The 72089-nt window shown below is 37.9% G+C and overlaps 1 protein-coding gene across 1 annotated transcript; it reads right to left on the reverse strand.

Annotated features, from left to right (window-relative positions):
• Positions 1 to 5454: 5454 nt before the first annotated feature.
• On the reverse strand, positions 5455 to 35965 carry LOC134674578 (vacuolar protein sorting-associated protein 16 homolog). Its single transcript, XM_063532698.1, has 17 exons — positions 35681 to 35965; positions 34193 to 34382; positions 33249 to 33395; positions 32816 to 32942; positions 32184 to 32317; positions 31183 to 31358; positions 29604 to 29850; positions 20885 to 21028; positions 16837 to 16949; positions 15372 to 15510; positions 14534 to 14668; positions 10550 to 10711; positions 9367 to 9480; positions 8576 to 8681; positions 8023 to 8200; positions 6169 to 6369; positions 5455 to 5848 (listed from the first exon to the last, which is right to left on the reverse strand). Exons 1-17 carry the CDS (start codon positions 35728 to 35730, stop codon positions 5704 to 5706), a joined length of 2508 nt encoding a protein of 835 aa, XP_063388768.1. The 5' UTR covers positions 35731 to 35965; the 3' UTR covers positions 5455 to 5703.
• Between the last annotated feature and the right edge of the window lie 36124 nt (positions 35966 to 72089).

Raw genomic sequence — 72089 nt, forward strand, 5'->3', positions numbered from 1 at the left:
GTGTACTTAAATACCGCAGCGCTTCGCATAGTTTTCTAAATTTCTCCTTTAAAAATGTATTCTTATGAAAATTATATTAAAACTAAAAAAAATATTATTTATACTTAAAGCGAAAAAAATACAAAAAGGGCATTTGTTTTAAGTAACATCTCTATATTTAAATTAAAGTAAAGACGATACTCGGAAATGTGATATGTAGAAAAAAAAGAAAAAAAAAAGCTTATAAGCATACTCGTATATAAATATGTAGTAAGTAAGGCTGACGTTACTTGGGTTTGTTTTGTGATAGTGTTGTTGTAGTTCGCTTTGGCGTTGTGAATCCTTTTAACGACATTGTAGACGGACTACAAGGGGCCTAGCCAACATGACAATAGTCCATCGCCAAACGCTAAACGAAAAGAATGTATTTGGATGAGTTGGATGACAGATGCTACGAAAAGGGACGTGACTATTTCCATACAACATGTAATGTATGGATCAACATATAATATCAATGATTGTCTTCTTGGCTAAGCCCCCTGGATGACTCGCGCGTCACCGACTAAGCCCGCCCGATAAGAATGCAAAATTATTATACCGAACATTCTCCTCACGTGTGAAAGTCAACATCCGACATTGGCAAATTCACCCTGTGCAAAAGGGTGAGAGAGAAAGGTTAAAAATTGCAGGGAGTAAGCCAGAAAAAAAAAGAATGTTACTAGTATAGTTCGTAGGTTTCTAATAGAGCCCGAGCTAATCCTATTGTCTATTGTTAAGTAAAACCGCTCGTGCCACGTGCCATAACCACCTGCATAAAAACCTGCGTACTTCGGTTACCGAGTGCCGGCGAGTCGAACACTACAGAACCAGTCTAAAATGTGTCATCGAGATGCGTAACAAAGGCGCGTTATCGGAGAGCGCACCTACACTGGTTTTTTGAGCGTTGGACTAGCCCGCGCTCAGGTGCCAAATAGAATAAGTATGACCCTTTTTTGCAGGTTTTTTTTTTATAACCATTAAATACTAAAGTAACGCAAAATATTGCAGTCGCAGGTTCGACATCTGTAGCAAATGGCGCTGTACGGTCTCGTTCATTGTGCTCTAATTGGTTGCTAAACGCTGAAGTTTGACAATCTTAGTATTGTATTGTCTATACTAACAATTTCTTTGGTTGGAAATATCGATAGGCATTTCGTTGTACTACGTTTGTATTTTACCGTGCTATCATGCGAATCCCAATTTACTATATTCGTGTATAAATTCATTATAACCGTGTACTTATTTTTGAATCAAGACGGCGATTGGTCGGTGTTGCGAGAGTAAACTTGTCGATGTCTTTAAAAAAAAAACTATACCTAATACCTCAATTTCAGTTAACCTCTGTAATAATGATTGCGTTTGTGTATATAACTGAGTATAGGTACCTTTACGAGCTTTACGTTATATACAGTCAGCGTTATATAGTAGGTAGCATCCAAAGTATTCAAATAGTTTGGTACATCATATAATTTGTATGGCGTACCGAACCATTTGAATACTTTGAATGCTACCTTCTATACGACGCTGACTGTACCTACAGATTTGACTGATATTTTAACTGAAATGGCTGTATTAAGTTTTATGAAAATAAATGTGTTTTATGGAAGTTTTATGAAGGTAATTTATTAAGATTAGATTGGATCTTCCCGTCTTTTCGTAATTTATTTTTAACAGTACTCCTTACACTTAACTTCCAAGGAAAACTTTTTGTACTTTTAAAACCCTCATTACCTACTAAATATAACATAAGTAGTTACATATACCTACTATATATCTTTAAAATATTCAAATGTTATTCAAAACAAGAAATTATTTTGTGTATGTTTGTCCCTAAGAGAGTTAGTGTGGTTGTCATTAACCTTATATTAGTCTGATTTTCATACGTATGAAGAGCCCAGTGGGGAAAATCAATAAAAATCTGGTTAGTAAAGCTTTCGTCGAGTACTTCTGTATTTCTATTCAAGAGAGAGGCTATGCCAAAATATTTCAATTTTGTTGCCAGCAAAAACTCACGAGTAAAAAAAAATATCTCTATGGTAACATTTACTGTCATCGTTTTTTCCCCTTGGACTTTTCATACTATGTTCTAGTTTTTCAGACATTTCTTTTGGTGACCTTCTCTGAACGCTTCCTTATTTCTTACTGAATAAGGTTCTTGTTGTTCAGTGCTAGTCACCACTAAACGAAATTGTGAACAATCGGGACTGCAATAATGATTTTTATGACAACTATACAGACGGTTGGATTTAGCTTGAACAGGTTATGATGCAAGGGATTCGGCGAATAGACTGCGAGGTAGTTTAGTCAGTAAAAGCTAAGAGAAAAATATTCTTATGGTGTAATTATGGAGGTGCTGCGTAAAGTGTGATAATATTAAATATGGTGTTATACCAAACTATGGGGCACCGCAAGTGACGCCGGTATCCTATTTGCTCTGGTGATGCATTTGGATGTTTATTATTTCATGTTATAGGCCTTTACAAAAGACCAGCACGTATCTCAAGTTGCAGAAAGGAGCTACGAAAACAAAGTACTAAAAATACACTATAGTATCATGGCCACACTGTTAACTGCCAGTTCGTAGACCTTATTATAAAAGGCATAAGGTCCACCAATGGACAGTTAAGTGTTGCTATTTGTACACAATAACAGTATCGCGGGCAATCAAAAAATTTTGTTCAACGGGGCAAATAGGAATCGGCCTTTTATCTGTGGGAGGTTTAGGTCATCTAAGATGAAGGTGTTCGAAACCTGTTGCATTGAATGCTTATCTCAGAAAGCCAAAGTAAATATGGTGTGCTTGCCATTTTAATAACGATCTTTCGGATCGGTTCTATATTGTTGCTTGATAATATGTGAAATTTTGTTGTGTGAAATTGACTGAACGACATTAGGTACTTACCGAATATCGATAGCCGTTGTTGTACTCCACACTTCCTGTAGCTCGTATCTATGTTCACATATTATTGATGTTTCTAAGTGTATAGTATATGTACTATTAATAAATACTTGCGTTACCTACTAAAAGTAAGATGAGTGGCACGAATTCACACATTTAATTTTATGTCGTAATCATAAAACAATTAAAACAAGTTAAATTGAGTCCTGAAAACATTAAATAATTTAAAATTATAAGTTGACATGTTTTATAATAACAAATTAGATTTATTATTTTTGCTTGATTGTTACAATATAAGTGTATGGTCATAAAATGGGGTGTTTATGAAGCTACATTAATCTACAATCTACAGTCATAATTTTAAAAAGACCTAGTGACCATCATTGTTGGCGGTAGACATTGAAGATTAGACAATTGTAAAATTGTAGGTAACTTTGTAGCTTCGTTTGAAATAAAGGTGACTTGTGTATTTATTTGCTCATGGTATTGTCAAGGAAGTTTAATGTTGGTAGCCATTATTTCATTTAAGACTGATCACTGGAAATTTGTAGAATGTAAACTTAATTTATTTCATGTTATTTTAGGATGTTATCTTCAAATGTAGCTCTTTCTGAGAGAAATTTTTATACTCTTGTAGTGAAATAGGTCTTCATCACAAGATTAGTTTATAGCTTCATTCAAGTTGCTCACATATACGAGTACCTATGTCAGTTGTTTGTTCAACAATTGAAAGAAGTAGATATCTAAAGTTATATTTTAAAGCGTGCTAAATATATTTAAAAGATTTAGTTTTTAATGTTGCATCTAGTCTTTAAAAGACTTAATGATAAAAAGTTGAAAGAGATCTGTCATTACTAAGGTTTTTTGTCAATTAAAATGAAAATGACCAATTTTTAAATTGTTGCATAGGAGCAGTAAGACATTTGATGGATATTTGAATAATGGCAGAAACGCTTAAGAAAAGAAGTTGATACTTAGGTAAACCTCTTGTTAATAATCGTAACTACCCGTAATATTTACTCTAATAGGTAAACGGTTATTTTTTATTACTCAAGAATAGACATACCTATATAAAACAATTACTGGACTTATTTGTGTAATATTTCACGATAATTATAAAGTTTTACCTAAAATATACCTTTCTAAAGTTAGAAAATCATCATTATCCATAAACGGTTGTGAGTGTAACAAGCGTAGCTTAGGGGATAACTAATAAGTGCAAATATCAATTAGGGCTCTATCTCACAAACATTTCCAATTTTCCAAATAAAAAAGCTTAAGTATAAATGTTGCTGTACACTTGTGCAAATAGTACCTATTATACAAATTTTTGTGCGATAGAGCAGTTTGAAAATGTTAAAGATAATCTTAATCTGACCTTATACGGTTAGCAGCCGAAATATGTAGATACGTATCTACGCAAAGGAAATTTATACTACTGTGCAGGTCACTTCAAAACTTACTTGCATCAAAATTACTGCTGCTGATGTACTATTATATGTCGATTTCATCCAAAGGCAGCGAAATGGCGTATAACTATGTATAGTTATTAAATAACACATCCTATAACCATGATAAACCTATAGATAATTTGGATTTTTCTAAACATGACAAATAATAATTGTACTAATTACTCAACTATTTTATATGAAAAATATCCTTAGTATTTATTTAAAATGTGTGTGTTGCCATAGTGTGTAAATTAAATATTATAATTGAGTTATGGTTTAATGTTGGGTTGCAAATGTTTCATAATTTATGTGTTAACAATGAAAATTTATGATTGTTATATACTTATTTTAGCATTCGGTTTTTGTGTTTATATTGCAGCTTATAGAAAATTAATATGCCAATTCCATTGATGTTACATGTTTACAAGTAATAATACAATAGATCCTGTATCCGAACCGGCGCTAAATATTCAAATAGTTCGGTTCAAAATACTTACACATTACTTACTTACTTGGTTGGCGCGATGACCCAAAATGAGTCTTGGCCTCCAACACAAGAGCACGCCACTTTGATCGGTCAGGAGCGGTATCCCGCCAGCTTTCGCCGACTCCGAGCTCACGGAGATCTGCCTCCACTCTATCTGCCCAACGGTATTTAGGACGAGCAACAGGACGGCGTCCATTTGGTCGACCCAAGTAGGCCTTTTTGGCTGCCCGATCTTCACCCATCCTTTCGAGATGGTCAAGCCACTTTGAAATCTAAGACTAGTTTTTATAGCTGCAAACGCACGTCCTGCAGTATTAGAACACGTATGAACCAGATCACATAGACCGCTCGGGACCAGCCAGGTTGGTTTTGGTTGTTCTATGTGACCTCTTTTATATGTACAAGTTCAAATTACATACAAAATTTTACCGTTACACCTCAGAAAACCTATGCGTTTGCAGTTTTAAAGTTCGATGATGAAGTCGAAAAACTATTTGAATATTTGCTGAACGGTTGTCAATCATTAATAGAACTTGTGAGTCAATGTCGTAAATTCATGAGTGTATCGGTGTTCCGGACATCATAATAAAAACCAATCAGCCATAATATTGTATTTTATTTACATATTTACCTTTTCGTATAAAATATTATAAATAAATGTAGTCTTAACTTAAAATTATACATTTTACTTATTACATTTTGGTTTAAACATCTCATAATTCGTATTTTGACTGTAGAGTGTCGACTGATTGTATTCGACTAAACACTGCACTCGGAACCCTTTAATCACGGCATATAAACCAATAGAGATCGTTTACAATTCCTATAACATTAATGAACTACTAAGGCTATTTCCTAATAGCTAGCTGGTCTAGTAGCGCAGCGATTTTCTCGTGTTTGGTTGATTCGCTCACCGGGCATTTATTCTGTACGTAGAACAAGGCGTTCTGATCCCTTTGCTCGAAGGCCACTAGTGCGGCTTCCTCGTAAAAACTGGAAAATAAAAACAAAAATATAACACTAGGATCGCGACACGAAATAAATTTCAAAAATAAGTAACCTTTTCTTTTGCACAAAGTGATTTCTCGAAGTTATAGTTTCGCATTCCTCTAGCCTAACACCTAAAGTATTTATATTACTTGTCAGTCATTTAGTTTGACGTAGTAGTTAAGTTTGATTTCGTGTCGCGTCGTTCCCAACAGCGCGGCAGGTACTGAGGACCTCGTTCTAGCTTGAGTCACGCGTGCACGAACGGTTCGTAGCCGACCAGCGGCTTCCTACAATATAGTAGATATACAACGCTCATTGCTCACCCAGCCTTGACGTAGTACTTGACTTTGATGTCATCCCGGCAGCGCGGAAGGTACTTGAGCGCCTCATCGTTCTTGCGGTGCTTGAGGCACGCGTCCACGAACGGCTCGTAGCCGACCGGCGACTTCTTCGATTTGGAGAAGCGATCGAGCTCGTCCCAGTCATTCTTCTCCGCTAGAGTTAGGATGCGAAGCCACCAGTACCTGTTAAATAAAAATAGTTTATTTTTTTCATAATCAACTGATCAGCGAGACGTATTCCCTGCAGTCTTACCGCGTAGTCTTACCAGTTGGACTACTGGGAATCTCCTTCCCAATAGACTTACTGGTCGTAAGACTTCGCAGATGTCATTTTCATCCCATTAGTTTTACTCTTTTAATAAAATGTATAAATCATAGACCTCATATTTGATAGACAGTAGCTTTATTAAATCTAAGAAGAAAAATAAATTAAATGCATTTTTTTCTAATGACAAACAATAACAAACTCAAAGACAAGTACAGTCGAGTTCATAAACTATTTAAATGTAAATCTATTTTTATTAACCCTTTAACCGCCAGAGTCTGATATATAAGACATTACATATCCAGCTCATTTGGCCATAGTCTGATAAATAAGACAAAGATCTGATTTGGTTTTTACAGCACATTTATAACTCCCGTAACTATGCCAACCTTACTCTGCGTGGTACAATTACTGTCGGTGGCGACACGAGCACGCTCGATCAAAAATTGCTGGCGGTTAAAAGGTTAAATAAATTTTCCCCGGCCTCAGGCCCCACTAATCTAGAAGGTTTTCCCTCAAAATCCAAGTAGGCTCCAAATAGTTTTGTTTTGATGATTTATTTAATGAAGAGTCACATTTTCCGAAAGTTCAATCTAATTTGAAACTTTAATCCATTTGTTAAGGTTGAAATTCTATTGACACGTATGTGGTCGATATATCGTACTATGCCTGGAAAAGGGTTAAATAATAAATGCATGCAATTTCCTGCAATAATATGAAAGGTGACAAAATATACACGTATTTATGACCTTGACTGTACAGTGACCTATTTCATCAACGTAACTTTTCTAAAAAATGACCAACGCTTATCTCTCCACTAATTAATTGCATTTGTGCATTCTGAATACACCGGTCGCGTTCAATGTAAACTTTTTGTCTTTTATTCAAATTTAAATTGTTTTTGACTTGGATACTACGCACCTTTTGATACGATGCGTCAGAAATTAAAATATTTAACAATTGGTGTAAGTTACTTTTTTTCTTACCCACATCACCATTCAATACAGAATGCCACGATTCCAAATAATTGGTTGTGCGATGCCGTTGGCCAAATACACACATTCTCTCAATTTTGTTTTTTTTTATCCAATATCTGATCATATATGTTTTAAATGCTTTCATATTATCTGGCAAATATGAGGTCTATGATTTATACATTTTAAAAGAGTAAAACTAATGGGATGAAAATGACATCTGCGAAGTCTTACGACCAGTAAGTCTATTGGGAAGGAGATTCCCAGTAGTCCAACTGGTAAGACTACGCGGTAAGACTGCAGGGAATACGTCATCAGCGATTGGCTCACCTCTTTAGTCACACCTGATGGAAAGTGAAGACAGAGCCTAAGATGGAGCTCAACGGTTCAGTAATAGCCTAGTATGGCTATAGTTTTTGAATGTTGTCGAGTTCAGATTGATTGTAGTGGTAAAAAAATCTTGATGATGATTCGATCTGTCTTAAATCTTTTGCGGAACGTGCCGAGATTGCCGTAGGGGACCATTGAATGTGCTATTTACATTTTACATCCGTGCCAATTTCTAGAAATCTTAGTTCTAACTAAATGTGCACTTACCTTCTGTCCGGCATCTTGTATTCCGAGCGCAGTTTGTCCGCGAGTTTGATCTCGCCCAGTTCGAGCAGTTTCTTGACGGTGTCGTGTAGAGATAGCCCTACGAAGCTCTCGCCGTAGGTCTCCTGCAGGCTGGACTGTTGCTTGCATAGCTTGCGGGCGTCCTCGCAAATAGCCACGCCTATGAAAACGTTAAAATACTGTAAGCAAATGTATGAAAAAATCGTGAATAATCGCATTTCAGTTCAGATGTAAATAATATAGATGAGAAGCACATTTTAAATTACTGACTTTGTTATTTCCTTATGTCAAACTTCGCTCGGGATTCTAGCATGGAATCTTGACCGTAATGAGTATTTACTAGAGACGAAATTAATATTTGCTAATGTGCTACACTCTGCAGTTCACACCTGACTTAAAAAATTGTATATTGGGGATAATAAAATCAATTTGCTCTCGACTTAGTCTCTTGAGTCTACGCGGGGTAAAAACAAATAAACTGCTTTAGGTTAGAAGCGTTTTTTCGAATATGAGGAAAAACAATGAGCGTTCGTGCCTAAGTCGTTCTTGGCCTTCCTGTAGCACTCCCTGGCCGATATCAGCGCGGCCTCAGCTTGCCCTGGCGGCGTGGGGCCGCACGCGTCGCGCACGTGTGCGGCGGCCTGGAAATCAAATAACAATATACTCGTATTGTATTGCAGACCATGTGGTATACATAATACAGTGACCTTAAATAAATAACAACACACGACATGTGCGACAAGGTACACGTCTTACTGTACAACGTGTAACGAGAGAGGAATCGAATTACAACTACGCCAATTACATAGTATTAACTATAAGTGTATTGTTTACATTTAAATAAGGTAAAATTCGTGATTAAAATATTCAGCCAAGGAGTACAACATTTTTCTAAAAGGATTGCGTTTAACATAATTTTTTAATTGGTTGTAATTTAGGTTATTGTCTATGCTAGCTATTTATACAGAAATAAAAAATTGGTTTATTAGAAAACACAATTCCCCTAATGAGGGCGCCACAGGACGGTCGACCCAGTCTTAAGATGGGAGCAGGCTCTTACACTGATGTAGGATGTAGTGCATAATTATGCAAAACAATTGTGTTCCATCGCATTTTCTCGGAAACGTTCGTATTTGTCATGCTACTTCAGTCAACCTCAGTACTTTTTGTACCGAGACTTAATGAAATAGCAAGACACGTTCGTACGTTTTCGTGAAAATATGCACTACATCTGTATCTTGAAGGTCGTATCGGTCTGGAAATACCGCAGACGACCGTTAAGTTGAACCTTAGTGTTTTATCTTATTCTGGCTTTGAAGGCCTCACCTGCGCGGGGAAGTCGTCCTCCTGCACCAGCACTTTGCGCAGCGCTTCCCGGTTGTGCGTGCCGCAGTACTTGATGTACAGCGCGTGCGCCAGCGGGAAGCTGCGGATCGTCAGCTGAAAAATAAACATTTTTCGGAATGCTTTTCTTACGTACACGTCTTTTGTCAAATTTATTTAAACATTATATCTCAATCGTTTAACTAAAACAAAAAGTTTTATCTTCAAAATATTCTCGTTTAGCTTTGATATACAAACGTAAACATTTGTTACTGTTAAGGGGCCCACACCCACAGATAACCAGTTCGCCGGACGATATCAGCCTGTTAGTTGTTCGGAACTGTCACCTTTTGCGTTTAACTGACAGGCTGATATCGTTCGCCGAACTGGTAATCTGTGGGCTCCTTTAACCTTTTGGACGCCAATGATCGATATATCCGCACCGCAGGTTCAACGCCAAAAACCGATTAATCGGTCACAGACCACAGAGCAACATAGACCTACGTGCATAATATGCATAAAGTTCAATTTCAGTTTTGACACTTCAGTGACGTGGCGTCCGAGTGACACCTTTTGTATTTGACACGGCGTTGAAAAGGTTAAGATAATCAACACTATGTACAGTCAAAATATTTTTGGACTATTCTGTTTAAGAAGTGAAAGAGGGGTTTTGAATTTTGACCATTTGAGTAGGAAATGAACATTCACCTCGAATTCGTGTTTGCCCATCTTCTTCTTCAAGTGCAGTAGTAGGTACTATGTAGACGAGGTCGGTGTCGCCGCTGGCCGTGGCCTTGAGCAGCGCCGTGGGGCCCTCGCCCAGCTGCAGCAGCAACGGGACTTGCAGCTTGCTGTGAAATGGACATTCACCTCGAACTCGTGCTTGCCCATCTTCTCCTTCAAGTGCAGTAGCACTATGTAGACGAGGTCGGTGTCGCCGCTGGCCGTGGCCTTGAGCAGCGCCGTGGGGCCCTCGCCCAGCTGCAGCAGCAACGGGACTTGCAGCTTGCTGTGAAATGGACATTCACCTCGAACTCGTGCTTGCCCATCTTCTCCTTCAAGTGCAGTAGTACTATGTAGACGAGGTCGGTGTTGCCGCTGGCCATGGCCTTGAGCAGCGCCGTGGGGCCCTCGCCCAGCTGCAGCAGCAACGGGACTTGCAGCTTGCTGTGAAATGGACATTCACCTCGAACTCGTGCTTGCCCATCTTCTCCTTCAAGTGCAGAAGCACTATATAGACGAGGTCGGTGTCGCCGCTGGCCGTGGCCTTGAGCAGCGCCGTGGGGCCCTCGCCCAGCTGCAGCAGCAACGGGACTTGGAGTTTGCTGTGGCTCTCGTACTCGAGAATCTGGTAACGAGATATTTTACATTAGACTATCACGATTATCAAGTCAATAAATTAAATTACCATTACACGTTATATGTAGTCTAAACCCATCCCATGGTTGGTAGGTACGATCAAGGAATTTAATTTCAGTTCCATTTCGTACCTTGTCATAGTGACAATAGTATGAGGTCCCTAGCGACTTTCAAATCATATCGGTTCGGTACAAAATTAAATTCTTTGACTGTACCTTTCATAAGCAGTTGCTACATACATAACATTATGTATTCTACACTTATCATGAGTCAAGACGAGCGCAGGGCGAACATTTGTTCGCGCACACTTTTATTGTCAAATGAAGCAGTCAGTAAGATGACAATTTTGTATAGTGCGTAGCTTTCAAATAGAGCCCGATGGCTAATCCTATTGTCTATTGTTAAGTAAAACCGCACGTGCTACTTACCTACCTGCAAAAAAGGGTCTTCATTATTCTATTTCGCATCTGAGCGCGGGCTAGTCCAACGCTCAAAAAACCAGTGTAGGTGCGTTCTCCGATAACGCGCCTTTGTTACGCATCTCGATGACACATTTTAGACTGGTTCTGGAGCGTTCGACTCGCCGGCACTCATAATCAGTAACCGAAGTACGTATTTTTTATGCAGGTGGTTGTGGCACGTGGCACGAGCAGTTTTACTTAACAATAGACAATAGGATTAGTCATCGGGCTCTATTTGAAATCTACACACTATACTCAATACTCAATACTCAATCATTTATTGCACATAATGGTTACACAGGTGGGATATAAACATAATTATTGATATCATTATGTACCCTGTTGGGCGCAGCAAATAAGGAGAAAGGCACTTACATAGTAAAATAAATCTAGGTTTCACTTAATTCTAGGTATTAGTTACATTTTCTTCTAAGTATTCATTTAGGGAATAGTAACATTTGGACAATAGAAATTGTTTCAACTTACGGATAAATGCTGTTTCACTTGTCTCTTCTTTTAATTCATCCGGCAATTTATTGTATATTTTTATCGACATTACAAAAGGCCCGGTTGAGAGCATCTTAAGCCGTGAGGCTGGTAGCAAGAGTTTGTTTTTATAACGCATTTCACGAGCTCCTGTTACATCTTTGCGTTTTGTATATAGTTCAGGGTAGTTTCTGACAAATTTGCAAATTTCTAGGATATAGATACATGGAAGGGTGAGTATATTATGTTCTTTAAAATAGGGTTTGCAGCTGTCAATTTGTTGATCATTAACTAAAATTCTGATAAGTTTTTTTTGAAGAATGAATAGACTGGGTGCGTCTGTACTATTGGCCCATAGAATTACACCGTAACTAAGCCAGTTATATGCATATGCGTAATAGGTCTGAAGTGCAGTTTTAAAGTCGGTAGATTTTTTTATTTCTTTTAGAGCGTAAACAAATTTAGCTAACTTACTTTTAATATTTTTTATGTGTGGTTTCCAGCAAATATGTTTGTCTATTACTATCCCGAGCAACGTGAATTCATCAACTACGTCTAGTTGGGTATTATTATAGCTATATGAGATGTTAAGAGGGTCTTTTTGGTGTGGGTGAAATGACATTAATTTTGTTTTTGGGAAGTTAATTTCTAAGTTGTGCTCGTCTAACCAATTTGTTACTTTTGTTAGGATGTTATTTATTTCAGTATTTAGGTCAGAAGTGTTGCTAAATGGTGTTAGAATAGAGATGTCGTCGGCAAAGAGTACGCAATGGTTTTCAATAACTTTTGGTAGGTCGTTGATATAGACTAGAAATAAGAGGCAGCCGATAACGCTTCCCTGTGGTATTGATGCGTTAGTAGTAGTTGTATCGGATTGTACATTTTTTATTTCGCCAGATTGGAAGTTGAAGTGTTCAAGTTCTACCAGTTGTTCTCTATTCTGTAAGTATGTCGCGAGCCATTTATGTGCCATTCCTCGAATTCCAATGCCATACAGTTTCGATAATAAGATGTTATGTTGAACTTTATCGTATGCTTTTGTCATGTCAAGTAATATTCCGATGGCATATTGTTTTAAATTAAGTATTTGTAAGATTTGCTGTATGTAGTGATATACGGCTAGAGTCGTTGATCGCCTTTTTCGGAATCCATTTTGTGCGTTATCAAAGATGTTATATTTTTCGCAAAAATTATAGATGCGGTTGCACATAGCTTTCTCGAAAACTTTTGATGCGGTCGGTAGAAGAGCGATAGGTCGGTAATTGTTTGGATCTAATTTACTGTCTTTTTTATGTATAGGCCTAATTACGGATTTTTTTAATAGGTTTGGGAACGTTCCTTCGTCAAATGACTGGTTAATTAGTATGCAAAAAGGTGTTGTTAACTGATCTGCGCACTGTCTAATAAGGGAAGGTGGAAGTTCGTCGATACCGTAGCTATTTTTATTTTTTAAGTTTTTTATTATGTTAAAAACTTCGCGGTAGTTTACAGGGGCTAGATACATGGTGTTCTCAGAAGGCTGCAACACGGGTCGGCCGGGCGCCACGGGTGTGCTTTGATTTTGTCCTATGGATGCAAAAAAACAGTTAAAGCTATTTGCTACTAGTTTGGGTTCGCTAATTAGGGTGTCATTAACTTTTAGTTCTACGTTGCGTTTGTCACTTTTTGTTTTTTTGTTTGTTTTTTCGTTAATAATGCTCCACATTGTTTTTATTTTATTGCTAGATTTTTGCATTCTGCTGATGTATTGCATTTTTTGTGCTGTCGATATTGTTTTTTCATATTGCTTGTAGTATTTTTGTATTGTTTGATTTTTGGTTTGTAGTGTGAGTGTTTTTAATAATCTCTTGTTTTTACATGAAATTTTTAGTCCTTTAGTTAGCCAGTGGTATTTGTTCTTGGTAATAAGTTTAATTTTTTGTTTAGGTATACATTGGTTTAGGGCATTTATTAGTGTATTACTAAAAGCGGCGTAGTTCTCATTGATATCATTTTTTGCGGTGATAATGTTTGACCATTTTATAGTGTTTAAATGTGTTTTAAATCGCGTTATACAATACGATTGTTTCCTCTACTTAAAATAATAAATTATTTCACGAAATAAAGCACCAGATAATAATTAGTGCTCTTGTACTAATTATTATCTAGAGAGAGTTAGCCCAAGAAAAGTCCGCAGCGATTTTGATAGCCCACGCAGTGCAAGTGTCATAATTTCATAGAAATTTGACGTTTTAAATGACACCTGCACTGCGTGGGCTATCAAAATCACTGCAGACTTTTCTTGGTCTGACTAGCAGTTATTTTTAAACACAATTTCTATTTAAAAAATCGGATTGAAGTATAAAAAGTAGGGGAGCTAACCGTGACGTCACTATACTCGTATTCATATAAATTCCATACTAGCAAATCGTTTTGGAAGTTCTAAAAAAAAGCTGATTTGACTAGTAGGAAAGTAGTCTATTGTACCAGGGGTGCGAAACTCCTGACTTCGGCCAAACTCGGCTCCGCTCGGCTCAGCATTGCTCCGAGCAATTATTAGGGTTGGCACCACTTGACTTCCTTTTGCGTACATGACCACAGAAAAGATAATCACTTGAATTTTGACAACCCTAAATATATTAACTCACATTATAGACGGGTCTAACGCGAATTTTATTCAATTACCTTGATTTACCGACGTTTCGACACAGGTTTCACTGGTCGTGGTCGCGGCTGACTGACCCTAAATAGCCGAAAGGGATAGTGCCATATATTAGAAAGGGATATCATGATTCGACCCTAAACAAACTTCGGTTTTGTTGGAAGTTTCCTTTCTGTACGGCAGTTCTATTATTTATTCTGTGATTGTACATGGAGATGTTTACCTTGATGGCGAGTGCCTTCCGCCCCTTGTCGGAGGCCTTCTTGGCGATGGTGGTGTACGAGATGCCGGGCACGTTGCGCAGCTTCTCTCCGATCTCGCGCGCAGCGCTCTCGTTATCCAGGTGAGGTTGCGTCACCTGATGCCATCATTTAAATTCATTTTCAAACCATATTATATCGAATTCAATTGTTTATAAAAACATTATGGTTAATTTACTACTTGGTTGGTGAAACGTTGGTGTGAGCAGTATCTAGCTCGCTATATGTAACGCCCGGCGGTTCTAGATCCTGCAGCGTGGAGTTAGGGGCAAGCTCAATGAGATGATAGTATACAGGTCTGTACCTTCAAGGAAACGCAGGAACGTGTTATGCTATTTCAGTCACCACAAAGTACAACAAGTACTGAGTTTGACTGAAGTAGCATGACAAATAAATTAATAAAGAAAAGATATTATAAGGACATTCTTACACAAATTGACTAAGTCTAACGGTAAGCTCAAGAAGGCTTGTGTCGTAGATACTCAGACAACGTTAAATATAATATACAATGACTTAAATACATAGAAAACATCCATGACTCAGGAACACATACCTGTGCTCATCACACAAATAAATGCCCTTATCGGGATTCGAACCCGGGACCATCGGCTTCATTCACACTCACAGGCAGGGTCACTACCCACTAGGCCAGACCGGTCGTCAATACGAACGTCTCCGAGAAAATACGATAGCAAAATATTTCAGTTCATATATCTGTACAACCAGTTGAATGTCACTACAGGCAGTGAAGACGTCTCCTTGACTTTTGACCCTATTGTGTTGAATTAGGGTTCAAGTTACCTTGTAGCAGGCCCAGTGTGACAGCACGCGGGTCTGTCCGTCCTTCATCTGTAGATAGTCCGCAATGTGTAACGCGAGGCAGTGCAGCCGTCGCCAGATCAGTCGGTCCAGCAATATCCGCTCTCCTAGGTTTTGGACTCTGTTGCGTTGAGTTAAGGTTACATTTCCAATGGATATTCGTTTTTTTTTAATGCTTTCAGGATAAAATTACGAACTGGGAGCATCTTTAATTTCATAATTATTAAAAGGGAGAGATTGATGGCGTTATTCACAAACGCGCTACAAGCAATAATTAGCTAATAATCATTTGTCTGAATCTATCATTATGACTTTTTTTCTATTACAGTCAACTGTAAAAATATGGGTGCACAAATCATCTCGAAAATATGTCCCATAGCTCTTATGTCAGCGAATTAAGAACTATGGGACATATTTTTGAATAAGTTGGCTACACCCATATTATTGCAGTTGACTGTACATTAGCTATAGTACCTACATTAGCTAACCCCGTACTTTCAGGCGACAAAGTTACTTACTGCATCATAAGTGAGGCTCGTAAGGTTTTATGAATATTCTATCCTTAATTTATAACGCAAAGACATATGCATGAAATTCCAAAACGTGATCGAAATTCCAGATAGTTGTATGATTTCACTTTAGCGTGCATATTTTCACTTTATCAAAACATCTAAATGGATTGCCCCGTGTGTGATTCAACGACTGTTTCGTTTCACCCTCAGTTAGATAAAAATAGATAACTCTATAAATAGTCATAACTGAGTTAGATGTAAATAGAGCATTAGGAAACACCAAGAACTGTGTTGATTTCACGTGATCGCACGTGGCGGATGAACTTGGAGTCGTGCCAAATATAATAGTTGGCTTACGATAAACGTAAATTTTAAATCACCATACAGTTCCTTTGAGCACGCGCAACCAACGGCATGTGCGTACAGACAGCAACACTCCTAACTGTACATCGGTGGACCTTATTACAAAAGGCATAAGGTCCACCGATGTACAGTTAACACACGGCGATGGTAAGTAGTGATCTGTCAGCTGCTGGTCCTATATGAAGCCGATCAATAACGTTCATACTTACAGTGACCTACATAGCATTTATTAGCACAATAACATAACCTTAAAACTAAGAATAGTTACACAAAATGAAAAGTTGCGCTAAATGGTCCTCACTCAGCTAGGTGTCACGGTATGAGCCACATGGCACATACGCGACGCTGATTTTCAGTAAGGCCCAGTGGATGGACTAGGTGGCACTCAGTGAAAGACACAATGTACAAAAATAAAGCTTAAATAAAATTAACATTCTAATTACTTAAACAAAATTAGCCTATAAGTCTTCTGGATGTTTGTGTGTATGTATGTAAATGTCTATGCGATTGGTGTGTGTGTAAATGTCTATGCGATTGGTTTGTGGCGTAGCAGGGCGTGTATAAAAGGATACTGGTAGAAGGTGAGCGGGATGGCCACCTTGGGGTCGCGGATGGCGTTGAGCACGCGCAGCCACCGGCACGTGCGCACGTAGTGATCCGTCAGCTGCTGGTCCACGATGAAGCCCTTTAACCAATACAGTTTATAATGTGTTTCTAACCCTTAAATGCATGATTTTTTCTTTTTGCCCGAAATTAATACATGTGTTACGTATTACATAATTGTTTGCTGATTCTAGGAAAAATAATTTATAAAAAATATAACTTCGATTTTCACTGCGAAATCAGTGTTAGAAGTTGAATTGGCTAAATCATATTTATGTAAATATGTGATTTTCAGATTTTTACTACCATTTTTTTTACTACCATTAGAAAGGTACACTATTTGTGATATACCTATGATAAAGTTTTTAAATATAAAATAATTACATACTCCGAAAAAACGTTCAAAATCACATACTAAAAATTATCAACTTGTGGATTTTTCCAAGCTACCCGACTTTTCGTCTTAAAACGAATGTAATTTTTATAAATTAAAAATTTTGCGTAAATTTAACCCTTAAATCATCACCCTATTACTTGATTTTCGGTATAGAGGTGCGTTCAAGAACGTAAGCCTTTTTAATTTAAAAAGTGTGAGCTGTCTAATGCTTTGTAGACATTTGGCAACATTATGCATTTAAGGGTTAATGGAACATGTTTTTTTATCCCAATGGAGACTGACGACAAGGCTAGCCCAGAGATAACTAAAAAATATTTTCTTGGATACAATTTTACTGACCATCACACTAGGCAATGCCTGTCCCGTGAAGGACATATTGATAATCTTAATTATCTAGTAAGTAATACAGTAATAAAAATTCATAAATATCTAGGAATTCAATAATATTAATATCGTAATCGTAAGTGACATGTTTGAATTAAATTATTACGGAACTTATTACAGAGATACTTACTGATTCAGTAACAGGCTATTCACTCTTACTTTAAGAGATCTAGATGCTATCTAAATATCAGGTATTGCAGATGAAGATAGCGAATCCTATTAGCTTATTAGCAGTTCGCACTAGAAACTATGATATTTTATATGTAGATGTGTTATACACGTTCCAAAATTGAAGCACTCACCTCGTGTCATGTGTACGAGTTTGTCTCAGTCTGCCTGACGCAAGCGCGAAGGTGTACACCGGTTAATACTTTTCCACAAATAACGTGTATTAAGCAACAAAATGCCGACCTGCGTTATGTTGAAATGCTCAAATTATCCGCGGAAGCGCAAAAAAATTGACGGCGTCACATATCATTGGTAAGTAAAAGCTGAAATAACCCGTTTTTCTTCGGTTTAATCTTGAATTAAATAAACCCAGCCGCCATTTTCGCCGGCTGACAGAACGAGATAAGTTTATGTTCTCATCAGCGAGAATGACAAGGACGCACCAACTGCGTACATAGATTATCATAGCAGACGCGTCATGGTAAGTTGCATTCATTGTTTGGTGCTTGTCGTACAAATAAAAGAAATATACTTAAATTTCAACTTTAATATTGAAGTTTTTTACTTGAACGCATTTTTTCTTGTATTTAAGTACAACAATTAGCAAATTAAAGATTATTATTGGCCATATTATTGTCCGGGTCGCGTCAATTAAGTAAATAGGTATATTGCTGTTTATACAAAGATTACTACAAAATTAGTATTTATTGTCAGGCATTTCATTTTCTCACACAGTAACAATTATTAATAACATAAAATTGTTAGTAAAATAAAGGATTTTGTTGTTATTGAGTTTGCTTTTTGTCAAAATGTTTCTATAGTATAAGAAAAATGATGAATAAAGAGTATAATATAATATCTTTTATTTACATAACTAAATATGAAAACTTTTTACTTCGGTAGCGAGTACATTACTACATAAAACTGCATTAAAATGATTTGCACCTTCTGTCAAACATCTTAGTCTTTGATATTTTATTTTCTTAATAAGTTTTACGGTTCGCGCCATATTCACTGTTTGCCGTCGTGTTATGGCGGTATCACTGATTTACCAAATTCACGCGCAAGTGACAAACACTAGCCGTCTCTTTTTTACTTAGGTATTCTTTTAATTGTGCCGTCTCTTTTACGCATTTGCGTATGAAGTTGTAAACAAATTGTAACTAATGCTGCCGTGTCGTTGGCAGCATTGGTTGGCATCATTTTTTTCGCTTGATATGTTAGTGTATGGCCAGTGGCAGATTTGCAGTCTTTGCCGCCCTAGGCCCCAAGCCTTGTAGACGCCCCTTTCTCAGCGTCAGCACCCATCATATTGACTACATTTAGATCAGGCAAAGATATATTATAAAGGGAAATGCTTGGGACACATTTTTTACTTAGTAGGTAACCTTTTTAGACTCCTTAGGAGGTGAACATATCAAAAGTCCCCTTGAGCGGGAGTACCCCGGGGGGGTTTGGTTTGAAGGTCACATTTTTCGGTTTTTCGCTTATTAATCTCAGAAACTATACGTCCTTGTGACATGATCATAGGAACATAGGTTTACGAAAAGAATAAGCAAATACTTATTCATTTTAAGTGACAGTTTTACCAATAACATTGACTTTTTATGTACCTACAAAAACATTCAAAAAATCTAAAAAAGAAACGTAAGAAAAACATTTATTTCCTATTTTCTTGAATAACTGCTAAACTATTTATCGTAAAATTATTTAAAAAAATCGAAATTCTTACAATGAGCTCTTTGATTTGATATGTAACACGATATAGTTTGAAAAACTTTATTTTTAAATTTTCTCAAAACTGGCCTCCATATTTAAAATTCATTTATTTATGTTACACGTCCATCTTTGGGTCACAAACTTACATATGTGTGCCAAATTTCAACTTAATTTGTCCAGCAGTTTCGGAGAAAATAGGCTGTGACAGACGGACAGCCAGACGTACGAGTATACGGGTTCCGTTTTTTCCTTTTGAGGTACGGAACCCTATAAACGGGGAACAAGGCGCGAAGGCGTCAACAATATGCGAAATCGACGGCACATTCGCGTTCGTGGCTTCGCGCCGCGATTCGCGCACAAGTGTGGAGGGCCCTCCAGATATCGTAAAAATTGTAGCTTGTAGTAAATTTAACCAACTTTTATTTTGTATAATGATCATGTCGTTAGAACGCATAGTTTCCGAGATATAAGCGAAAAACTGAAAAATGTGACCTTCAAACCTCTCTCTTCCCCCGGCTTAAGGGCTACGGCCGGGGACTTTTGATATGTTCACCTCCTAGATAGTCCAAATAAAGTTAGGTACAAAGCATTTCCCTCTATAAGTACCTTTTATTGAGAATTCGTTGCCTGGCCTAATTTTGAGTTATTTTTTGTTATCATCAACGAATTTTTTTGTCACAATTTGCCGCCCCTAATATCTCGCCGCCCTAGGCCCGGGCCTACTGTGCCTTATGGGAAATCCGCCACTGTGTATGGCTTATCTACATATAAAATATCATAGACTAGAAATGATGACTTGATAAGACAAATCAGATTATAGGTATGACATGTCGACAGCGTAAGGATGCATTCGCCAAGCATGCAGTTATGCATGCAAATCCATGCAAGTCTAATAATTATCACAAAAATGCTTGTTTGATGCAATTAATTCCCAGGTATGTAACCATAGCAACCAGTTGCCAAAAAGTTCTATTCACCTTGCCAAACTGCGCGGCCCGGATGAGCATCTTCTGCACGTCGGGCTCGAACTCGAAGGCGGTGGCGTCGATGCAGTCCTGCACCGCTTTGGCCAGGTCGGGCTTCACCAGGCGGATGTATTCGAATGACCCCAGGATACGTCACCATGGCAACCAGGTGTATTAATAAGTTCTCCTACTCACCTTGCCAAACTGCGCGGCCCGGATGAGCATCTTCTGCACGTCGGGCTCGAACTCGAAGGCGGCGGCGTCGATGCAGTCCTGCAGCTGCACCTCTTTGGCCAGGTCGGGCTTCACCAGGCGGATGTATTCGAATGACCCCAGGATACGTCACCATGGCAACCAGCTGTATTGATAAGTTCTCCTACTCACCTTGCCAAACTGCGCGGCCCGGATGAGCATCTTCTGCACGTCGGGCTCGAACTCGAAGGCGGCGGCGTCGATGCAGTCCTGCACCGCTTTGGCCAGGTCGGGCTTCACCAGGCGGATGTATTCGTCTGCCCTGTGGCTGCGTTTCTGCGACAAATTTTTCGTGATTTATTAAGCTTGTAGGATAATTCGGTGCTCTTCAATGAAGTAGACGGTTTGCAGTATATATAAGTATAATCAGCTTCCACAAGTGAGTATATATAACATAATTTTATAGGTTTAATATTTTAAGTGCAAGGCAGCTTGATCGTGCCGTAGATGGATTGGTAATAATTCAAAATGTCGTATGTCCTCCTCCCGCGCGTCTGCCCCTCTCTCGTCCAGCAGCTAGGTAAGGGTGAGTGTAGACATCTTCCCCCCCTCGGAAACTGTGGGTTTTCGAGTAGCTTCTTCGCGCTCATCGTTAGGTAGCGGGCAGAGATTTGTGACGGCGCGGCGGATGATACCCTTGGACGTGTTCACGTCTGCAACACGTGCTATCCCATCGGCTCCTGGGTACAGTTGATGAATGCGGCCCATGCGCCATTTGAGTGGTGGCAAGTTAGCCTCCTTGAGGACCACCATATCGCCTTCAGCGAGTTTTCCTTGGTCGATGCGCCACTTTGATCGTTGCTGTAGCTCGTTCAAATATTCAGTGCGCCATCTCTCCCAAAACTGTTGTCGGATCTGCTCAATGTGCTCATATTTTCTAAGACGATTTGGGTTAATTTCGGTAAGTGTGGGCGATGGCAATGAAGTGAGCGGTTTGCCGATCAGGAAGTGCCCGGGACACAAAGGGTAAAGATCTGTAGGATCGGCTGATAGGGGAGTTATAGGCCTGGAATTAAGAATTGCCTCGACCTGTGCAAATAGAGACGATAATTGCTCAAAGGTGAGGTTAGTGTTCCCTATCATACGCGTTAAATGATGCTTGGCAGCCTTTACGCCAGCTTCGCTAAGTCCGTTAAAATGCGGTGAATAAGCAGGTGAGAACTTGAAATTTATGAATTCACCGGCAGCATATGACGAGATGGATTCACCGCAAGATTCTAAGAATCTTTTAAATTCATTATTTGCGCCTACAAAATTTCGGCCATTGTCGCAATGGATTACGCTTGGCTTTCCTCTGCGAGAGATAAAACGATTTAAACACATGATAAATGCCTCTGCACTCAAGTCTGATGCAATTTCCAAATGAATTGCTTTGGTTGCAAAACAGACGAATATACATAAATAACTTTTAATTATTTTGCAACCACGTCCTTTTCGATCGCGAGTCGGGAATGGACCAGCGAAGTCGATACCGGTAACCTCGAAAGCGAAGCTAGGATTGACTCGAGCGGAGGGTAAGTTTCCCATTATTGGGATGACAGATTTAGCTTTAAGGATTTTACAAATTTTACAATTGTTTACAGTAGATTTGGCTAATCTTCTTCCAGCAACAGGCCAGTACAATTGCCTGACGTTAGTCAGTAAAAGCTGAGCACCTCCATGGCATAATTTTTTGTGTTCTTGGATGAAAAGTAATTTGGTGAAACGATTTTTAGAATCCAAGATAATCGGATGCTTTTTACTAAATATTTCAGATGAATTTTGAATACGTCCGCCTACACGGAGGATACTCTTCTCATCCACGAAGGGTCTGAGAGAAAGGATTCGCGATTTTGAAGGTAAGCATTTTTTATTATTTAGTAGATGTAGTTCATGCTCGAAACACTCCTCTTGGTGTTGCTTAACAAGATGATGTAATGATAATTGTAGTTCGTCTGTAGTTAGATGGCCAGTTGTTTTATTACTTGAGTGTCGTACGTTGTGGATAAAACGCAATGCATAAGCCAAGCTTCGTAATAGTATTGTGAATTTAGAGAACATTTCGAAATTTATTAATTTGTCATAGGTTATAGGTATAGTTGTAGTGCATGTTATAGGTATAGTAGTTTTAGGTTTAGTATTAGTTTTGCAGGTTTTCATTTCAGGTATGTTGGCACTAGGTTTAATGACTTCTGGCCAGGCTGATGGCCCTTCTAATAGAAAGGAGGGGCCATGCCACCATAGGTTAGCATCAGCTACTTGTGATGGACTTACACCACGTGATGCTAAGTCCGCAGGGTTTTGAACACCTGGGACGTGTCTCCAGGATCCATTTGCAGTAAGCTGTTGAATCTCTGCGACACGGTTTGATACAAACGTTTTCAGATTATGCGAGGGTGAACAGATCCATCCTAGAGTTACGGATGAGTCTGTCCAATGATAGATGTTGGTAACTGTAAGTCGGAAAGCTTCGATTACTTTCGAGCTTAATCGTGCAGCTAATAAAGCTCCGCATAATTCAAGACGCGGTATTGTCTGAGCTTTCACGGGACTGACTTTTGTTTTAGCGCACAATAAATTTACTGATATGCTACCTGAGCTACAAATCGAGCGCAAGTAGGCGCATGCTGCGTACGCATCTTGCGATGCATCGCAAAATGTATGCAATTCAACGATCGCATCGGGATCGTCAGCGAGAGCAAATCTAGGTATTTGAAAGTTGGTTAGGCTCTTAAGGCCTAGCACAAAATTGAACCACGATTTTGATAAATCTGTGGGAATAGGATCATCCCAGTCTAACTTAGTGAGCCATAAATTTTTTAGAATTATTTTTGGCACAATTGTACATAAGCTTAACAACCCTAGAGGGTCGAACAATCTAGCAGAATTCGATAAGATCGATCGCTTGGTAGCTACTGACGAATGTTTAATATCGACAGGAAAGTTAAATGTATCAGTGCTTGGATCCCATTTAAGTCCTAAAGCACTTGATTGTGAACTGAAATCTAGGTCTTTAGGTATCAACGCATTAGAATTGTCTTGAAGGACGGAACCTATGTTAGAACGGAATTTACGCAATGGCAAGTGCGCCGAATGAAGAACTTCCGTTATTGAATTTATTATGTAGCACAAGTCCTCCTTTGAACTGCTCCCTGTAATGACGTCATCTACATAGAAGTCGTGCTTTATTACATTAGCAACTCTTACATCACTGCACTCATTGGCGAGCTGAACTAGACACCGTGTACTTAGGAATGGCGCAGATGATGTACCATATGTAATTGTATTGAGTTGATATATTTTAATTGGTTGATCAGATTGCTCACGCCATAAAATCATTTGTAGATGACGTTGTTCGGGCTTTACTAAAATTTGACGATACATCTTCTCCACATCGGCTGTCACTACATATTTGTGTTGCCTGAAACGCAACAATATGGAGAAGAGGTCGTCCTGGACGACAGGTCCGACATGTTGAATGTCATTAAATGATACGCCTGATGACGTTTTTGCTGACGCGTCGTAGACCACGCGCAAGCGCGTAGTTTCGCTAGATTCACGTATCACAGCGTGATGAGGTAGGTAGCATCCTCGCTCGGGCTTAGGTACTTCACTCATATGTCCTAGGCGCTCGTACTCTTGCATAAATTTAGAATATTCATTTTAAAATTCAGGTTTTTGTTTCATTTTACGTTCCATTTGATGTAGTCGCCGTTCGGCTATTTTAAATGAGTCGCCTAAGACATCAGGTGAATCGCATAGAGGTATTTGAACACAAAATCTACCATCCTCTTCACGCTGCGTTGTTTCTTGAAAAAGGGTTTCACAGTATTCGTCGCTATTTGACGTAGGTTGGGTTTTAGGAACTTCTTCTATGTCCCAGAACTTTACAAGTTGCTGTTGTATATCTTGACTGAAATGGCAATAAGGTTTGCTAGGACGCTTTGTACCATTCCCCGTATTGCGGCCACCGAGGATCCATCCAAACTCAGTTTCGTGGAGGACTGGTTTATTTGGTCCGAGTTTTATTTGAGAAGTACCCAGAACGTCCCAGAAGACTTCCAAACTTAGAAGAATATCGATGTCTCCAGGGCGATAGAAGTCTGGATCAGCTAATTGTATGTGGCCGGGGATGGCTAGTTCGTCAACTCGTATCTCAAGTTGAGGAACAACGTCAGTTATGACTGGTAGGACGTAGCATTTAACATTTGTAGTGAATGAGTTATAAGTAGACCTTATTTGTACGTTGCAGTGTTCGGCAGTGCCTACGATGGCATTTTGAAGACCAGACACGCACTTGAATTTTTTAATTGTAGGGCATCCTATCTTAGCTCGAGCCGCCTCCGTTATGAAAGAAGTTTGCGAACCATTATCTAGAAGAGCGCGCAATTTTATTATGTTGCCATTGTTTGACACCTCGACTACAGCTGTTGAATGAAGACCGAAGCCTGAGGAGCCAGCAGACAGTGTAGTTACCGGACGCGGGCCAGAAGATGCGTTATCAGTAGCATTGGTAGGTACTTCATGGTTAGAAGTTGAATTGGTAGGTAAGGATGTAGACGCAGACGATTCTACGTTATTTTGTATCTCTTGTCGCGATGATGATGATGATGATTGTGTTTGATGCGGTTGGGAACCGCTGGGTAAGTTGTTTGTTTTATGAAGTAAAGTATTATGCCTTCTTTTACAGATGCGGCAACCAGCGACGAGCCGGCATTGGTACGATTGGTGATCATTACGTAAACAATTACTACATAATTTCCATTGAAAGACCTTTGCATTTCGTTCTTGCACAGACATCGATTTAAATTTGTTGCACTCATATAATTTATGATCTTGTTTACATGCCAAACAACTGCCACGGGGGTGTGAATCGAGCGAAGAAGAAATGAATGATTTCGACCTATTAAAGTTGTGACGATTTTCAACTTTATTAATATTATTGCTTTGATTATTTGAAGTTTTGGCGGCGTAGACTGTTTCTAATACAGTTGCCCTTTGACGAAGAAAGTTGAAAAAATCGTCCTAAGTATGGGTCTCTAATTTGCTTCGATGTTCCTCCCAATTTCTCGCAGTTACCGAGTGCAACTTCGATGAGCCTATATAAATAATAAGCGTGCCCCAACTATCAGTTGGCTCGCCTAACAATTTCAAAGCACTTAAATTTTTTGAAATTGCATCAACTAAGTTGCGCAGGCCCCGGTCGGACTCCTTAGAGAGCGCCTCAATCGAAAATAGACATTTAATGTGTTCGTTAATTAATAGACGCTTATTATTGTACCTGTCACAGAGCAACGACCAAGCAATTTGATAATTATCTGCCGAAACGCTGACCGAATTAATGACTGCCAGAGCGGAACCCTCCAAATATGATTTTAAATAATGGAATTTACTTATGTTGTCCAAATTATCATTATTGTGAATGAGAGATAAGTACATGTCTCTGAACTGAAGCCATTTATTTGTATCACCGCTAAAAGGAGGAATTTTCAGGGGTGGCAGTTTAACGTGATTTGTAACTGATGTGGAACTGCCACGACATGAAGACTCGTCTCCTTGTTTTGTTTTGCTATCGTTAAACGCATCTAAAAACTCTTGAGCGGTGCCAATCAGCTGGAAGAACTGGTTTTCCGTTTGCTCCCTTTCTTCCATCTGTTTTGACGTATCGGAGTCTAATTCCTCAATTTTATTTTGAATTTCGTCGAAAGTGTAACTTAACTCTTGAAATTTGGATAATCTTAAGCTTAATTCGTTGTTTATTAATTTATTACGCTCAGTTACACTATCGAGACTCATTAAAGGCGTTAAAAACTTTTCAAATAATGTTACGCGGCCTCTTATAGTGGCCCGTTGTTTTAAAAGTTCCTTTAATTCGGTCATTATGCAGGCGAAAATAACAAAGAAGTTAGTTATAAAGTAATTAAAGTGAATCCAACCTCGTAAATGATGAGTAGAACAGCTGATCGCTGATAACAGATGTGCACAATAGGTAGGTACCGGCCGGTCAACGCAAAGCGACACGGTGTTACTCGGCGCCGCTGCTGGAAACCGCTGTGCAGTGTAGTTGACCAAATCACTAGTTCTCACCAGCTTATATCCCGTTAATTTCCTGAAATAGTCGGCAATTATGTTTAACTACCTATAAGTACTTGTTTTTAATCGGGACTAATCTATTTACGAAAAAACTAGAAACTTTAAAGTACGAAAGTTGGACACTGTGGAACACTGTGTTAACACACAATTTTTAAGTCGAATTTTATAGAAGATTTAATTGTTTTACGGTACCAACACGTATGTATTATTTACTTTAGAACTATAAAGAAGCAATTTAAATGCTATTTATGCATAAGGAATGAAGAATTACGAAGTTTTGTTAATAATTTTGCAAACGGTGGTACCTACATAGACTAACTCACAAACCGCACTAATTGCACTAGAATTATCGAACTAAATTAACACAAGTCGAGAACAATAACTTTTAAAATAGGAAATGATGAACACTAAAAGGAACGGGCGTACTTCCTTCGGATCCAGTATACGTATGCACTTATTCCGGGATATCTTCGCCTTCCAGTTGCGTCATCCAGATCACGTCGGGGTCACCATAAATTGTAGGATAATTCGGTGCTCTTCAATGAAGTAGACGGTTTGCAGTATATATAAGTATAATCAGCTTCCACAAGTGAGTATATACACCGTGAAATTTTAGTGGTTGTTTTCCCGCAACGAAATGATTCTGCTATCGATATACAGTCGATGTGTAATCTTTTTTTTTAATAATGTTAAGGAATGCCAGATTTATAAATGTGTCGAACGAAACTCGAAAGTGACCTAACACCAGTAGTAGCACTGCAGTAAGGTACCTAATTCTTTTGAGTGAATGAAACAAAATAACCTAAAAAGTAGTTCCATTTATTTTTCCTTCACACATTTTACGTGCAGTTAGTTTGCAGATCCTTAAAAGTAAACATAACAAGTTAAGATCAAGCTTTTAATGATCAAAAACTTAAACTTCCCGATACCGCAATAATTGTTCGAACTGCAATCCGCCACGTTCAATACACAATCACCTCTGCCCTGTGCATGTGCTGGCGTTTGAAACTGCCCGTGGTTAAGCAGCCGCTGTGTTGCGGCGACAATTATTCGTCCGTGTGGAACTTGGGGGTTTAAAATCCCCCGAAGACGCAGCGACTGTAAATGGTCCGGTTCCGCGTAAAGTCGCCGGGCGGCGTGGGAGTCGTAGTTAGCCCTAGCGTACAGCTGCACCATCGCGACGTACTCTAAATTAGAATATTCGTAATGTCGATCCATTTTACTAGAAATAGCAGTGATGACATTGACAGGATCTGTTATCACATTAGTTTAATAAGCGAAGAGGATGTAATTATTCGATTTACCAAAGTTGACACAACGTAATGGCAATCATCAAACTAATAAAAAGGTTTTATTTCAACTGTTAATCGTGAAGGAACAGTCTAAGTAAATTTTATTTTCAGTTGTCAAACAGTAAAGCACTCTAGCCTGTTACACAGTTTAAAAAAGTAACATGTGCTTGTTTATTTGTTTATCTGTTTACAATATCGGGAACTGTCGTCGACTTGCAGTTTTAGTGTGTTACTATTGTTTTTCGCTTGTTCGAGTTTAGATAATTTTTTTGTAATTTTTTTTTTTGGAAAACAGTTTATTTATAAGTTTGTCTATCATAATTCGAAAGTACTACCGATAGCAAATCGCCCTGCCGCGGGAAAACAACCACTAAAATTTCACGGTGTATAACATAATTTTATAGGTTTAATATTTTAAGTGCAAGGCAGCTTGATCGTGCCGTAGATGGATTGGTAATAATTCAAAATGTCGTATGTCCTCCTCCCGCGCGTCTGCCCCTCTCTCGTCCAGCAGCTAGGTAAGGGTGAGTGTAGACAAAGCTAAAGATTAATAGTCTACTTAAGAAAATTCGCTATTAGTATATGTATTATATATTATTTGTGTTTTGATTTTTATTTTGTATTTGTGAATGTTGAGGATGATTACAATTACAACCTGCTTAAGTTGTAATTGTGATGGACTTAATTTTTCTTCTTGCACATAAGGCCGGCGATATATAAAATACGCCGTAGACCGCGCAAACGCCGTGGGTGCAGACTTCGGAAAGATAGAAAGTCAACAAAATAAAAACCAATCTAAAGGTGTGGCTTTATTTAGCTTAGTTTTAATTTAGTTTAATTTAGAGTTAATTTATTAATTTAGTTTAGTTTAGTTTTAGTTTAGTTTTTAAATCTTTAATTTATAGTTAGTTTTAATGATATTGTTAAGTATTAGTTTTTAATCGGAAATATGATTGGGACTTATCAATAAAATTATTCACGTGTATTATTTAAAAAAAAAAAAAAAAAATCTAAAGGTACATCAAGGATTGCTGTGCTGAAAATAATTCCGATCTGGGGGCACGGCCGTACCGTACCCCCACCAAGTCGAGACAGAGGGCAAAAGGTAGTGCATATCTTTTCTCCGCACGTTTCGTCGTATTTTCGAACCCTATTTTTATTACGTTAACGTTACAAAAGGCCTGTAAACTTATAACGATGAGATGGATTAACTAAAAGTAATATTTTAGATCTGCATAAGACATGGCCTATCTCGTGGCTAGCCAAAACATTCGGTGACTGGATGTCTGCTTTTTGAGAAATTCTCACCTGGAATTGTTTCGATGCTTCAACCAAGTATGAGCCAGGCGCAGTACTGTCGATTCGGAATATCTTCTCAATAACGACCGGCACTTTCTCTATGAGTGTAGCTGTGTACTGCGACACAACACGAGCGCAGTCCATCACGGGGATCAAGTGGAACTCGGTCTTCTGTGAACTATTCTCACCTGAAATTGTTTCGATGCTTCAACCAAGTATGAGCCAGGCGCAGTACTGTCGATTCGGAATATCTTCTCAATAACGACCGGCACTTTTTCTATAAGTTCGTGTGTGTACTGCGACACAACACGAGCGCAGTCCATCTCGGGGATGACGTGGAAGGGGCCATCGTAGGGGAACTCCGTCTTTTGCCCTTTCGAGCCGAAGATGCACAGCATGTCGTCCCAGTGGGCTATCACGGCTTGGGAGCCGCACCTGAACAAAATACATGATAACTTGAAATTATTCGAAGGAGATCGATTGACTACCCGCTTTCCTTGGTTACCCACGACCGACGGAACGGAGCCGGTAAATACAGTTAGACAGTGTGAATGGTGAGTTTATGCGTTTGTTAGAATTAATTTTCTCAATTACCTATCTCCAAACCCTCAAGCGATTTACTTGTCGTATTTTGTGAAAGATTTGCGGTACATCAGCGACAGTAAAGTTCTGAGGTAAGTAAGTTACAATTCACCAGATGGCGCTTATATAATGCTGTCGATATTTATAATTTAATTGTAAAATAAATATCTTTTTATAAATACCACGACGGTAGCAAACAAGCCTGCGGCCCAAAAGCGCGTTGCCGGCATTTGAAATATACGAGGGTTGTCGCTAAGAGCCACTTGCACCATTCACTAACCCGGGGTTAACCGGTTAAACCAGGAGTTACCATGGGTACCAGTACAATTTGACACTGGGTTAAATGTTTAACCGATTAACCCCGCGTTAGTGGGTTGGTGTAAGTGGCGCTAAGTGATCTTAACATTGATCATTAACCAGACGAGCTCCTTGGGTTGTTTGATGCAGCCGGTGTCGATCTCCGCGTACTTGCTCTTGCAGTCGGAGGAGCCGATCCACAGAAACCCGGAGTCCGTGAAGAGCGCCACGTGCCGCCCGTTCTGCGAGGGCACGATGCACAGATGCGTGTATGAGTCACTGTCACAGTGATCTTATTATTGACTCACTAACCAGACCAGCTCCTTGGGTTGTTTGATGCAGCCGGTGTCGATCTCCGCGTACTTGCTTTTGCAGTCGGAGGAGCCGATCCACAGGAACCCTGAGTCCGTGAAGAGAGCCACGTGCCGCCCGTTCTGCGAGGGCACGATGCACAGATGCGTGTATGGGTCACTGTCACCTTGATCTTATCATTGACTCACTAACCAGACCAGCTCCTTGGGTTGTTTGATGCAACCGGTGTCGATCTCCGCGTACTTGCTCTTGCAGTCGGAGGAGCCGATCCACAGGAACCCTGAGTCCGTGAAGAGAGCCACGTGCCGCCCGTTCTGCGAGGGCACGATGCACAGATGCGTGTATGGGTCACTGTCACCTTGATCTTATCATTGACTCACTAACCAGACCAGCTCCTTGGGTTGTTTGATGCAACCGGTGTCGATCTCCGCGTACTTGCTCTTGCAGTCGGAGGAGCCGATCCACAGGAACCCGGAGTTCGTGAAGAGCGCCACGTGCCGCCCGTTCTGCGAGGGCACGACGCCCAGATGCCTGTATGGGTCACTGTCACAGTGATCTTATCATTGACACACTAACCAGACTAGTTCTTTAGGTTGTTTGATGCAGCCGGTGTCGATCTCCGCGTACTTGCTCTTGCAGTCGGAGGAGCCGATCCACAGGAACCCGGAGTCCGTGAAGAGCGCCACGTGCCGCCCGTTCTGCGAGGGCACGATGCACAGGACCTGTGTGTACGGGTTCCGGATTTCCGGACGCTGGAAATGTATTAAGTTGACTTAGAAATAGGTGTTATAAGTCCCTTTGATAAGGCGCAATTTATATTAAAAAATGGTTTGTTTATAATAACATGTTATTGACGGTATTTTTTCTAGGACTATGAAATAGCATTGTGGCTTGAATTTTAGTAAGTATGTGAGATCAGGTCAGTAAATGTTTTTTTTTTAATTAAAAATTTATTAGAATATCTATTATTATAGGTATTTGTTGCAAATACGGCGGCAGCCATAAGTTCCAAAACGGAATCATATTCATGTAGGCAAAATTTCTTAATCTATAGTTAATGTACCTACCAATTATAATATAAAAACGCAATAGATACGTTATTTTAAGTGATAAGTTATTACGATATGCAAGCAACAATGATACTTAGATAGTTTCATTAATTAGTTTCCAGTTCTCCTTGTGTGTGAACACGTCATGTCGAACAGTAACTTACTTAGAAACTTTAATGCTGTTGAGTCATATTCGCTTTGTATTGAGATTTCAGATAATTTGTCAGTTTGCTGTTGACTTGTTTACCACAGTCCGTCTAAGATAACTTTGCACCAACTTGAATATAATAAATTAACGAACGTCATCTGAAGTTTAATTGACCGAGCGCGTGAGAAACGCGGCGAAGAGTCTCCGTTTCAGATGGAGCACAAAAACTCTCGCCTGGCTGTTATAGAGGGTTAGGTTACATTTCTCAACCGATTTTCGCGGAATATTGAGAGCAAGTAAAATAGATGAAACTTTCAAGTGGTTAATGCGTCACTAGTTGGCAATTCCTGGCCTAGAAAGAAAGCTAAATAAAGTCATACCATGAGCACAGGCCTGGGCTCTCCCAGCTGACACTTGTATATCTCCTTGTTGCGACACACGAGAAAGCCGATGACGGCCGATGAGCGAAGGCCCGCGCTCAGAACGCACCACGATGTGATTGGTTCACTGGCCCCTAGAACAAAACACCATTAGTAATTTCAGGTACAGCACTGTATCGAAAGACACACAGGCAGATAGGAGTGTATAGGCATAAAATTATTCCCACCACTTTAAATTTCTAAAATATTTAGGACACTTTTATGACAATTTTAATGTTGCTCATACATGTTGTCAATGTATGCTTCTAGAAATCTTTAATCACGTCAAAATGGAATCACGCAAAAACTGCGATTCTTCAACCCACAAAATAGCCTAGCATAATAAAATAACCAATTACGGCGAGATTTGCATTAAACTGTTAAAATTCTCATACGAAATCCGCGACAGCTTCTTGAATCAATCTCTCCATATTCATCATCATCATAACTTAAGAGCTTTACTCTTGTCAATGGAGTAATCGCCAATCATTTCTTTCTTGTGCCAGTCTTTTAATTTTCTCATACGACGCATTATTTTTATGGATACTACCTAAACTTTTTTTTTAAGAAATAGAGCAAACTGAACAACTTACGTGGCAGATCTGGTACGGGCCTGACTTTGGGTTCAGAGATATTGCTCAGCAGGAACATGCGGTTAGTGGTGGTCATTACAGCCAGTCCTACACCGTGAGGGTTTGGGAACAGCTGTGCTTTGCTGACCTGTTTACAAACAGTATATAAAATATATTAGGGAATATGTAAAATAGGGTAGGAAAATGCAACAGCACATATAATATAATTGTGCATTATATAAGTTCTATTCATTCTAGTATGTTCTTAGTTAAGGAAAGAGTAATAACGGAGTTATTTAATTTTATATAGTTATTTCTACATAAACACAGTAGTCCATTTATATTCAGTGTTTTTAGCTAAGTTAATTTTTTTGTTCATAGTAAAATCTAGTTCAAATTAAAGTTGTGAAGGTCAGCCACACATAAACATGTACATAAAAGTAGAATATGATACCTTAGTGTCCCTAACTTCTTGTCCCATATTGAATGTTTTCTGGTAGGCGCCAAACATGTCGTAAACCAGCACATCCCCACTCTCCTGCACACACAGCAGCTGCTCCCCGTCCGACCAGCCCATGTGGATTAGGACTCCACTGTTCCACTGGAAATGTCACATATGATATGTAGTATGTTTTAATAACAGGAGCATTCCACAGGCTGTCCCATACAAACGCATTTTAATTCCTGTGTTCCGACTTTTTTTTTCAACATTTAATGCAGGCGATTATTTTTCTGTGTATATCTTTGACCATTTGTCATAGAAACGGTAACTCTCATACCTGCAAATCTTCAAAAAATCGCATTTGTACGGGACAAACGGTAGATAGTTTCATGGAATGCTCCAACACCATTGTGGATCAAACAGTTTGATTGCTTCTATAGAGTTCGCCGGCCAGACTATTTTACAGATGGCGCCAGCATAGCTTTTACCTACAAACAGTGTTGTTAAAATCTTGTTTTAATTTTTTGCAACTTTTTGGTCTGGATGCAAATCTCATAGAACAAAATTAACTAGACAGATTAAATCTATGCTGGCGCTATCTATAAAAATCACTGCCAACCCCTTTGTTCCAGCTTTTTCATACAAAATTTGTACAAAGGCAGGATGATTGGGTAGTAAATTGCCAATCAAACAATTATTTACATATACCATCATATATACTCTTAAAAAACACTTTTAAATGTGTGGTTAAACCACTGGTGTTATTGAAAAGTTTCTTAAGGTTGAGTTATTTTCCAGAGCATATTTTTAACCTTTTGAACGCCGCGCGTATCGTGCGCGCCGCATCATCGTGAACCTTGCGGGAATGCACGAAGTTGACATCTTTGGCGGTCAAAAGGTTAAGACAGAAAATATTTCTAAAATAATATTAAGATATAATAAAGAAACTTACTAACCAGAATCTTTGATATAACGTTCCCTACACAATTGTAAATTGTTATGACAGGTTTGGCAGTGGTTGCAATCCTGCCAAACTGCTTCCGGTCCCGCACCACAGCAATAGGCCCCCCGTATGGGGCTCCACTGATTATCATGTTGTCTAGGCCCTCGTCCATGGACCAGTTCATATTGTAGATTTCTAAACGCCTGTAATTAATAATACAGTAGAACCCGCTTAAGACGATTCTGAGGGGACCTAGCAAAATACGCGTCTTAAACGGGAAATCGTATTAAACGTGAAATAAAAACTAGTATTATTTCATGGAGGCCTTTGCCTACAAAAGGCATACAGATATAAATTTAGATTAGATATATATATATAAGTTAACAACAAAATGAAATGTACTACAAAATACTTATCTGAAATAAAGGCTATTTCATTCATTCATTTCATTCATTATTTCATGTACAAACACTGCAGCGGTGATAATGAGCGAATGATATCTAAGTGTGGGTAGGTTCACACACGGTTAAACCTCCGTGGTCCACAACCGTCAAGCAGATGGCATAGCATTCTCACGCCGACAAAGACCCGACAAAAGATATTAAAGACAAAACAAAAAACCTAAGGTAGGTAATAAACACATTAAAAAATATTAACTAACGGCGTATTGCATAACAATACGACCGTACGATGGTTATAGCAATAACACAAACGTGCAGATGGTGCGTAACGGGAATTTTAGATGGCATATTAAGCGGGACGCGAGTCGTATTAACCGTGAGAAAATGTATGAAAACAGGCCTAAAATTGCAGGGACCGGCGTAAAATGGCGTATCATGCGGGAAATCGTTTTAAACGTGATCGTATTAACCGGGTTCTACTGTATATTAAATTATTGAAAATTAGGTAAATGAAAAAGAAAAAAATGTTTGTCATATAAAATACACTTGTAGATACTTTATCCTAAGCTTAATTAATTTCTTAAATGGCACCTGTGATCCAGTGCTAGCTAAGGATGATGACAGCACTCCCTTTCTAAATCACAACACAGTAAGTGTATGGTATGGGTGTTAAACAAGAAAGCTACCAGCTCATGACTTCCTACAATATAAACATTAATGTCATGGTAGTAGTAGATGTAATCACTTTTTTGTACACAACACAGGTTTACAAAATATACAATGTTTGAAATGTTTATGCTATTTGTTAATAGCAAGGTATCAACCAAACGAGAAAGATAACTGCCTGCCTGCTAAATAATAAATAAACTTGGTATAAGTTTGGGCACCTTCTGCATTAATTACCATATTGAATTTATACAGTGTTTGTTAAGTTAAGTGTGTCAAGTTTAAAATTATATGAAAATATAAGAATGATTGCGATTATCAGTCTCTTGGTAGGTAGGTAGATAATGTTAAAAAATACATGACATACGCCCATATCTCCTCACTATTTCTAAGCGGATAAAAAGTGAAATATTATATTGTTATAATTATCTGACCTGTAGTAGGAATCCAACTGGAACCAGTCCGCAGTTAGCAGCGCCGACATTGTGGAATAACAATCAAATACACCTTAAATGATAACTGACTGATAACACAAAAATATCCTTATTAGTTTACTGCAAGGGTTAGCTCCGAAGAATTTAAGTCATCCAGTTTTACATAATATCCAATTGATATTACAAAAGTAGTTATATTAATACGATTGTATTTAAATTGGTATAATTTCAACAAATTATTTGTTTTTCCATGAAGAACATGAATAACAAAACCATTTTGGCAACGACAGACATGACACATGACTGACACTGACATTAAGTGAGTTACGAAACCGAAAAATATTTGCTGTGTTTTCTGCACCGTTGCGCCAAAATAAAAATATTTTATTAAAACTTACTGAGGAAACTAACATGATTGCACCTTATTTTTTATTATAAGGCTCTACCTAGGCTGACTTAATTTTTTACGTATGTAAATCGGTATACTTTGGAAATGGTCGTGGTATCTGAACGCATTACCAAATGTCTGTGTGACATTACACACTCGTTTAGGAATTTTGGTAATTTTTAGTGTTCCGTACAAAACTTTGTTTACGGAACACTTATGGGATCACTTCGGTCTTGCAAATCAGTTAAATACGTTTTTCTCAGAGACCGTTTGACATAGATACCTAAAATTTGGAACAGTTATAGCAATTACCACCACTCATATTGTAAATAAGTCAAAACTGCTTATTTCTTATTAAAGGGGGAAATTTAGGGGGTTGAGAGGGTTAGGCTGAAACTTTTTTCATTTGTAAGAATCGTGTGGGGTACCATTAGAAAGCTTGCAAAAAATTGAGTCGATGGACTGATTTTGACTTCATTTTAGACTGCAATAGTTTCGTCAAAAAATGCATTTAAAGTTGCAAGTTTTCATACAAAAATTTTCACCTCTGTCCTGGCGATTTTCGCGAAAACTATAGCTAACAGGCAGCTGACCAGTCAATACCCAACTTAAAGAAGCATGGAGACGGCGGGAAAATTATCAGCTTAACTTTATCTTCATTCGTTTTTCAACTGCAGCTTGACCTTTGGTTGCTTAGGGCTAGCTAACTGATGCTTACACTGGTCAATTCATATTTAGCGAGAAACATCCTTAGTTAAAACTTTGGCATTGAAATTTATGACTTATGTCTTTGACACAAAGTTTAATCCTGCTTGCTTATTTTTGTGGGATATTTAATTTTATCTCAATAGCCTACTATAAGTATGAGAGACATCTACAAAATACGACCTTATTATATTGCAAATAAGTTTCAATTTCGAACGGGCTTTCCAACCAATGGACTAGGCATCTCAAAAATCTGAAAAATTCAAATTAAGAATTCCGTTCTTGACTGTCGTTGTGTTTTTTTTTCCGCAATAGGACACATAGAGTTAGTAAGGCGTATAGAGATAATAAAGTCATTTAATATTTATGAACAGCTTTGGCCTCATGTATAGATTTTATTGAGAGTATCTGATTCGTCGAAACAATATACACAATATTCCTTTTCATTAAGTACCATTACATTTCTGTATTAATTGTATAAATTATAATATCTATTAATTATATTCAGTACTTATGTACGTATATATTTTTGAACGGATCGGTGAGCAACAAGATTCAGGGCTATAACCGCGAAAATAGAAGTTCGCAAATTGCGAGCATTTTTCTCTGTCACTCTAATTACGCCTTCATTGGAGTAAAAGAGAAAGATCCCCGCAAATTGCGAATTTCGGTTTTCGCGGTAGCCCCTCAGTCCTGTTACGAGAAAATAATTTTGGAAGACATTAATAGTATATGACAGTTAAATATCACAGTTTTTAGAAACAAAGGTATAATTGACGAAATATTTAAAGTAAGCCGATCTTGTTTTTTAGCAGTTCTAAATAATATTAAAGTCTATATATGGCATAAAAAAATAATGAGTTCTAAATTCAAATTGAAGGAGTACCTATACATTTAAGGTAATGAGTTCTTAATTCAAATTGAAGGAGTATACATGTAAGGTATTATAGGCCAAGCGCGCACCACGATTTTAATTTTTGCGACACGATTTTAGAATCGCGCTGTAATATATCGCAGAAAATTCACTGCGCGCACTGCGATGAAAAACTCGACGATTTGTTCATTCTCAACATGGATTTCGTACCAGTCGCTTGTCATGAAACGTGTCTTTAATTTGCGATCGCTGTATGACTTTGAGCATTTATAGCAAAGGTGATCCCCGTCTATTTCCATAATTAAATGGTCAACATCTAGCGCCTCATTTTGAGACTCCATTTGAGATGCAGGTGCCGAGATGTTGGGTTTTGGAGAGCGAAATGCCGGCTGAGGTCCGGCCGGGGTGTGATTTTATTATCATAGTGCGCGCGGGGCCATACAACTCCGCATGCTGCAATTCACTTTGTGACAATCGCGTCGCGAACAATCGCGGAAAAATGTGACAAATCACAATTTTAAAATCGCAGCGATTTTTTTGTCGCATATGCGCGCACTAACATATAAACACATACGTTGCATTTCTGCGACAAAATTATCGCAGGACAAAAAATCGTGGTGCGCGCTTGGCCTTACTCTAAATTATTATAATACATCAAGCATTCGGGAGATGCTCGACTTCGGTATTCAAACACAAAGCAATAGTACAAGAATCTAACTAAATGCAAAGGCCGAAGGAGCGATTCGAAGATCCGAAGCGTCCGACAGAGTATTTTTAAGTACAAGTGTCTAAGTCGCAAGATCCAAAGGCTGAAGTCGCATTGGGCCGAAAGCCCGAAGCATCCAGGAGGTCAGTTCTAAACGCAGGTAATTAATACAAGTGTCTAAATGCGAAGGCCGGAGGCCCAAAGCCTGCAAGATGTAAGTGGTTAAACACAGAACTGACAGCCTGGACGCTTCGGGCCTTCGGCCCTACGCGGAGCTCGGGCTTCGGCCTTCGCATTTAGATACTTATACTATTGTTCTGTGTTTAAGTACTAACATCCTGGACGCTTCGGGCCTTCGGCCCTACGCGGAGCTCGGCCTTCGGCTTTCGCATTTAGACACTTGTACTATTGCTCTGTGCTAAAGCGATGACATTTTGCTAATGCTCGGCCTTCGGCCTTCGCACTTAGACACTTTGTACTATTATTCTGTGTGTATAGTTGAATACGGTATCCTAAAAACAGGCAAACAACCTCTGTAAAATGTAACGATGCGAGCGGTACGGCTACCATCAGTTTGGCATTGACATAAACGTTACCGTGGGCGTGAACGTAATTTACTTTCTATGCATCTCGCTCGTACTGACATATTAGTGCGAAAGAGATATACCTATAGGAAGTAAATTACGTTCACGATATCGTTTATGTCAATGCCAAACTGATGGTAGCCGTACGGAACACTAAATGCCTCGAGCTATCTCGGGCTTGGCCAAATTATTATTTCTTAGATAGAATAGAATAGTTCATTTCGAAGGCACCTCCAATTTTTGACACGCTTTTATTAGGTCGACCGTAACAATGTAATGATATCTAAGGTAACTAATTTAACCATCTTCCAAGGATCGTAGCGTCATGAAAATTGGCAGCTGTATGTATATAAACTTGGTCAAGCAGATCTTGTCAGTAGAAAAAGGCGGCAAATTTGAAAAATGTAGGCGCGAAGGGATAGCGTCTCATAGAAAATTTGAATTTCGCGCCCTTTTCTACTGACAAGATTTGCTTGACCATCTATAGTTCTGTACGGATATGATGGTCGTTCTTGTCTACGTGACAGCGTGACAAAACGGTGTCCGTCACTTTCTATCCCACGGTGTTAAAAAGTGACGGTTATTTTATCACGTGGATAAAGATGGATAAAAGCTATCCATAATACGCCGGCTGATGACGATACAATAATATTAATATGGTACTGTCGAACTGATCTGATGATGGAGCCGGAAGATATGAACTGGAACTTCATGATGGAACATCGTATCATAGCTATGTTTAGATTTGTTAGAAAAGTCTTGTAATGAACTTTGACCACGATTAGGATCGGATCGGATAAAATTGGCTAGCTTGAAGAACTCCTCATTCCAGGTGGAATATAGCCGGTCAAACTAAACAACTTTGTCAGTAGAAAAAGGCGTGAATTTCAAATTTTCTATGGGTCGATTATGCGCCTACATTTTTAAAATTTGCCGCTTTTTTCTACTGACGGAAATAGCTTGGCAGACTATAACTGCGAAATCCCTGGAAAAAAATAGATAAACTTTTCCGCCGAGTTACAAGAATATATATATGTTTTGGTAACTCAGTGAAAGATTAACTTATATAAGATTAAATATATTTAGTTTAAGATCAACTTAAACTAAACATTGATAACAAAATTATAGATTCTAATTTAGAAGTAGCTACAGAATTTGAAAAATTTTTCACCGAGGTACCAGTATCTACAACTAAGGATTTAAATTCATCACCCTCATCTGCTGTTACATTATTAAAAGATAACGCTCCAGAGTGTTGTGGAGACCTTCATTTTGAACATGTTTGTACCTCAGATGTAATAAAGGCGTTTAAATCAATTAATGTCAAAAAAACTAGTGACCTCTGGGGAGTCTCTGTCCATACTGTCAAATCCTTAGTAGAAATTGTAGCGCCTGACTTGGTAGTTATATTTAACAACAGTGTTGATTGCGGCGAGTTTCCTGATCTAATGAAACATAGTAAAGTAATTCCTTTATTTAAATCTGGTAGCAGCTCTGACCCCACTAACTTTAGACCGATATCTGTGCTACCAACATTTAGCAAGATTTTTGAAAAATTAGTTCTTTCTCAATTAGTACGACATTTTAACGTTAATAATTTGATGCATAATAAGCAGTTTGGTTTTACACGGGGTCGCTCAACAACCGATGCTGGTGTTGAGCTAATTAAGCATATTTTCGATGCCTGGGAGGAGTCACGAGATGCTTTAGGTGTCTTCTGTGATTTATCTAAGGCCTTCGACTGTGTTTGTCATGAAACATTAATCAGGAAACTTCATTATTACGGCGTTAGAGGATCGGCACTGAATTTACTTAAGTCCTACTTAAATGGTAGAATACAAAGGGTCGATGTGAATGGACAGCGATCACCTGGGTCATTGGTCTCTATGGGTGTACCACAGGGGTCAATATTGGGGCCTTTCCTGTTCCTTATCTACATAAATGACTTGCCATTCCTTGTTAAGACCCACCATGATATAGTATTGTTTGCAGACGACACCTCACTTATTTTCAAAGTCAAACGACAGCAACAAGCTTACAATGATGTAAACAATGCTATTTCAAAAGTAGTAAATTGGTTCAATGTTAATAATTTAATGTTAAATGAGAAAAAAACTAAATGTATTAAGTTTGTCACTAGTAGTAACGTAAGGCATGTGCAAGCAAGTGTCATTGTGAACTCGGAGTAATTAACAATGGAGCCGCCATTAACAGGCATTCCCCTCTGTCGAAAATAGGCGGCCAACGGTCAACCATATGTATGGACTGACGTTTATCTGACATGACGTACCTATACATTTGATGTGCCCCTCCCCCGCAAAAAACGGCCGACTATTTTGTACCGAAAATTTTAGACATGGCGTCTCCGTTGTTAATTACTCCGAGATTGTGAAGGATGAGGAATTGGAATTAGTTGATAGTACAGTTTTTCTTGGTATAACTTTAGATTCTAAACTCCAGTGGGGTCCCCATATTGCTACTCTTTCGAATAGACTGAGCTCTGCAGCTTTTGCAGTGAGCAAAATCCGTCAGTTAACTGATGTGAAAACAGCTCGATTAGTATATTTTAGTTACTTCCATAGCATTATGGCATATGGTATTTTACTGTGGGGCGGTGCTTCAGAGATAAATACCATTTTTGTTCTGCAGAAGAGGGCTATTCGAGCAATATACAAAATGAACCATAGAGACTCACTTAGAGATAAATTTAAGGAAATTGACATAATGACAGTGCACTGTCAATACATTTATGAGAATATTCTGTATGTACACAAAAATATTGTAAATTTTAGGAAAAATTGTGAAATCCATAATATTAATACTAGAAATAAACATAAGTTCGCAGTGCCCTTCACTCGGCTCCATAAAATTAAAAAATCATTCATGGGTAATTGTGTAAGATTTTATAATAAACTTCCAAACCATATTACTGAATTATCTATTAATAAATTTAAGAATTATGTAAAGCGTAAACTTATTTCCAAAGCTTATTATACCACACAGGACTACATGAATGATAATACAACGTGGGATTAATTGTTATTCGAAATGATTATTTATTTATTAGGTATATTTGATTATTGATGAGGAAATGGATATTCCGATGTAATATTATCTACTTGTTTGTTACTTATGCTTTTTTTTGACATTTAGATTTTATTCTAGAAATTCTAGACTAGTATTTTTTTTTATACAATTTTTTTTAATGTTTGACGATCCTTTTGTGAAATTCTTAGTGTTAAATTTGACATGTATAATAATCCAATTTTATTATGGAATAATATTAACATCAATAAATTGCTCTGATAATTAGATTAAGATTAATTACGATTCATAAGAGCTTGTTGCTAGGCCTACATGAATAAAGTATATTTTGATTTTGATTTTGATTTTTTTGATTATTCAGGACATAGGTACCTACTTCGGTGAAATTGCACGTAAGTAATATTATGTACAGAATAAAAGCAAAAAAAATATTCCCGGGAAGACTTCGCTATTTTGAAGTTCAAGCGGGAATCAACCAAAACCAATCTACGCCTATAAATAATATTTTCACCACACCAGCTCGGAAAGGTTTACTTTGCACTTCAAAAACTGATAGCAAAGTTGCATTTTATTCACATGTGAGACAAAGTAATCAAATGCAAATTTTGAGTTGGTTTCTTATGTTTGCTGGTAGAAATGACTTTTAAATGATGATTTTGGATAATAAATATTTAATAACATTCATTTGGATTTGATTTGGTTTGATTTTTGTTTGATATTTTACATTTAATATTTGCTTCAGGTTGGTGTGGTGAAAAATTTTGTGTTTCACTCGGGGGCAAATTTTGTTTAACCCTCGTGCTTTGAAACCCTCGCAACGCTCAAGATTCCATTTTTCGAACCACTCGCTACGCTTGTGGTTCAATTTTGGAATCTTATCTTGCTCGAGTATCAATATTAGCACGAGCAGTTAAACAACAACTTTGCCCCCTTGTAAAACAAATAACTATTATTTTATAGCTGCATTTTTAGAGCATGAGTCCGCTTGGCTGTTTAATCTCAAGTAGGTACAATTAAGTGCAAGGTATTTTAAAGAGTCATTAAACCTTGTTTAAATTACTTTTCTTCAAGAGAACCTAGGGAATACAGATCATTTAATACATTTCGGGGTTGAGCGAGTTTAGGTATTTTACGCGCTGCGGCAGGCCGTGCGAGCTCAGTATTCCGATCCCTTCTACCACACTCGCACTACAATGATGGATTAAACATTCTTGATCCTTCGCGAAGCATATTGAAATCAACCATAACAACACTAACTGTACTTAACTTATAAAGTCCTAAAACTGTTATTTGGTAAGTACGAAAATACTAAATGCAGTGCAAATGTACATAGGGGCTGTTCATAAATTACGTCATCTATTTTTGACCCCCCCATCCCTCAAATCATCCAAAAATCATGCTTCGGATGACTCTGTTTCCTCCTACGTCATGCTACCATCATCCGATGTCCAGACCCCCCCTTCCTCCCATTTGAAACGACGTACTTTATGAATAGCCCCATACTCGTACTTATGAACGTATATTACTCGAAAGGGGTCATCCATTAATTACATCACACGTTTAGGGGGAGGGAGGGGGTCAAGAAAATGTGACATATTGTGACATGGGGGAGGGGGGAGACACAAACTTTGTGACGTCACTTTAACTTCATTAGTAACCGAAAATTTATTTAAATTATTTTATTCGCTGTACATTTAAATAACAAGTTTTTAAAACGATAATCATTTTTATTCGTTTAATTTTCTTTCCTAAGCAGTTTTGGGTTATAAAATTACTAATATTTATATCGTCAAAAATATTTTGATAAAATATTAATAATACTTAGGTACCTACTTAATTCGATTTGGCGATTTCGTAGAAAAAATATGACATCACACTAGGGTTCGCCAAATGTGACCAAGTATGTCAAAAAACCTAAAAATTCGTGTGACGTAATTAATGGATGACCCCAAAGAAATTATAGGTACTCGCTTATTTACAAGAAACAAGTTACAAGAAACTGAAGATACACAGGGTCTGATGATGGAGCTGGAAGGTGGCCACGGGTACCAGTCTATCATGTAACTAAACCACTTCGTGTTTGGGCTCGTTTGATTCGTCTCAACAAGATCTTTGACACTGGATAATTTCTAGAAATGTCCCAAAAAAGGATATCTCTCAATATTTCCCTCGGAAACAAGTTTCGAAACCTTTGGGCACCTCAGACATCAATTTTGAACGCAATCGGTTAATTGGAAGAAATGTCCCATAAATGTCCAGAAAAAAAAGGAAACTCCGTCTGTATTGCCGTCGGAAACACGTTACGGAACCTGTGGAAATCTCAGATATCGTTTTAAAGTGCCAACGATCAATTAAAAAAAATGTCCCGAAATGGAAGGGACATCCTTCAATACTGACGTCAGAAACATTTTTCGGGACCTATGGTCGACATCGATTACGAATATGAACGTAATTGGCCAATTTCGAAAAATGTCCCTAAAAGGGACATCAGTCAATACTGACATCAGGAACATGTTTTCGAACCTCTGGGAACCTCAGATATCGACTTTAAGTCCAGTAAGTAAGTCCCTAAAAAGGACACCTTTGAAAACTAATCTTAGATTGACAGGTACCCGTCGCCACCTTCGAGCTCCATAATCAGATCCTGAGTACTATCTTGTGTCAAAGATCTTGTTGAGATGAATAAAACGTGCCTAAACACGAAGTGGTTCAGTTACATGATAGACTGGTACCAGTGGCCACCTTTCAGCTCCATAATCAAACCTTGTGTATCTTCAGTGTCAAAGATCTTGTTGAGACTAATCAAACGAGCCCAAACACGAAGTGGTTTAGTTGCATGGTTGATTGGTACCGGTGACCACCTTCCGGCTCCATCATCAGACCCTGAGTACTATCTTGTGTCAAAGATCTTGTTGAGACGAATAAAACGAGCCTAAACACGAAGTGGTTTCGTTGCACGGTTGATTGGTACCGGTGACCACCTTCCGGCTCCATCATCAGACCCTGAGTACTATCTTGTGTCAAAGGTCTTGTTGAGATGAATAAAACGAGCCTAAACACGAAGTGGTTTAGTTGCATGGTTGATTGGTACCGGTGACCACCTTCCGGCTCCATCATCAGACCCTGAGTACTATCTTGTGTCAAAGATCTTGTTGAGACGAATCAAACGAGCCCAAACACGAAGTGGTTTAGTTGCATGGTTGATTGGTACCGGTGACCACCTTCCGGCTCCATCATCAGACCCTGAGTACTATCTTGTGTCAAAGATCTTGTTGAGACGAATCAAACGAGCCCAAACACGAAATGTTTTAGTTGCATGGTTGATTAGTACCGGTGACCACATTCTGGCTCCATCATCAGACCCTGAGTACTATCTTGTGTCAAAGATCTTGTTGAGACGAATAAAACGAGCCTAAGCACGAAGTGGTTTAGTTACATGGTTGATTGGTACCGGTGACCACCTTCCAGCTCCATCATCAGACCCTGTGTACTATCTTGTGTCAAAGATCTTGTTGAGACGAATCAAATGAGCCCAAACACGAAATGGTTTAGTTGCATGGTTGATTAGTACCGGTGACCACATTCCGGCTCCATCATCAGACCCTGAGTACTATCTTGTGTCAAAGATCTTGTTGAGACGAATAAAACGAGCCTAAACACGAAGTGGTTTAGTTGCATGGTTGATTGGTACTGGTGACCACCTTCCGGGTCCATCATCAGACCCTGAGTACTATCTTAAGTCAAAGATCTTGTTGAGCCGAATCAAACGAGCCCAAACACGAAGTGGTTTAGTTGCATGGTTGATTGGTACCGGTGACCACCTTCCGGCTCCATCATCAGACCCTGAGTACTATTTTGTGTCAAAGATCTTGTTAAGACGAATAAAACGAGCCTAAACACGAAGTGGTTTAGTTGCATGGTTGATTGGTACCGGTGACCACCTTCCGGTTTCAAATATTTTTAATCCTGTCCGGTAGTTTATTAAACTGTACCATTATAAATTATAATACTATAAAAACAGTTCTAGGATCAAAGTCTCTCGTTGCGGTTTACACGCACACAGTATAGCGTTTTAGACGGCGCCCGCCGCACACAATGATAAAAAACCTCGTCGTCGCCGTTGAAAATGTGCGGAGCCGACCGACACACGTCCTGCCTGTACAAGCTCTGCCGCGGCACTGAGCTGCAGGGCTGCCAGTACATAAATCTTGATTATACGATCCTGTGCCCGCAATTATACGAAATTCGATTGCATTATACGAGTACAAAAAAAAAACTATTATTTTAAATCGATTTTTTAATAACTGGTGAATTTCGGTTTTCGCGGTAAGCCCCCAAATTGCGGGGATCTTTCTCTTTTAGTCCAATGACAGCGTAATAAGAGTGACAGAGAAAGATGCCCGCAATTTGCGAACTTGGATTTTCGCGGTTATAGCCCACGTTGACGTGTATTTAAGTAGTTGCCGTTCCATTAAATCGTATAACAGTATTGGCACCACAGAATAAATAATAGTACTAGGTACAGAAGACTCACTCTCTAACAAAACGTGTCTGTTACGATCAGCACCGATATGGCCGCTAGGTGGCGACAGCGCCACGCGCGGCTTATGGCTTTCCCCAAAATTGGGGTGGAACGGATGTACTTTAAGCTACCTGTAGCAAAGCGACGAAATCGCGGAGTGAGCCACGCCTGAGGGTCTACCGCGAACCACGTTCGACGTGTTGCCTCCCTGTCACACTTACGTACGTATTTACAAGTGCGACAGAGAGGCAAGACGTCGAACGTGCTTCGCGGTAGCCCCTCTGATTGGCACACTGTTTTTTGAAGCATTGACAGTAGTTTGACATCGGTGTTTTTTTCGTATCCAATTATACCGATTGACCAACTATACGACATGTATACGAAAATAATTTCATTATACGAATTTCGTAGCCTATTATACGATCTGGCAGCCCTGCTGAGCTGGCGAGCGCGCGTCATCGGTAATATAGAGTAGTTTTCAAAAAATTGCCAAAAAATTATACTAGAATTTCATAAACACTAATGTATACCAACAGTATAAGCAAACGTTGCAGATTGCTTGAGTATGAAAATGACTTCGATATTAAGTAGATTTTCGTAGAAATTGACACTTGTTTCGGAGAGAAAATTGAGTTCGTTTTACTTTGATTTTCTCTTTCTCAAAGGTATGTAGGAAAAATATCGTTTGATATGCCTAAAGTACAGGGTATTAGTAATACAAAATAGCCAGGTTTAGCAGAGTAAACTTCCCAACATTTCCAAATAAGAGCTTGCCGTTCAGTGCTTCACGCGGTTTTTCGGAAACGACCATCAGAAAAAAATTCATTACTAATTTAATAAGTCCTTTTTCTAATAATTACAACGATATTTAAAAAGATAAGAAGACGCTTTTACTGGAACAAGTACTCATTGTTTCTAATAATGAGCACAAAGTCCTGCATTTCGTCGACTAGTATCATCAATTTTGCATTATTTCGACTTTTCTTGTAAGAGCGCTCTTATGTTTTCCAATTTCTCGCCGATGGCTGGACCAATTTGCAAAAATGTAAAGGGAAGGGTAAATCAAGGCAGAATGTGATGATAGGATCTGGGAGAAATCGAAGGAAGGAAATTGATTCTTGGTAGAAATAATTTATATTACTTACCTATTTAATACATATAACTCTACCTTAGGCTCCGAAGTAATAGTGGCCGTGCAAAGGAAGCCTTTCCAAGTTTAATATGAACTGCAAAATTTACTACATTTCGAAAAACCAATATCTTAATAACCAAATATCATAGTTTAATGGGTCGCAGTCCGTTTCCGATAAACGGGCAAACAGTTTAAGAGTGCAGACATATTGGACCGCGTCCCGGGGGAAATTTACCGAGCCGATACATAAATCTCATATTTCTGCATTACGACATGCCATATTGCGGGTAAATACTTAGTTGCTAAAATTTCGTTCGGATACTAAGTTTTAGGTTTGCATTAAAGTTTTAAGGATTTTCAGGCTGAAAATCAAGTTGATACGAGTATGCTGTATAATGTTCTGACAAATGTGATCTTCATTTTACATTGAGAGATACCACCGCCAAATAAAAGAAGAAAGGTTACTGATGATCTCTAATTTGTTTACAAGTCACGTACTGACATTATATATTTGTTATTAAATTGTATTTTCTTTAGGAACCAAAGTGTTATTTACCCACTACGACGATTTTTTTAGTCTCAGTGCAAGGTTTTTTTTTTAAACTTCGGACGGTATAAATACTTAAAGTATTTCGTAAACGTTTGTTTATGAAAATTCTCTGTGCAGAAAAAGCTCTTCTAAAGAATCTTTTTACTTTGAATAATTGATTAGGTAAAATGTTTCGTCTAATTTTTGCATTTTGTTCTTTAAGTTCGCCCCTTAAAACTTATATGGCAAGATTTCCGCCGTGCCAAAAAACCATCACCGGAACGATCATGGAAGCACAGCTGTGCTTCAGACTGCTCTAAGCATGCACCCGGCGTAATGGTAAGTATATTCTCTGGCATAGCACTAATACGTTAAGTATGGCCATTTGGCCAAAGATGCGCTAACTAGAGATGATGTCATGCGAAAGGGATGATATTTTACCCCAATTCAGTTATATAGATTCTTCTGTATGTTGATACTATTATCTATTCTGTGCTCGTACAACGTAACGCACCATGTAACGACAACGACGTGGCAGCCGTCGGCAATGTTACGTACAACTGAATTTAATTTAAATCCGCGATAGCGCGCCCGATAAAGCGGAACATAATTGTGTACCCGTGCAACTAACGGCGCTGGGCTGGGACCAATTAAATTGGTATTCTTACCTAAATTGGTATCTTCCCTAAAGCAAAACTCGTTGACTAATAATACTGTGCCTTTGAGTAGCATAAATCTGCAATAGATAAGTTACAGTGTTTTAGGTTGCTCGGGGTTGTGCCATAACATAACCAAAGTGATTCAAAATCTCAAATATTAAATTTCCTTTTAGTTAAGATTATAGCGAGGGGCCCTTACCCTAAATTAGGTGTAATAAGACGGAGTACAGGGTGTTAGGGAGAGGCAGGGTAGGTACTCTGATAAATTGCGTCCAACAGCTCACATAAAGCCACCTAAGTAGGTGGAATAAATCTATCCCAAGTATTTTCACATATAATTGTTCGTTTTATTGTTAATATAAGGGTTAGGTAAACAATTTCACTTGCTAGGTTTTTAGAAATCTACGCCTATACCGAAACATCTGTGAATGCAGTTGCTCTGTTTGTAAGTCAAAGCGCGATGCCGCATAGTTGGTGCGAAATGCGGCAAACATTAAGCGAGACAGTTTAACGCGCAGTTTGTACACAACACAACAGTTTGGTTCTATTACAGCCTCTTCCAGCAATGTGTAAAACTCGGCATTTGGTCTGATTTTCTAACAGATTTAGCTGGAATATTCATCTTGGAACTGCGCAAAGAAATTAAAGTACTGTCGCAAGATTCTTACCTACCTACATTAAGTATAAATGGAAATGTTACCTCTTTTGTTTGTTACGTAAACTACCTACTACTAATTTCTATTACGTAAACAAATCAGTCAGTTACATTTTACTATGAAATCGGAATATGGAAGTAGCCGAAGTACCTACATAAGCATTCTACGTTAGTGCTTTACAAGGTGCAGGGTATACCTATATGTCCTTATTCTTTTGTTTTCATTATCTGATGAAAGTTTTCAATTTATCATCACTCCAAAGTTGTTATAAATGATAACTATGACTTTTAAATAAAGTACAAAGCTACGCCACGTTGACTTACTTATCCCGCGTTATATTTTCGTCTCGTACGTAGCCTACCCGCTGCTCCATTATGCGACATGATTTATTCCAAGTCAGGAATTTATCACTCTCATTACATTTCCAAATTTCCCAGCGACACGTTCGCTAGACGTGTTTGAGGAACCGGAAATTTATAACCTTATTATATGAAGCGCGATAGTTTTTCATCTAGTATACGCTTTTTTCGTAAGATGTTAAAGCACCATGTCACTGATCTTATTTCCAGGAGCGGCATTTAGATTTAAAGGCGTTCCGTATATTTTATTGTATTTAACAATGAAATCTCCAAGAATGTAAAGCGTTTACGGTAGTGGACTTACCTTACACAAAGGCTTTTAAAGCGTTTCCAAATTAAAATACTTCCTAAATTGAGGACTAAAAGCACATACTTCGCGAATGCCTACTCGTAACAAAAGACAGCAAATAAAGCAGCTTTGAGCACACGCCTTCTGGCACTAAGTGCCGACCGAGGAAAACTTAGCAATACTTTAAAGTTTTTCCAAGTTCGCTTTGATGGCGCAAAATCTGGCGGACGTATAGTAGTATACCCTATAATGGACGTGGAACCAGTAATGGGACAAAAAAACATAATTCCTCTAAAATAAGTATCTAAAAGTAGTTTATAAACACTGGCTGTATATTATCATAAATGAGAGCCCTAGAGCTGTTTCAGTTTGAAGTTTCATTAAATTTAGTTGCTTTTTAAGAAATTGGCGTCAACCCAAAAGTTGTCTTGTCACTGAAAAAAAATACCACTACGAATTCTTAACAACTTCGCTAAGAGAGGAGAGTTAATTTATTAAATTTCAATTAATTAATACTTGATGAAAAATAGAATGTGTTTTGTTAATTGCATTTACCATGAGATAAGGTATACAACACACTATGTTGTGACTCCACAGATGTAAAAAAAATAGTGGTATTTGGCCCAATCCCATTATAGGAGCTGTAAAACTGCGTACCTCCTATGATGGGACAATTGACAGAATGATGCTTGCCATGCCAGAATTTCATGTTTAAACAATACAGAAGTAAAATGTAGTTACGAAATATGTCAATCGGGAGGTATTCTCGGACTTTGGATAAATTAATATTGTTTTTCCAAACTTTTATTTCACTTGCCCTGTTAGTTAGTGTGGGTCCAATCTTGGTAGCTGAATTTGAGCCACTTTTCGATTTCCGATTCAGTTGAAATTTTGTGTAAGCACGTAATTAAGTATGCAAATCGGATGATAATGCAATATTATGATAACATGGACCTAATCTGATGATGGAGACAGGAGGTGGCCATGGGAACTTTATCGCAATAAACCCTAACTAATTGTGTTTGGGTATATTAGAATTGTCTCGATGGATCTAATACAATAATAATTGGCTCTGGAAAGAAAAATACATTCAGCGATAAAAGCTTTTACCAAAAATTGATTTTTTTGCCGTAACTTATTCCCCATTTCAATATTTTATACTGATAGAGCAATGTCCATTATAGGGGGCCCATTACTGGATCCACGTCCATTACCGGGGGCCCATTACTGGAGCTTTGGTGTCCATGACTGGAGAAAAAAAGCATAGTTTTAATTTGTTAAATATGTGGAAACTAATTGCTGTATCATTGATACAACACGCCTAAAACATGAAAGACGGATAGGACTTTCATCTTTTAACACGCTAAGCGGTAGACCATTTACATGTATACGGGAAATATCATAAATACTCCCAATTTCCTCTTAAATGTCCCATGACTGGTGCTGTTACTATACTCTATCATTTGTCCCTGAAGTGCTTTTGTGTGTATTAACCACAATTTCTCAGTTAAAACTAAATACAAGTTTTAACAAAAGGCATCTTATTTTTATTTCTATTGCGAAGTTAAAACACGGCTTTACACTTTGCCACGCTCCGCTTCGCTCGCAGTTTTTCTATTGAAATCCTCATTTAGGAAACCGTTCGAATATAGTTTGCTATTTTTACCTTTGAACTTAACAATAGCCATTTCTACTGCTAATATTAAGAAAATATTTCCTTTATTTAGTGCATAAAGCGAAATATAGGTACACACTTGGATTTATAGTACCTATTTACGATTTTATTTCCTACAAGCGAACTTTGAGCGCAAATATTGAGCGATTTAACAACGATTTAATAATAACGGATAAAACGTTATTCCGGTTATTCGGTTCACGTGTTGTACACTATAGAGTTATATTGCGCGGAATCGCGATTAAGGAAGAAACACGTAGTTATCCAGTATTGATTATGTATGTATGTTTTGATTATTAAATCGAAAAGATCATCGTTCGATCTGGGCACACCTCTTCTATATACATAATACAAAGAAATTACTGTCAGGATTCTATTTGTATCATATCGCATTCGATCATATTGCTGCAAAGTAAAGGAGCTCATGAAAGCTTTAAACCATACTATTATTTGATCGTACTTAAAAGATAGTTCAAGTTCCATTACAAAACTACAATTTCCCAGCTCGCTACAGCTGTTCGGTACGAGTAAATGCAATAAGCCGGCGGTCAGCTGGGCCAGGCAATCTTAAATCTTATTTGCAATGTGGTACTTGTCATTACGGACTGAAAAAGAAATGTGGAGAGAATGGTAGGAAACTGTAATTTGATGTCGTCCAACTTTAGGAATAGAAATCCTTGCCCATAGATAAGGTCTTTTCCTAAAGATGGACACAAATTCAACCTGGATGTACGCAATATAGAAAAACTCACCTTAATTGTTATTGTAACTATATTATTTGTAATTTATGGTGACCAAGTAATTGATAGCAGAATCTTCCGAGGCCCTCAATGCAATTCCGGGTGCAACTAATTGCACTAATCGTAGCCATATTGTCTTGAAAAAGTGGCATTAACATTTCGCTGGCCCAACGTTACAGGGTTCTATGTTTCACTTTTATCGGACTGAAACTTGAACATTGTTATAGTGACATTAGGTAGGTAAGTCGAATTTCAACTATCTTGAAAATGTAGCATAGAACCCTGTTCCTTATATATCGGGCCAGCGATTTCCTTTCCAGAAGTAAAACTAAGTAGACTCAAGTGTCTAAACTGCCAGATTAATGATTTGGCTTGTGTATCTTACTAAGTTACCAAGGCATTATTTACCCATCGGCCGTAGCATGAGTGCGCCGGCTGCGCCGCAATAGTATTTCGCACGCGAGGTAGACTATTCAACTTTTTCTGTGTTAATTTTAAAAATACGGGTAGTCTATCTCGCGCTAAGGCTGCAGTGATGTTACATCACTGATGTATGATAAATAATAAATATGTCGTGTGTGTAGATATGTAAATAAATAATAAGCGCACAATATTAAAAGAAAACATACATACGAGTAAAAACATTCGTAATTTTCATTTTAAGATTGTTTGATTGTTGTTTCACCCATTGCGGCATCATTACGTTCCCCAAACCGAGCATGCCACAAGGAAATAAAAGGCGGCAAAATACAAGCTTAATTTTGAAGATATTTCGTTGCCACGTTCCGAAACACGCATAAAATTATCCGCGTATGGCAGCCAAAATCACGCGACGGGGCCATGGCATGATTTTAAAAGTTCTATTTTCGCGCTGCTTAGTATTCTGCGCTAGGGACTGTGGAACCTGCAAACACGGATGCTTGCAGAGTTATTTTTTAAATTAAATTTTTCGCCATTGCAAAGTCTCGTGAAGAGCGCGAATCCCCGTGCGGAATGAATTGCCGGGCTGCGGGTTAGGGCGCTTTTACTTTATCCGACACGACAAGGTTAGTGTAGCGTAGCCTCGACATTGGGCATGATACTATTACTATCATTTAATTTTCTTCATACACATATTCTAATGCTTAATTACAATAAAATACAAATTAAACATTAGAATTTATTTTATTTATTTATTTAAACTTGATTGCACATGCACATATAATTATAAGTACAAATGGCGGACTTAATGCCTTAAGCAGTCTCTACAGTTAACCATTGGTTCAATCAGAAAATTGTAATAAGTGTAATGTGATGCTTGATTTTATATTTCCATAGCGATATGCTTGTTTAACCAGAAAACCTATTCTGATTATTACAATAATACGCCTCCCGATTTACTTAGTTTAGTATGTGGGCGCTAATAGCGATATCGTGACTCGTGATTGATAGTCTAAAAGGAACTTTTAGTCATGCGCCTACTGAAGAATTTTAATTCTATGCCTCTGTTAAGGACACTTTATGATAGCAAGATAGGTACATTCATTAAAAAACCAAGTAAGTACTTAAATAGTGTTTTGTTTTAAGTTTATAAAATACATATGTATGTTAGTCTGTAAGGTATTTGTAATATGGGCCTTGTTGCCTGAATTAAATTTCTAAATAAATAAATTAACTCCCTGTTACCCTTTTTTCACTTGCACCTACCTACTATTTGATTTAGGAAGAAACCTAGTTAACTAAGTAATCTACCTAATCTTGCCACGGCTCATGGGAGCCTGTATGGTGTCCAACTTAGCAACTAATCCCAAGAATTTGCATAGGCACTAGTTTTTATGAAAGCGATTGCCATCTGAACTTGCGACCCAAATGGAAAACTAGGCATTATTGGGATTAGTCAGGTTTCCTCGCGGTGTTTTCCTACACCGGAAAGAGACCCGTGAAATATCAACTGATATAAATTAAGTTCTGAAATCTGATTGGTTCGAGAGGGGGTTTAAACCCCCAACCTCTGATTGAAAGTCCTCCAGCGCTCTTCCTACCTAATTAGTTACCAATTTACCTGAGGCTCGGTTCTCAATTCTCATAATACCTGCCTACTTCATTTCTAATATTATACCGATTATTGGACTGGAAATCATGACCTACCTGCTACGGGACTTATCATAATAAATTCGTATACATACTAGGTATAGCAGTACATATTATACTTCCTGGAAATCATGGAGATCTTGACTGAGTGTGTGCGTGTGAGATATTTGAGATGCCTCTCTTAGCGCGTGATCCTAAAAGCCCTTTTTACAAGGCTACCAGTACCAACAAAGCTTTTGGCCAAGGTGACCTTGCTGATTTCTAACCGTTTAGGTCAGTTTAGGTAATATTATATTACCAGAACACAAAAACAGTACCTACAGTAGTGGAAGGTACAGAACAGTATGGTAACTTTTATTATATTTTACTTTGTGTTTACCTACTGCTTAGTGGGATCTTGGAAGTTTTTACGGGATGCTACGAGTAATTACGTGTAAATGTAATACCTATAGGTAATAGTGCATTTTCCGTTTGTGTAACCTTGCAATAAGGCTAACAAATATACAATTTGCCGCTCATCCAGAGCCTATTACAGCTAAATTAATGGCTTGTTAGTGTTAAATTGCTACCTTCTCTGTAACCATGGCAACTCAATTAATTAGGAAATCAGAGCTGTGCGAACGTCCCGATACTAACGAAATACAACATATCGATTACTACTACAGAAATGGGATACAGTTAATATTAACTTCTCGACCTAGATGCTGATTTAATCCAGATAATTTTGCTTGGTCAGCGTCCGACCTATTTCTGGGATGTACCTACCTACTTGTATGTTTTCATAGTTTAGTTAACCCAATGGGCAATGAGATTATATCCAAATATGCGTTTTGAGGAACTAATTCCCAGCAAGCTTCAAATCGTTTTAATACTTTAATTTGGTCCTAAATGCGTGTTATTATCCGAGTTTGCTCATTCCAGGTGTGCATACATTTTTGCTCTTTTTCTGTTTTTTGCTTGTAGATCGGAAACATTAAATGCTATTCAATTGGGTCGGTACAAGTCGGTAGTAGGTAGTTTTTGTGGTACCGTAAAATGGGATGAGTTGGGTGAAATTTGACTTTCAAACCTCGATAAAATTTTATTTTTACATGTTATCACATGTACTGAATGGTGTATATAGTAAGTGGTTCGGACGTTTGTATTTTATTTTGGGTAGTTCCAATTCATAACTTTGACGATAAAGAGGAAAACCCACCTCACTCCGTAGTGCCTCGTTTTTGGGGTGAGAGGGTTTTTCATACAAAGGTGATTTTGGAAGATTGTTGGATCGATTTTTTTTTATTATGCGTATTACTATTCGTATAGCTCCATTTTAAATTGGAATACATTATTTTTGTAGCAGTAGCCTTAAAATTACTTCTCACCCCCCTCTCAAACCTTCTCTCCCCGTTCATAACCCACCTCTCCCCGCGAAACATACTCACCCCGTTTTACGGTAGTTTTTAATATTTACTTCTCTTAAACATAGTTGATACCTACCCGCTCTTAGTACCTATACTGTGAACTGTTTTAGGTGTTTCCCTAGACATAAATCTAAACAGATTGGTACAAATCCAATCCTACATTTGATAACTGACAGAAATTTCATAGACCATGTTTATCCGCCTCACCAGCTCACCACTATTGTGTTCTCTAGAAAATATACTTATTTCTTTTTCCATTTATATTGTCCAGATTTGCGAGCCATGAAATTGGGTTGGACCTAACCGCGGATGTATTTAAGTGATACCACCCATGTTTCTTAGAATTATTGATTGATTGTGGATTGTTGTGACATTATTATTACATGTTTGCGGAGGCTCGTGTCCCCGATTTCTTTGCCGTAATTCGGTCCAGAGCTACTTAATACTCCTTTTGGAGTAGGCTGCGCAGCTCTGAGAACTGTATCCTTGCCATAATTAGTGAGGATCTGAACAGTCCAATCTGTAGGTTTTGTCTGTTTCTGCATCAAGGTGCGAACCGGAAATAGTTTTATTTTATTTTAAATTGTAATTTTAAAATTTATGTTTTGGTTTTAACAGATACTGTACTTTTAACCTTTTTTTTTACCTTTTTTTTGTCAGTGTAAGTTTTATAGTACGGCCCCGACACTATCATGGATACTGACATTACTTTGACGGAATGACGATTTTAGTGATAGTGTAGGGAGTGTCATGAAGGAATGACGGCAAGTAATGAAGTTTATTTTAATAATTTCCGTCAGTATTGGAGTTATGTCAAAGTAATGATACTAGAAATGACATTATACTGACAGTGAATTGGTTAGAATGATGGAATCAGAAATGACAGAAAGAATGATGGACGATAATGAAGTTATTAAACATTTTTAATATTTTTGAAGAAATGTCAAAATAATGACATTATACTGATAGTGAGTGGAGCGCATCACTCTAATCCCTCATTCCGTCATTTAAAGTACTTTAGAAGAAGGTTTTATACTAACAAGAGTCATTACTGGCATTTAAATCAATAAGTGAAGTATACCTACTCTATTATCATTGCTCTAAAGTTTATTTTCACTCGACTCTTAAGAAAAAAGGAAAACATGCAGAACACGATGCACAAAGAAAATCTCTGTCCCTTTCTAAAAGTTTCCATACATGAAATAAAAATTAAATACCTTTTATTTTATGTTGTTTACAACAATTTCATTATATTTTTACCGGGAAACGCGAAAATCTAAATTTAGTTATCTGCCTCTTTATCGTTCGAATATGCAAAAGTGAGGATGATGATGATGAAAAGTGATAGAGAGGTTAGATAACGAAATTTCGTGTTTCACGGTAGACCCCCAGATTGTGATGGATTGTGGTAGTGGCGCCCCCTACGCAGAGTTTCAAGTAATATTCCCTATTCAGGGAAATAAAATAATATTACGCAATACTCTGCGTAGGGGGCGCCTCTAGCACATACTGAGGGCTTACCGCGTAATTTCGTTTTCTGCCTCTTTATCACTCTTGCGTATTCGAGCGTTAGAGACTGATAACGAAATTTAGATTTTCGCGTTTCGAAGTAGACCCTCTGAATTTGCTAGTGGACCCTACGCCGACTTTTGCGTAATATTCCCTTTTGCGTTTTATTTCGTGCATGGAGTTCAATATATTTTTTAAAATATGGTCAACATCCCTATTTTGTATATTCTGTATTGTATATGGCCTTATATAATAACATGTTGTAAGTATGCATCTATCCTATAAGTAAACTCTCTGGTTTATGGCATTACTAGCTGTTGCCCGCGACTTCGTCCGCGTGGACTCTTGAACATTTTACATCTTGTGTACCTATAATTTTCATCGATGCAAACTTTATAATACAAACTTTTAATGCCCTTTTACCAAGTTTGAAGTTCCTAATTTGAAAGCTTGAAAAAAAATGTTTGATATTCATACAAACTTTCAACTTCTTTTGCACCACGTTAGGGGATGAATTTTCAAAAACGCTGAAATGAGTTTTCTTGTAATTTAATTTAATACCTTTTTGCAAAGTTTCAAGTTCCTAGCTTAAAATAAAATTTGCACCCCAAGACGAACTTTCATCCCTCTTTTAACCCCCTTTAAGGGGGGTAGAATTTCCAAAAACGTTGTAATTACTTTTTTTGTAATCATCTATTACGCCTTTCTAAGAAGTTTCAAAGCATTTGTAATGGATTCAAACATTCAACCCCTTTTTAACCCTGTTAGGGGATGAATTTTACAAAACGCTGAAATTACTTTTCCTGTCTTTTAATAATATCTCCAAACACAAAGATTCAAGTCCCGCGTTCGAAAAAATTTTGATATCCATACAAACTTTCAACCCCTTTTTCACCACCTTAGGGGATGAATTTTCAAAAACGCTGAAATTAGTTTTCTTGTATTTTAATAATATATCTTTTAACGAAGTTTCAAATTCCTACCTCAAAAGAAAACTTTAACCCCATACAAACTTTCATCCCCTTTTTAACCCCCTTAGGGGTTGAATTTCTCAAAATTGCTTCTTATCTCTTGTACACTTTATAAATGCAATCTGGTGTGCAAATTTCAACTTTCTGGCTTTTATAGTTTCGGCTCTGCGTTGATGAATCAGTCAGTCAGGACACTTGCATTTATATATATATATATATATAGATTTATAAACGCGTTACTGGCCTGAATTAGCTATGAATAGTTTTGATCTTTTCGTTTTGGTCTTTATCTCTCATTTTGACTTATGTATTTGTAAGAAGGATAAAACATATTAACTAAATCAGGCCTGTAAAGCTTAAAAAGTTTTATGACTAATTGAGAATGAATAGTTAGTGTTTATGGTTGAATGTTCCATATAAGACTATCCCGTTCGAACTTGCATTATGACGGACTCTTTTTTTATACCTCCTTACTTCGAACCTTCACAGATATTGTTTTTACTAAACGTCAGGTCAACCGCAGAAACCCCGACTAGTTTTAATCAGCAAAATCCTAACCACTTTTTTTAATATATAACATAATTATGTACAAGTATTAGTATTTCGGATACCCCAAAAATCTGTGTCTTAAAGTGGGCTATAATGGTTTGTACAAAATAAAACGAAAGAACATGTACATTAAATTACAATGAAATAACACAATAAATTGAATATAAACCAATCCAGTACTTACGGTGCACGGAAATCTCAACGCTACGACTACACATATTTCGTCGGCTAGAAGACTGGCGTCAACTAACAAACAAGTTGTTGTGTTGCTGTTTGCGAGCGAGAAAATTCGAATATTGGCGAGAACTTTTAAATTTTAGCAGTGTTTTAAGCTGTTATTTTATATTTTAGCGCTTTGATTTACTTTACCGGATCCGAGACCGGATCCGGTGAAATTTGCCGGATCCGGTATCTTGAAAAATGTGCCAGATCCGGCCGGATTACCGGATCCGCCGGACCGGATTGCAATCCCTACATATCAGGTACCTTTTTTCTTAACCAAATACGTATACATTCTTACATAACAGAAGAATCCAGTAGGTACAGTCAGCGTCGTATAGTAGGTAGCATCCAAAGTATTCAAATAGTTCGGTACACTATATAATAGGTATGTATGGCGTACCGAACTATTTGAATAGGTACTTTGGATGCTACCTACTATATGATGCTGATTGTACTTTAAGAATAGTTTGATTCCCGGTTCGTGGTAAGAATAAAAAAAAATATTTGGATACATTTTTTAACTACCAATCTTTCACACAGTCATGGCGCACGCACGCACGAAAAGGTTGAAACAAATAAATATTCTTTTTAATTAACTATTTCTTTTTCTGCATTTTTTTGGCTCATCGGGCATAGAGTTGCCACAGTACATAGTATAATTACGACAGGTTAGAAATATTTGAATCGATGATTGAATAATATCATGGTTTTGTGTTCTTCAAAACGTACACTACAACATAACTAAGAACGGTTAGGAAAATAATAACTTAAAATTCCCCGTGAAAGGTAATGATGAAAATACTGATAGAAATACTGATAAGTGTGTGGGGAGATTTAGGAATGTCATGACCTAACTGGACCAAACGCTAGAGCGTCATGAAATTTCATGTCATTGCTAATGATAGTGTCGGGGCCGTAGGTAATTCTTTGTTTTGTATGGGTGCATGCCTGAAATAAAATCAATTTTTTTATTTTTATTTTTTTTTATTACCTTGTACTTGAACATGGTCGTGAAATAGTAAAACTAAACACTTTTATCTACGTAGCCTTTCAGTAAAGCGTGTTGATTATCAGTCAAGTTGAACAAAGGAAAGGAAGAAAAATTTGAATTCCTTTGTGGCTGTCGAGTGTCGATCATGTGTACTCGCAGTAAAATTCTCATTGATGCGCGGAAATAAGTGAGTTAAATTCTCAAATCAACCAGTGTAACATGATATCTAGATGCGCAATAACGGAAAGCACTCTTAATAATGGTTTCCCTGTGCTTTGATTTGCTTTAAGGTAAGTCAATAGCGATCATCATTCCTTTACTGCAAGGGTTAAGGGATGAAGGCGTGTTTCGACTACTTTTGTTTTGGGTTTTAACTATGAGGTTTGACACTGTAAACTATTCAACACATATTCTTCATTTAAATCGACATTGTAAACTGAAATCCTCGGTGGTTTCATTCGGGACTATGTTATAATAGATTTTATTTAGGTATCATGATTAAATTATCCTAGAGGTTTTCCAAGAATTATGTAAATGCGTAGATAACGTAGAATCTTCTTCTTACTTTCTGGCCTGTCTGACTCCTCTATCGCCATGTGTATGAATTAGGTAAAGTCGCAGTCGCTTCACAACTGTTATAAACGTGGCTTTGGATTTGCGTAGTACGTACAGTCACCTGCAATAATTTGTTATTCTTCGAAAGCCGCAAAAATATGTGACACGCTCTTGTGGCTCTACAAATAAGATCGTATCAGATATTTTTGCGGCCTTCGTTGAGTAACATATTATTGCAGGTGACTGTACTTTTAATAGTCACCTGCTATAATACCTTGCACTATAAAGCGCATAAACATTTCTTACAGGTTCTTATCTATTTATTTTATTTATTTATTTAATCTTTATCTTTATTACATAAAAGGAAAGCTTATCGTACAAAAAGCGGACTAAATGCCAAAAGTATTATCTACTAGTCAACCATCCAGTAATCTTTGCCTCTACTAATAAGATAGTGTCAAATATTTGTGGCTTTTCATCACAGAATCTTTTCAACACATCCTTATGCTGCAAGTGCAATAAGGTTCTTTTTATCCGAAATTCCAATAGAAATTCCCATCCAGAAATTCTCATTAGAAAAATCCTTATTGCACATGAAGCATAAGGACCCTTCTCTGATGGAAAGACACATTGTAGCGCCCTTCATTGTGGAAGATATTATTGCAGGTGACTGTACCTTTTTAGTTAAAACGGCGACCTAAGGCTTGCTTGTGCTTGTTGCATCGACTTTCTTTAACGAGTGGTTAATTTTGTAACATTTCCTTAAATATCAAAAAACATTATTTAGCTGACTTTTACTTGCTTTTACCTATGTAACTGCATAAGTAGCTTGAAATTTTTTTATGTAAGTAGTTATACTATTAGAAAATGATGATTACTTATATTTATACCTCTTTGTAAATAAATCTCGTTAATATTAAAAGCGAACCGTCTATGTTAAATATTTATGAACTCGTCAGTTCCAAGGTTTTCTATCTCAAAGAGCTATTTATTTATAGATTGGCCGATCGGGAATGTTAATAACGATGGTTTAAAAAAATATATTAAGTGAATTTATCCATTCGTTCATTATTCATTAACCCTTTAACCGCCAGAGTCTGATATATAAGACATTACATATCCAGCTCATTTCGCCACAGTCTGATAAATAAGACAAAGATCTGATTTGCTTTTTACAGCACATTTATAACTCCCGTAACTATGCCAATTTTACTCTGCGTGGTACAATTACTGTCGGTGGCGACACGAGCACGCTCGATCAAAAATTGCTGGCGGTTAAAAGGTTAATACATTCGCCTCTTCTTGCACTGCGAGACCTATAAAACTGAGCATTAAAAACAAGAAAATTCAGATACGTCACGAACTTTAATTACGAATGACAAAAGTCTATACAAAACGAAACCTAATAACTATAGGCCTCTTTCCAACCAGCAACGAAGAAATGGAATTAAGATTTTTCAGAAAACAAAATGGAAAATGTTCAACTGTTGTTAGTGTGTTGGTACGGAATCGTTGATCATATCCGCATAGATAAATTAACTAAAAAAGACAAAACTAATCCAATTACCTACTTTGAAAAGTATCGATAACACAATGACAATCTTATTTGAACACCTTACCTAAAATAAAAAATAAATGGAAAGCATTTGCTAGCCGAGCACTGAGCGTAAACTTTTGTTAATCGCATTGTTTAATTTACAGTGAAATTAAAGAACTTGAAGTAGATAAAAAGATAAATCAAAAAGCAGGCACAACAAGAGAAATAGCCGAGGTTAATTCTTTTAGCGGCCTGTAATTATATGCTCCGTTTAGGGAAGATTAATTACCCTTTTCCTGGGAATCCTTCCAGTTGCTCGCCAAGCGCGGGTGAGTCGTAAGCTTTGACGAACATGTACAGGCCAATTCTATCACACATACACTGAGGGCCTACCGCGAACCACGTTCGACGTGTTGCCTCTCTGTCCCACTTGTAAATTCGTACGTAAGTGTGACAGGGAGGCAAGACGTCGAACGTGGTTCGCGGTAGGCCTACTGATATCAGAATATATTTATAACTGCTGTTATTAAGTTATCGTGCATTCGCTCGTACTTGACCGTATTTGTATTGACGCGGGCGAGACGCACGATAACTAAATAACATGATTCAAATATCATTCTGATGTGAGTGTATGTTCGAATTGGCCTGTTAAGCCCGACTAGTTCTGCCACATCCCATCTGTCACAGGGCCTATATCGGAATTTGGATCTTACTAAAGCATTTTTTACACGCTATATGAATTATCCATCGCTGGCGGTATCCAGAATTATATGTAGTGTATAGTTAAATAGTTATAGATATCACTTGCTCGATATCGGCCTTTTGACAAATGTTTGAGTAGCCGGCTTTAAATGTTTTGATTAACACATAACGGATCTGTAGGTCACATAACATTGGTTCACCGGAGAACACAGCTCGCCCTCAAACAAACAAACAACGGGAATTTGTTCGTGTTCCATTGTTTCTCGTTTACATATATTTTTGTTGTGTCGGCTAAAACCCTTATTATGAAAAATATTTTGATCCCATAATGCGTCACGTCTGGATAAATTAACGAGTTCCAGCGAATTATAAATTTGCATATTAATTTTAAAATGCATATTTTATATGAGAAACGACTCATAAAACGGGTTGAAAAATATTTTATATGGTGATATTTATATACAGCACTACCGACAGGCAAGCTACGGGTGCACCTACGCGTATTTATACAGGGTAGCCTGGGGTGCTTAACAAATAAGAGCATTTGTTAAGCAGGCGCTTCATAGTAGCGCGGTTCTGTCTCGTTATAGGTAAGTAATTAAGTACCTATACAATAAATATAAACCTACGAATAATGTAGGTAAGTATTTAAATATTATAATACTTAAAAGGATAAATAAGCAAGTTAAAAATAAAATATTGATGACTAAAACTTAATATAAAGACTATTTAGTAACAGATATTTCCCTTTGAATCCCTTTTTCTAAGCGGATATACTTTGCTACTACAATCATGGTCACCACCTACTTAATACACACTTTGATTATGAAGAAAATAAATCTTCACAGTTGAGTGCGATGACATTTAATTTGACAATTGTCACGGATAAAGCAAAGAATAGCGGTACCACTTGACTCATAAAACACTGTATTATGTTTACGTAATACATTCAAAAGATTTTATGAATATAGTCTGTAGTGCTTTTGTAAAGATAAACCAGATAACATACTGCCGTATTCGAACTTCAAGATATTTACAAGAGATGACATGTACCTGATCCATTCTAGATACGTTATAGTTTAGACATCAACTAGTTCTCTTTTGCAGCGCAATTCGGGCAACCAATGTCACTTTTACGTTAGATAGAGTAAGATATCTATTAGATGTGAATTAGATCTCTAAATCATATCCTGTAGAAATCGTTCAAGAGTATCCCCAGAATCGCGCAAATGTCAAATTTGACAGGTTAGATCTTAAACATATCGTTATCGTATCTTGGTGATGTCTAATAGATGTCTATTTCAAAATCCAAATCGGGCCCATAGATAAAATACTGAATTTATCCCGTAATACTTACGATCGCGTGGGATGTGTCTTAGGAATTCGGAAGGCGTAAAATCAAAGTGCCCGATTTTCAATCTGTAAATAAATAGTAAATAGTCTCTTTGTACTGACACATAGAAAGCTTAAATTACTATACTGAAATAACTTTTAGAATATCAAGGTTCTTTATTTAAGAAAGTCTGAAAGATTTTGCCTTATAGCCAAAATCGATTGAGGTTCATCAAATAATTTATATCGAAATTTCTATTAATTAATTTAAATTACCTACCCGTACCATATTGCCACAAAAATACATTTTTTGCAATGTCTTTGTCGACATTTTACCATCCTAGTTTATTACTTACTTATAGATAATAATGACAAATCAAAAAGAAACGAGTTGATTGAGGGGCTTTTGGTCGAAGGTTCGGTTGATTTCATTTGTTCCAATTGAGTTTCCAAAGTAAGCCTCTTTCTAGTTTCTAGTTCAGGTTGGAACTAAATATCTCTTTGTGTCAATCAGTAAATCCAATTTTTTTAAGACGATCATTCGAATGAGAAATTGATAACTGAAGAAAAATCGGAAGGTTGGAAGGCTTTTAATAGTAGATTGTTAACCAAGGGTGGAAAATGAACCATTTCACCCGAGATATTTTGGCGCTCGAACGAAGAGAGAGCGCCAATAGTTCGAGGGTGAGATGGTTACTTTTACCCGAGTTAAACACTCTACTTTTCATTTCGACTATGAGGAAAGTCAAACACGTGAAATGTAGGGTTATTATTGGTACCTAAGTATATTTCTTTAAAACAAATTATTTATAAGTCACTCGAATCACTTGAAAATGTAAACGGCGCCAATTTCAGTAATGCGGAAGCTAATAATATGAGAGCTTTTAACTGAATAATATGGCATATATGGCTGTTAGCCGTTGGCAGATGTAAAAAAAAAATACTTTCCACCCTAGGGTGGGAAATGCAATTTTCCACCCGGTTATCAGCCTATGAAAGGTGAACTTTCCGAACAGGAGAGATGAAAATATATTTTTGAATTCTGCTTTTGTACTATTTAGGCCAAGAAATAAGAAGTTATAGAGGGAAATGCTAGGAACACAATTTTTGACTCAGTAACTTTGTTTGGACTAGTTAGGAGGTGAACATATCAAAAGTCCCCGGCCGTAGCCTCGGTGCTGGGGGGGGGAGAGGGGGAAAGAAGGTCTCATTTTTCGGTTTTTCACTAATATCTTGGAAACTATGCGTCTTAGCGACATGACTACTGAGACAAACCAAAAGCTGATAAAAATTGTTACAAGTTTTATTCAGTCAAGTTTTTCGATATCTTGAATAGTTTTTGAGATATCCGCTCTTGAAAGTTTATTTAGGGCTTTAAATTTTATCTTGATATCTACATTAGTGAAGCTGCTAGGCCGTGTTTGGTATCATTTTCGTATAAATCGGGGATGCTGAATTCATTTTTGGTATCACATTGACACCATTCCTAAGAAAAAACATATAAACTTTATACAAATAACTTTTTTTTCTAATTCCTCTTCACGCTTAAACCGCTCAACCGATTTAATTGTAATTTGGTATACAGATATTTCGAGTCCCAAGACAGGACATAAGATACTTTTTATCTCAATAATCATCCTTTAAAGTTGTGAAATGGAGTATGGGGGGAATTCAACTTCATCGACGAAACTGAATTCCTGAGGTTCATACTGCTTAAGGTAAGGTTTGAAGTCATGTTAGGTATCATTTTCATCTAAATCACAGATGTATACCATCCATCCGGCGCCGTGTGGTGGCCGGCTTTAGAATAGCGCCAACCTTCACATAGGATAAGGTGTCGTACGAGGCGACTAAGTCCACAAACGAAGTAAGAAGCTATTTCGTCACAGGGGAGATGGTCCTCTTAGCATTGTTTTGCAATCCATCTAGGAGAAGGATACTCCAAAATAAAACCCGGAATGGAGTTTCCGTAAGGCGCGAGTAGGGTCCAACCTGAAATATGCGACAGATTCCTGCAGCTGACCTGTCTCCACACGTATTGGCTCGCCTTTCCTGTGGCATAAGACAGTGAAGCCGAGAGGGTGATGCAGGTGCTGGGCATCCCTGCGTTTCCTTAATTCCGTCCCAGGCGGTGTAATGTTTGTTACACCATAAATCGTCTGCAATAGACGTAAAGGCCAATGAATGACCATCCTAAATTTCACCTAAACCGGTTCAGCGGTTACTGACTCCCCATACAAACTTCCACCCCACTTTTCACATCCTCAAAAGATGCTTTTGGTTATAAAAACTATCCTATGTCCTGTGTCGAAACTGAAACTATTTCTGTACCAAATTTCAACGAAATTGGTTCAGCGGTTTAAGCGTGAAGAGGGATTTTAAAAAATATATATTTTTTTAATTTTGTTTTTACTTCGGAATAGTGTCAATGTGATACCATAAATGAATTCAGCACCCCCGATTTATACGAAAATGATGCCAAACATGGCCTAACAGCATCACTGATGTAGATATCAAGATAACATTAAAATCCCTAAATAAACTTTCAAGAGCGTCTATCTCAAAAACTATTCAAGATATCGAAAAACTTGACTGGATAAAACTTGTAACTAATTTTATGAGCTTTCGGTTTGTCTTAGTAGTCATGTCGCTAAGATGCAAAGTTTCCAAGATATCAATGAAAAACCGAAAAATTCGACCTTCTTACCCCCCTCTGCCCCGCAGCACCGGGGCTACAGCCGGGGACTTTTGATATGTTCACCTCCTAACTAGTCTAAACAAAGTTACGGAGTCAAAAATTGTGTTCCTAGCATTTCCCTCTAATGTTTTTTGAGCATTCATTTCCTGACCTAATTAGTTATGCTAATACTTTTGCTGTTTTTCATATATTAAAACATAATTTATGTTATAGTTAATATTTTGCCAACATGAAGTTACAGAGCAGTTTTATATTTTTAATAGTATTAGAAAGTATGTGTACATATAAAATTATGTAATCTAATTCAGTTTATAATTTGTAGTTACAGTAACATACTAGTAGGTACCTATACAGGGTGGAAAGATAAGTCGGGCCCTGGAGGGAAACTACCTTAAATCCTTAAGCTGGCTCATTTTGCTTAAACGAGACATTCCTTCATTTTTAAAAAGAAACAAAACTGCATTCAAAGAATTTTTCTTTTTTTCTTCAATTTGGCTTGTCTAAATAAATCTTGAGTACTAAATATTAGATTTTATGAATATTTTGTACGACAGACGAGTGTAAGACCTAATGTTTCTTGGAGAAATGTTATCATTAACATTAACTGTATCGACTAGTACAATAAAATTACGCGTTTTTATTTTTTGGAATTTTTAGTCGGTTCGAGTCCCGGCCGTGGCAAGCGAGTTTTAGAAAATCTTTGCATGCAGTTTTGTTTCTTTTTAAAAATAAAGGAATGTCTCCTTTAAGTAAAATGAGCCAGCTTAAGGATTTAAGGTAGTTTCCCTCCAGGGCCCGCTTTATCTTTCCACACTGTATATTTCATCATAATAGCACTAATTAAAATAATTATTTTTTAATAAAATTGGTTTGATTTGTTCTCTAGTTATGTGTTGTTAGAAATTTTAAAACTTAGAAATAGTAGTAGGAGTAGCAGTCACTTTATTGTACACAACACAGGTTTACAAAACTAATTACATTAATGGAAGTATAAAGGGGAACTTATCTACTTACTTAGGGATTTTTTCCAGCTAACCTTCCTTCAAGCGGTAAAGATGTAATCTGTTTAGAATCTTTTGTTATTGCATTTCATTTTGCACATGCACAGGTAATTAGTGGTTTCGTTTAACAAAAGATGCCATTCATCGTCAGGTAGTCTCTCAAGTGGATACCGACATTTTAAAACCATCCGACTATATTTCCCGACATTCCTCCCACCCACGTGTTAAAGCAGTACCTAGTTTCGTGGAATGTGCAGTTCAAAGAGGTGCCTTCAGCTTTGAATTTCTGTGTGAAGCTAGCAGAAATGTCTTTGTGGATACCACGTTGTTGTCTGTATATTACTGGGAATTGGGTAGTAATAACTTAAAGTTTGAAGTTATTTTCCTGAATAGGAACCACATATATTCAAAGCGTTGTCATTTGGATTATCTCATAAACTATTTGTCTTTATTTAAAACCATAAACATTAAACATAATACTTACATTGGATACAATATTAAAACTAAAGTTAAACTAGAAATAAAATAAAAATACAAACTATAAAATATACTTACCTACAAAAAACCAAACTATAAAAAGAACACCCCGTCCAACAGGTCGGACTGCGGCATGGACCCCATGACACTGGCGGCATTACCTCTCTGTATCGCAAGGGAAATACGTTGAGAGAGGTACGCACCAGCCCTGGGGTCCCCTGTGGTGTCAAAACTGTATTTTGACCGCAGTCGCAATATCGCGGATCTTTAACTGACGTATGTGCGCCTTTTTTGATCGTTAATCGAGTTAGTATTTTGTTCTGTTTCGGGAAAAGTTTGATGTGCCGTCAGTATAATACTTAAGCACCTATGTCTGATTGAAGCAATCAATCGGAAATTCGGAACTTACGCTTAGCCAGCACGTCGATAAATCGAAAGGTCCATGTACGGTAGTGTCAATTACAATGTCACTGAAGTAGTTCCCTCTTTTCTGCTCTGCTAAGCTTTTCTATATATCCAAATATAGATTCACTAACAGTTTTCTAATGCCTTAAACGAGTGGCCCAACTCTCGCAGCCAACAGTTTCTTCCTTTTGTCTGTAACCTCGGCAAGTAGGTTCATTTTCCAACCATTTGACATACTTGGAACAAAAATGTCGTATGTTCTGCGTAAGGTCACAGTTACTTCTGTCAATAACGACGTTGTTCTTCTGAGCGTGTTATTTGGCGGGCATTGTGATTCTAGCGTCCATAAGCGAAGTTGGGTATTATCGCGCTGGAAGCGGTAACAACCGTCGATAATGTTGTCCGAGCCCGCTCAGGGGAATGCACGGAATAGCCCATTTGACCGGAACCGACGGCTACGTGACAATATCCCCAAGAATGTGCCCAATAATGGGAAATCACGATGAGCTCTCGACGTCCAGCACATCTAAAAGAAAACTCTGGGCTAATAGTAACTAACGCGACGCTAAAGTTTTTTCGTTAAGTAAATTGAAAATCCACATTAAATTGATTAAGTTTACCTGATATCTATGGAAAATAAAGTTTTTTCAACTTTACTTCTAACAACTGCAATCTGGTTGTTTTCCATGAAAATTTACTCTGGCATAAAATAGAAGCACACGTTCCATGTAGACTCGGAATGTATGCTGTCTTGAACAATCGCCGCGGGCTTTCTCGACCAAAGTTACCAAATAACATTTTACACAAGGAATATTTGTCGCACTGTAAGTTGTATTCCTTTATGCAATCTAGTGTATTGATTTTGAAATACGTGCCCTGGGTTATGCGAGAGCCCAACGAGTTAATTTCTATTTTCACGGCGAAAATGCTTTTTGAACGTGACAGCTGCGAGTGGGAATTGCCTTTTAGTTAGTTTCAGTCCTTGGTAATATTTCACGTGGCTGAATGTTAAAATCGGATTTATATTTTTTTATAAGGCATGAGCAGTATGAATAATTTCTGCGCGATTTGCAAGTTGAAAACTGCAACTTACTGCAAAAGTTTATTGTTACTTTAAATTTCTTATCTGTATGATCACCAAATACAAAGTACGCAAAACCAGTTTGGTAGAATAGAAAGCGCCATTTCTCAGTAGATTACCTACACATAATCTCAAAATTGTTCTAAGTTAAACTTCCCAGAGTCTGCTCGAAAGAGTTAGCCGGAGGAACAATGCGGGCTCGTATTTTAATTATATTTTGACGGTCTTTTGTGCCATTGTACGGAACACAGACAATGCACCGCGCTGTGACTTATCATTTGGTACGTCAAGGTGTAGCTCAGGGCTATTTGGCTCCATAAATTCTCCGTAATATTGCAAAATCCGTTGCTAATTCCAACTTTGAATACGATTCCAGTTAACCCAATATAATCCTAATTGACATATTGATAGAATAAATAAAACATACCAGGGTTGGTTTGGTGTTCTATTCGGGGCATAACCGCATTAAGCTAGACAATCGCGGACATTAGAGGTAAACGGTCCATTGTGCGGCTTTAATGCCGTTTGCTGCAAAACTTTCTCACTTAAATACCAATTCACATTTTCCGCGCAGAAAGTTCTGACAAGGTCTGGATAAAAGATGCGATGCATTAGTCTGTTCCAAATTGCAGTGTTTTCTCATTAAATTTAAACGCTGCCAGAATTTACCTACTGATGGCACGTGGGCGGAGGTCGGAGGATCTTGAGGGGAATTGGAGACAAAACCAGCGTGTGCTTCTTATGGCGTATATTCGGAAAGTGTCATGAGTACATTACAAATTCGCTAGCCTAAAATAATTATAACTAATTACAGCGCCACTAAGTAAGTGGAACTAAGTAGGTACCTTTATGTAGATCGATAAGCCATCTAGGGATTCTAGGGCTCGATAAAGTATGTACCTAAGAGGTCACATAGATGGCGCTGTTAACTACATAAGTAAAGAAAATTTAAACTCTGACGTAAAATCCACATACCCACTGACTTTTTCAATAAATATGTATGCTGGCCAAGTAATCAGCAGTTTGCAGTTGTGCAGCATTTGTTTTCCTAGCTTCTCGTTACTGCGACTTCTGTAGTTTTTACTTTTTTAGGCTTAGACATTTTAGTATTACCTCTACAATTAAGGTTGAATAGGTAATAGGATATACGGACACACAAGTAAAACTATAAGAGTAGGTACCAAATGTGTAAAATGAATGAACACGTAATCAGGAAAAGCAATTGAAAACCAAATAAAATCAGAGAAATTTCTTATAAATGACAGGAAAATAAAAGAAACTGCATTACTCGCAAGGCACCGGGCTCTCATCGCGCGATGTTGCCGCCTGTCTTCATTCAACAATATAACCTGTGCTTTGATGCGCTATTACGGCGGATTTTCCTTGACTACTAGACTAGTATATAGAAATAATGTTCAAGTTCCGAAAACGTCAAAGTAACTTTTTGAGGACCGTTAAATAATTCTAGTTATTTTATTAGAACGAAAAAATAACTCGCTATTGTTCTACTTTGATTCTCTTTAAAGTTTTTGGTTATTGATCCGTTGTTAAACAATATAAATTTTTTTCAAGATGTCTTCATAATACAGAACATTACGAGACAAGTGCGAAAAGTAGGAATTCGCAACGAGTGGCGATAAATTGAAACAAATGTTTATAGTAGGTATACCTAATTTATAGGAAATTTATTGTAGATTGCACCTGTGTAATTAATGTAGAAGTAAAAGAGATATTTCGCATGGTTTTCGAGATACAAGCAAAATACTGAAAAAAGATACCGCCGGCTCGTCTCCGACCCTCCGGGACTATTCTGCTTAAGGCCCCCCCCCCCCACATCTAGCGTCTTTCGAGCGTCGGCGTCTGTCGGCGTCTGTCGGCGTCTGGTCAGCGCTATGGAAAATGACGTCGCTGCGCAGTTGCGTCGACGCTGCGTCGACGTTGCGTCGAGCAGCGGCCATAGAATTGTAGACGCCGACGCTCGAAAGACGCCAGATGTGGGGGGGCACTAAGAGGTGGTAGTGAGGCTTGAATTGAGGATTT

This window comes from Cydia fagiglandana, chromosome 2 (assembly GCF_963556715.1).
Source record: "Cydia fagiglandana chromosome 2, ilCydFagi1.1, whole genome shotgun sequence".
In the NCBI taxonomy this organism is placed as follows: domain Eukaryota; kingdom Metazoa; phylum Arthropoda; class Insecta; order Lepidoptera; family Tortricidae; genus Cydia; species Cydia fagiglandana.

Coding starts and splice junctions, on each gene's coding strand:
- LOC134674578 (XM_063532698.1), bottom strand. CDS start 35,730: ATGTCGGCGCTGCTAACTGCGGACTGGTTCCAGTTGGATTCCTACTAC. Junction 32,318..32,815: donor GCCCGTACCAGATCTGCCAC/GTAAGTTGTTCA, acceptor GTTTTGTTCTAG/GGGCCAGTGAACCAATCACA. Junction 8,201..8,575: donor GAAGGCCAAGAACGACTTAG/GCACGAACGCTC, acceptor ACGTTTTCATAG/GCGTGGCTATTTGCGAGGAC.